At 36.6% G+C, this 72,089-nt stretch overlaps 1 long non-coding RNA gene across 1 annotated transcript; it reads left to right on the top strand.

Moving 5' to 3' along the window:
* Positions 1–19,966: 19,966 nt before the first annotated feature.
* On the top strand, positions 19,967–47,121 carry LOC129462811 (uncharacterized). Its single transcript, XR_008650959.2, has 3 exons — positions 19,967–20,209; positions 23,701–23,818; positions 46,872–47,121. It is a non-coding gene; the product is annotated as an uncharacterized lncRNA (long non-coding RNA).
* The last annotated feature ends 24,968 nt before the right edge of the window (positions 47,122–72,089 follow it).

Raw genomic sequence — 72,089 nt, 5'->3', positions numbered from 1 at the left:
TATGTGCCTGGATAATTTCACTTGAAATAATTTTCTCCAGGTTCATCCATACTGTTCATCCATACTTCACCTACAAATGACAGGACAACTTTCTTTTTTCTAGACAAATAGTGTTGCATTTTATATAAATATACATTTTCTTTATTCATTTGTATGTTGCTGGACACTTAGGTTGATTCTATATTTTGGTTTTTCTGAATAAAGCTCCAATAAATATGGGATTGCATTTGTCTCTTTGACATACCAATTTCATTTCCTTTGGGCATATACCCAGTAGTGGAATTGCTGGATAATGTGGTAATTCTATTTTTAACTCATTGAGAAAACTTCATACTGTTTTTCCAAATATCCATACTAATTTTCATTCCCATCAACACTGTGTGAGGGTCCCCTTTTCTCCACATTGTTTGAAAACTTATCCTTTGACTTTTTGATGATAGCCATTTTCACATGAGGGAACAAATATCTATTGTGGTTTTGATTTGCATTTTTCTGGTGATTAGATATTTTGAACATTTTTAAATATAATCTGTTGGTCATCCATATGAATTATTTTGAGAAGTACCTATTCAGGTCAGTTGTTCACTTTTAAATCAGGTTATTTGTTTCCTTGCTGTTGAGGTTTTTGAGTTCCTTGCAGATTTTTCATAGTAACCCTTTATCAGATATATGGTTTGCAAATATTTTCTCCTACTTTGTAGGTCTCTTCACTCAGTTGATTATTTACTTTGCTGTGCAGAAGCATTTCAGTTTGATGCAATCTCATTTGCATGCTTTTGCTTTTGTTTCTTGTGCTTTTGAGGTCATATGCAGAAAATCATTGCTCAGACAAATATCATGCAGCTTTCCCCCTATGTTTTATTTTAGTAGATTAATAGTTTCAGGTCATACATTTAAGTCTTCAATCGTTTTGAGTTGATATGTTTATATGATGAGAGATGAAGGTCTTTTTTCTTTTGCATGTGGACATACAGTTTTCTCAACACCATTTATTGAAGACACTTTCTTTTACCCATTGTGTGTTTTTGATAACTTTGTCAAAAATCAGTTGGCTGTAAATGCCTAGGTTTATTTCTGGACTCTTTATTCTATTTCATTTTTCTATGTGATTGTTTTTATGCCAGTACCATGTTATTTTGGTTAGTATATCTTTGTAGTATATTTTGAAGTCAGGTAGTGTGATGCCTCCAGCTTTGTTCTTTTTGCATATATATATATATATATATATATATATATATATATATATATATATATAAATGTTTGTGGGTTCATAGTATGTACATATATTTATGGGATACAGGAGCCGTTTTGATACAGGCATCCCAAATGAAATGAGCACATCATGGAGAATGGGGTATTCATTCCGTCAAGCATTTGTTATTTGAGTTACAAACAATTCAGTTACACTCTTTATTTTGAAATGTGCAATTAAGTTACTATTGACTATGATCACCCTATTGTGCTGTCAAATAGTATACCTTATTCATTCGACTTTTTGTACCCATTAGCTATCCCCATCTCCGCTCCTCAACCCACTGTGCAACCCTCCACTAACCTTCCCAGATTCTGCTAACCATCCTTCTACTCTCTATGTTCATCAGTTCAATTGTTTTAATTTTTAGATTCCAAAAATACATGAGAAAATGTGATGTTTTTCTTTGTGCCTGGCTTATTTCACTTAACATATTCAAGTTTCAGTAAGCTATGTTTCTCTTTTTGTTTATCTTAACATATTTTTAATTTCCCCTTTAATTTCTTGATTGACATAATGGTTGTTCAAAATCATGTTGTTTAATTTTCAGGTATTTGTGAATTTTCAAAAGTTCCTCCTTTTATTGATATCTAGTTTTGTGCCATTGTAGTCAGAAAATGTATTCTATATGATTTTAATTCTCTTATGTTTGTTGAGACATGTTTTTCAGCCTAACATGTGATCTATCTTGGGTAAGGTTTCCTGTGCACTTGAAAAGAATGTGTATTCTGCAGCTGTTGGATAGAATGTTCTCTGTATTTCTGTTTGGTCCATTTGGTATAAAGTGTAATTTAAGTGCGATGTTTCTTCACTGATTTCCTGTTTGGCTGATCTATCGATTGCTGCATGGCATGTTGAGGTCCCCGACTATTATTGTATTAAAATCTATTTCTTTATTTGTTTTATGTATTTAGGCACTCCAATGTTGGATGCATACAGTTGTCCTTTGGTATTCATGAAGCATTGGTTTCAGGATCCTCTGTGAATACCAAAATCTGCAGACACCTATGTCTACCATAAAAAAAAGATGAAGTATTTGAATATAATTTATGTAAATGTTCCCATACACTTTAAGTCATATCTAGATTATGTATAATAAGTAATACAATGTAAATGCTACATAAATCGTTGTTATACTATATTTTTATTTATATTATTTTGTTATTCTATTTATTTATTTATTTGATATTTTTGATCTGTAATTATATAAATCTGTGGGCGCAGAACCCATGGATACAAAGAACCAACTGAATATATTTGCAACTTTTATATCTTCTTGTTGAATTGACCTTGTTATCATGATATAATGACCTTTGTCTCTTTTTACAGTTTTTGATTGAAAGGCTATTCTATCTGATATAAATACAAGTGTTTCTGCTCTCTTTTGGGTTCCATTCACATGGAATGTCGTTTTGAATTTCTTTACTTGCAGTCTATGTGTGTCCTTATAGGTGAAGTGAGTCTCTTCTAGCTGGTATACACTCTTGATTTTTTTTTTATCCATTCAGTGCCTCTATGTTTTTGATTGGAGAATTTAATCTATATATACAAGGACTTACTACTTTCATTTTGTTAATTGTTTTTGGTTGTTTTGTATATATTATATTTCTTGATCTCTTACTGTCTTTCTTTGTTGATAAGTTATTTTCTTTAGTAACACGTTTTATTCTTTGCTTTTCATTTTTGTGTTTCTGTTATAGGTTTTTTCTTTATGGTTACCGTGACCCTTACAAAATATATTTTATAGTCATAAAAGATTATTTTAAGCTGATAGCAACTTAACTTTGAATGTGAGGAAAAAAACAAAACTCTACACTTTTACTCAACTTTCCCCCACATATTTTTAACTTTTATTTTAGATTCAGAGGGCACATGTGGAGGTTTGCTACATAGGTAAATTGTGTGTTACAGGGGTTTGGAATACAGACTATTTAATAACCCAGATATCAGCATAGTATCCAATAGATAGTTTTTCAATCCTCACCCACCTCCCACTCTCCACCCTTAAGTAGACTACAGTGCCTGTTGCTCCCTTCTTTGTGTCCGTATATCTCCAATATTTAGCTTCCAATTATGTTAGAACATACAGTATTTGGTTTTCTGTTGCTGTATTAGTTTGCTTAAAATAATGGCTTCCAATTCCATCCAAGTTGTTAACAAGAACATAATCTTCTTCTTTTTATGGCTGCAGAGTATTCCATGGTGTATATGTACCAAATTTTCTTTATGCAGGCTACATTCATGGGCATTTAGAAGGAGTCCATGTCTTTGCCATTGTGAATAGTGCTGCCGTAAACATAGGCGTGCATGTGACTTTATGGTGGAACGACTTATATTCCTTTGGGTATACACCCAATAGTAGGATTGCCGGGTTGAATGATAATTCTGTTTTAAGTTCTTTGAGAAGTTGCCAAACTGCTTTCCACAGTGGCTGAACTAATTTAGATTCCTAGCAGCATTGCATAAATGTTCCCTTTTCTCTATGGCCCCAGAAGCATCGGTTATTTATTGACTTTTGAATAATAGCCATTCTGACTGGTATGAAATAATATCTCATTGTAATTTTGATTTGCATAGTGATTAAGTTGAGCATTTATTTATATGCTAGTTGGCCACGTGTATATCTTAGTTTTAAAAATGTCCCTTTATATATTTTGCCTGCTTTTTATTGGGGTTGTTTGGTTTTTGCTTGTTGATTTATTTAAGTTCCTTGTATAGATTCTGGATATTAGACATTTGTCAGATGCAGCGTTTGCAAATATTTTCTCTCATTTTGTAGGCGGTTTACTCTGTTGACAGTTTTGTTTGTTGTGCAGAAGCTCTTTAGTTTAATTAGATTCCATTTGTCCGTTTTTGTTTTGGTTACAGTTGTTTTTGGCATCTTCATTATGAAATCTTTGTCAGGGCCTATGTCTAGAATGGTATTTCCTAGGTTATTTTCCAGAGGTTTTATAGTTTTAGGTTGTGCATTTACATCTTTAATCCATCTAGAGTTGATTTTTGTATATGGTATAAGGAAGGGGTTCAGTTTTAATCCTCTGCATATGGCTACTACCATTTATTGAATAGGGGGTCCTTTCCCCATTGCTTGTTTTTGTTGATTTGTTGAAAATGAGACGATTGTAGGTGTGCAGCATTATTTCTAGGTTCCATTCTGTTACATTTATCTAGTGTCTACTTTGTAGAAGTATCATGCTGTTTTTGGTATTGTCTTGTAGTATAGTTCGTAGTTGGATAATGTGATGTCTCCAACTTTGTACTTTTTGCATAGGATTGCCTTGGCTACTAGGGCTCTTTTTTGGTTCCATATGAATTTTAGACTAGTTTCTTTCCAATTCTGTAAAGAATGTCATTGGTATTTTGATACGAATAGCATTGACTCTATACTTCACCTTGGGCTTTATGGCCATTTTAATAATATTGATTCTTCCTTTTTGGATGCCTTTTGTTTCTTTATGTTGCTTAATTGCTCTGGCTAGGACTTCCAGGACTATGTTGAATAGGAGTAGTGAGAGAGGGCAGCCTTGTCTTACGACTTTTCAAGAGAAAACTTTCCAGCTTTTGCCTATTCAGTATGATGTTGGCTGTGAGTTTTGCATAGATGGCTCTTATTATTTTGAAGTATGTTCCTTCACTGACTACTTAGTTGAGGATTTTTGACATGAAGTGATATTGAATTTTATCTAAAGCCTTTTATGCATTTACTGAGATGATTATATGGTTTTGTTTTTACTTCTGTTTATGTGATGAATCACATTTATTGATTTGTGTATGTTGATCAAATATGCATCCCAAGGATAAAGCCTACTTGAACATGGTAGACTAGCTTTTTGATGTGCTGCTGGATTTTGTTTGCTAGTATTTTGTTGGGGATTTTTTCCATCAATGATCATCAAGGATATTGGCCTGAAGTTTTTCATGTTGTTGTTATGTCTCTGCCAGGTTTGGGTATTTGGATGATACCGTCCTCACAGTAGGTGTCACTCCTCTTCATTCTGTGGAATAGTTTCAATAGGACTGGTATCAGGTCTTCATTATACATTTGGCAGAATTTGGCTGTGAATCTATCTGGTCCTGGAATTTTATTGTTTGGTAGACTTTTCATTACTGGTTCAATTTTAGAACTCATTATTAATCTGTTCAAGGATTCAATTTCTTCCTGGATCAATCTTAGGAAGTTGTATGTTTCCAGGATTTTATCAACTCTTAGGTTTTCTAGATTGTGTGCAAAGAGGTGTTCATAGTAGTCTTTGAAAGTTTTATTTTATTTCTGTGGGGTCAATGGTAATGACTCCTTTGTCATTTCTGATTATGTTTATTAGGACTTTCTGTCTTTTTTTAAATTGATCTAGCTAACGGTCTATCTATCCTATTAGCTCTTTCCAATAAAAAAAATCCTGGATTTGTTGATCTTTTGTATGGTTTTTGTTTCTCTATTTCATTCAGTTCAGCTTTGATTTTCATTATTTTTTTGTCTTCTGCTAGCCTTGGGGTTGATTTGCTCTTCTTCCTCTAGTTCCTATAGTTGTGATGTTAGACTGTTAAATGGAGATCTTTCTAACTTTTGATGTGGGTGATTATTGCAATAAACTTCCCTCTTAACATTCCTTTAGCTGTGTTCCAGAGACTCTGGTATGTTTTATTCTTGTTCTCATTAGTTTCACAGAATTTGTGGACTTATGTCATTATTTTCCCAGAAATCATATAGGAGTAGGTTGTTTAATTTTTGTGTAGTTTTATGGTTTTGAGCACTTTTCTTGGCACTGATTTTTATTTTTATTGCACTGTGGTCCAAGAGTGTGGTTGATATAATCCCTTTTTAATCTAATTGCTGGGGATTGTTCTATGCCTGATTATGTGGTTGATTTTAAAGCATGTGCAATATGAAGGTGAGAAGAATGTATATTCTGTTGTTTTTGGTGGAAAGTTCTGTAGATGTACATTAGGCCCATTTTGTCAGGCATCAAGATCTGGTTCTGAATATCTTTGTTAGTTTTCTGCCTCAATAATTTTTTTAATACTATAAGTGGAGTGTTGAAATTTCCCACTGTTAATTTGGGGTTTTGTAAGTCCCTTCATAGGTCTCTAAGGACTTGCAGTATGCATCTGGCAGTGTTTATATTTAGAATAGCTAGGTCTTCTCATTGAATTGAGTCCTTAACCATTATGCAATGCCTATTTTTTTAACTTTTGTTGGTTTAAAGTTCATTTGTGTTTTTTAATTTTTTTTTCCCTCAGAGTAGAGTAACAACCATTGCTTTTTTTTTCTGTTTCTGTTTGCTTGGTAGATTTTTCTTCATCACTTTACTTTGAGCTTCTATGTGTAATTACATATGTGATGAGTCTCTTGAAGACAGCATACAGTTGTCTTGCTTCTTTATCCACTTGGCACTCTGTGCCTTTTAATTGGGGCATTTAACTCATTTACATTCAAGGTTAGTATTGATATGGGTAAATTTGATCCTCTTATCTTGTTATCTGGTTATTATGTAGATTTTTTTTGTGTGGTTGCTTCATAGTGTCTCTGGTTCCTGTACTTAAGAATGTTTTTGTAGTGGCTAGTAATGATCTTTCCTTCCTATATTTAACACTTTCTTCAAGACCTTTCGTAAGGCAGGTCTGGTGGTAACAAATTTCCTTAGCAGTTGCTTGTCTGAAAAGGATCTTATTTCTCCTTTGCTTATGAAGCTTTGTTTGACAGGACATAAGATTCTTGGTTAAAAATGCTTTCCTTTAAGAATGCTAAATATAGGCACCCAACATCTTGTGGCTTGTAAGGTTTCTGATGAAAGATTTAGAGTTAGCCCGATGGGGTTGCTTGCTTTCTCTCCCTCTCTTTCATAGATGCTGTCTTGATCTCTTTACATAATCCCATACTTATTTCAGCTATTATTCATTCTTCTTTTTCTTCTTTATTTTATTTATTTATTTATTTATTTATTTGTCTGACCGAGTTATTTCAAAGATCCAGTCTTCAAGTTCAAGCTTTGGAATTTTTCCTCACCTTTGTTGATTCTGCTGTTAATACTTGCAGTTTACATTGTGAACTTCTTGAAGTGAGTTTTTCAGCTCTTTCAGATCACTTTGCTTCTCTATTAAAATGGGCATTTCACCTCTCATCTTCTGTATGCTTTTATTACATTTTTTAGATTTCTTGGATGGGGATTTGACTTTCTCCTGAATCTAGATGATTTTCATTTTTATCTATACTCTGAATTCTATTTCTGTCATTTTAGCCTGTTTAAGAACCATTACTATGGAACTATTGTGGCCAGTTAGAAGAAAAAACACTGGTCTTTTGAGTTGCCATAGTTCTTACACTGGTTCTTTCTCATTTTTGTGGGCTGATACTCCTTCAATTTTTGAAGTTTCTGTCCTTTGAATGTTTTCTTTTTTATCTTCTTTGATGTCTTTTGGGGTTTGATTGTGGTATAGGGTGGTTTCAGTCAACTGAATTAATTCCTGAAATATTTTAGGGGCTCAAGGCTCAACTCAAGACTCCTGAGTTGCGTGCTTTAACTCTGGGGGGCTGGTATTGGGCCCCAGCTTTGCTCTCTTGCCTCTTGAGGTTATGAATTTACTGCCTTGCAGGGACCAAAGTGTTCCTGGGCTGCTTATAGTAACACTCCAGCAGGTGGTGCCAGCCAAAGTGCTTTGCTGGGCAGTAGCAGTAGGATCCATGCTTGTTCACATGTGTCAGCAGAAGCAGCAGCACAGTGGGGTGCATACTCATTGGCTGAGGTGAGGTGCTGGTTGGCACAGATGTGCCAGTCTCCATGTGCATGTTTGCAGTGGTGGTGGTCATAGCATAGCATGTGCTGGGGGTGAGACCATTGGTGATTGTGGGCACATTCATGTCAGTGACACTGCCAGGGCAGGCACTGGCAGGTACAGGGTTGGCAGTTTCTGTGCATTCCTTTGTGATAGTGGCATTAGTAGTGCTGTGTGGGGGTGGGGCTGCCAGTCTTTCTGTGCAGGTTTGGTCTGGCTACAGTGTCAGCATGGGAGTGAGATGCAGGTGGGCATGGATCTTGTGGGCTCCATGCTATGAAGCACTGGCTGCAATGGCAGTGCAGGGTGGGGCTGCTTGTCTCCTTCTCTGTGTTTGCATTGGCAATGGTGGCACAGTTTGGGGGAGTGTTCTTACAGCAGTAGTTGCGCATTGGGATGCAGACATACATGTGCACTGGCAGGGAAGGGGAGGTAAGTTTTTTCCATGTGCACACATGCTGGCGTAACAGTGTTGGGGTGGCTATGGGAAAGTGCATGCTGGCAAAGTGGCATGGGGGTGCTGTGGTATGGAAAGTTTGGCTGGTGTGTGTCAATGTGAGCTGCTCTGCTGGAGCTCTCTGACAGTCAGGCATGGTCTGCCAGCACAGGAGCTATTATGCAAGCCCCTGGAAGACACTCTGGCTAGCCATACAAAGCTGCACTACAAGCAGATATGGCCAGGGTAGGGCACCAGGAAAGGCCAACACACAGGAGCATTCTGAGATAAGACTGACCCTGTCTCACGGGCAAGATCACCCTGCTCTGTTCATGCCCAGTAGTTTCCCTAAGGCTAAGGTCTCCTAGAGGAGCAAGGTGAAACTTGGGGGATTGGTGCCCCTGGCCATGCTCCACTATAGATACTTCCACATCAAACTCTAGGGGCTCTGCACCAGCTGGAGTTCTCTTCCCTGAGAGGTTGAATTTTTGATGTCAACATTAACATCTTTTTATATTTCATATTGTTTTATAAATAATTGCAGTTATTATTTTTAATAGCTTTGCTTTTTAACTTTCATACTAAAGGTATGAATGATTTACCTACTGTCATTACAGTATTGGCATATTCTAATTTTGACTGTATTTACTTTTACCGTGAGTTTTCTACTTCCAAATGTTTTTGTATTACTCATCAGCATCCTTTTCTTTTAGCTTGAATAACTCCTTTTATTATCTCTTATAATACAGGCCTGGTGGTGATAAATTTATTCAGTTTTTGTTTGCCTGGGAAAGTATCTTTCTCTCATTTCTGAAGAACAGTTTTACTGGGCATAGTATTTTTTGCTGACAGTTTTTTGCTTATTTTTTCTTCAGCTCTTTGAATACATCATCCCACTCCTCCTAACCTATAAAAAGAAAGTCTGCTGCCAGATATATCGGAACTTCCTTATTTGCTTATTTTTATCTTGGTGATTTTATGATTCTCTCTTTGTTTTTGATCTTTGATAGTGGATAATAATATGTCTTCCTGTACTTTTAGTTGTATCAAATCTGATGTTCACCTTTGACCTTCCTTTACTGGAATATGTGTGCCTTTCTTTAGGGCTGAAAAGTTTCTTACTATAAGCTTTCTACCGCATTGTCTTTTTCTATTCCCTCTTAAACTTCAATGACTCAAAAATTTGCTCTTTTCATGCTGTCCTGTAAATCTTGCAGGATTTCTTCATTTTGTTCTTTTTTTTCTCATGACTGTATATTTTCATATAACCTATCTTTGAGTTCATAGATCCATTTTTCTGCTTGATCAATTCTGCTGATGATGCTGTCTATTAAATTTCTTACTTCATTCATTATATTTTTTAGTTTTAGGGTTTCTCTTTTATTTCACTTTTAATTTTTATTTTATTCTGTCTATTAAATTCTTTATTCTGTTCCTTTATGGTTTTCCACATTTTGTTGTATTATTTCTCTTTGTTTTCTTAAAGTTTTCTGAACTTCCTTAAATGGCTATTTTGACATTTTGAGAGGCAGTTCATACATCTCCATCATCTTAGGGTTGGCCACTGACAATTTATTTTGTTTATTTGGTGACATCATATTTCTCTGATTGTTTCTGATCCTTGTGCTTATTCATTGATGTCTGCACATTGAAAAAATTCCAGTCTTTGCAGTCTGGATTTATCTAAAAATATTCTCCAACATTAAGTCTGTCCAGAGACACTGAGCTGGTCAGCTATTGTGATCTCTAAGCCTGTAACAACTGCAGCAGTTGCAATGCTAGAGATGAATTAAGCATAAGATTTCCATGGTTAGTGCAGTGTTAGGCCGTAATCCTGTGGACATCAAGGCTGGTGCTATGCTGGGGTGCACTCGAAGTCCACAGCCACTGAGGCTAGTGCAATAGTGGGGCACACATGAAGTCAGTAGCATCTGAGGGCTGCCTCCTGTAAAGATTTTCCGGAAGTCAAGCCTTCTGTAGTCAGCCAGCAGTGATTTGAGCCAAAGACTAAATTTGTTTTAAGGGGGCTACAGGTTCTTGCCTGGCACTGGGGCAGATCAGGAGGCTCAGTCCATAGTACTGGCATGGATTGAGGGGATTTAGGGTTATTCCTGGTACTGGGTTTTAGTATGATGGCCTCAGTGTACCAAGACAAAGTCCTATGCTCACTTTCTTCTCTTTTTTCCAATAAGACAGTATATTTTTTACATTGTGCTTCCTGGAGTTGAGAGAGGAATGACATGGATAAGGTAATACATTTTTTCTTCCCTATTCAATGCATCTTTTCTTATTATTATGCCGAAACAATGTCCTGTGATCTTTCCCCTCACTTCCTTAGCTCTTCTGAAGATACTTTTGCATGTGGATAACTGTTCAAATTTATGTTACTGTAGAAGAACAATCATGGGATTGTCCTATTTTTCCATTTGCTCTGCCCTCTTACCAATGAAAAATAGATTAAAAATGCCTGACTAGAGGTTAAAGTCCTTATTACTTTCCATATAACTTAAAATAGGCCTATGCCAAGATATATGCTAGCGTTCACCAATTTTAACTTTTTATTTAAACATCTTCCTTTATGTTTTCAAAAGTATTTTTCTACTTCTTTGCTAGACTTCTTTGTTTTCTCAAAGCTTAGGTCATTTACACTTCTCATATGTTGTCTTTATTTTCCTGATTCTGAGAAGCCTCCTGTGCGCCTACTTTAACATCAGGCCCAGGAATTTTAGTAAAAGTTATTTTATACTTTTGTTTGACTAATTGTGTGGACTTTGGTAACATTTAATGAGACAGAGGTGATAGAAAAAGAAATAGGATTTGAGAGAGCTCTATATTTTGTGCAGAGGTTCTAGAGTATTTTATGACATATTACCACGAAATTAGTTATTTGATTGCACAGGTTTATACCTCCATAGAGATATATCCACTTGGGAGTTAGATTCAAGAATTATCAGCAGAACTGAAGATACAGAGGTTGAGGGGAGGAATGTACCATGAAAAAAGGGACTTAGGATGGCCATAGGAAACACTCCCTGTGAAAAACTGGCAAAGGAAGAGTTTGCAAAAAGACAAGACAGATTATAGGCAGAAAACCCAGAGGCCTACAGAAGACAAATACATAATGAAATACTATTCAACCATAGAAAAGCAGGAAATTCTGTTATTTGTAATAGCTGGAATTAGCCTGGAGGATATTTTGTTAAATGAAATAAGTCACAAACAGATAATACTGCATTATCTCTCTCATATGTGAAATCTAAAAATGTTGAACTCATAGAAGCAGAGAGTACAATGGTGGTAAACAGGGGCTAGGATGGCTGGAGTGGGGAAATACTGGAGAGATGACCATCAAAGGATACAACATTTTAGTTAAATATAAGGAAGAAGTTAAAAAAGTATATTGCACAGCATGGTGACTATAAGTCATAATGTGTTACTGAAAAATGTTAAAACAATGGTTGTAAAGGGTCCTCATCACATGAAAGAATAACTGTGAGGTAATTCATATGTTAATAACTATAATTAGTCATTCTGCAATGAATAAATCCTCAAAACATCATGTATATGGAAAACACATACAATTTTATCCATCAGTATAAAAAGAAAGAAAGAGAATAATAAAGGTAGGAAGAAAAAGAAAATAAGGAGAGAAGGAAGGAATAAACGATGGGTAGTGGGCATTTCTGCATAAAGAAAAATGTCTCAAAATCAAATTCTGTTCATGAATCAAAATATGTGTTTTGTAAGAGGGATGTCTTTGGGAACCATACGTTTGCTTTAATCATACCGATTTAACAGGCTGTTTCAAGTAATGTGATAGAGTGCAAATAAAATTAACGGCTGTAGATGTTTGACCAAGATGAAGAAAAAGAAAATATAAGCAACATCAAAGCTTCTATTATGCATATTTCTTATTATACAGCCATTTTGATTAAAATTACAACAAACCTGGTACTTTAAATTCTATACCAAAACTGAGTTAATAATTCTTTAATCCCTCAAGTGCTTGCTATATATTAAACTCTTAGTAAATAGCTGTTAAATAAATTAATAGATTTTTGACATAACAAATCATTTGCCAACATATTTTAGCACCTGGCATATTACCTAGAAAATAATAAATGCTTGATAATGTTTGTTGAATTAATTCATGTTAGAAATCAGTATTAGCAAGAGGTCTCCAGAGGGACAAAACCAGTAAGTTATATGTATATATATTAAAGGTATTTTATTAGAATTGGCTCACAAGATTACAAGGTAAAGTCCCACAATAGACTATCTGCAAGCTGGGGAAGGCGAGAAACCCATAGTGCCTAAGTCCAAGTCCAAAAGCCTCAAAACCAAGGAAGCTAACAGTGCAGCCCTTTGTCTGCTGCCAAAGGCCCGAGAACCCGCAATAAGTCACTGGTACATGTCCCAGAGTCCAAAGATCGAAGAGCCTGGAATCTGATGTCTAAAGGCAAGAGGAGTGGAAGCAAGCATCTGGCGTGGGAAGAAGAAAGAGAGCCAGAAGACTCACCAAGTAAATTTATCTCACCTTCTTGCACTTGCCTTGTTCTAGCTGCACTGGCAGCCGATTAGATGGTGCCCACCTACATTGAGGGTGGGTCTTCGTCTCCCAGTAGGCCAACTCAAATATCAATCTCAGGCAACGCCCTCATAGACACACCCAGAAGCAATACTTTACCAGCCATCTAGGTATCCCTCAATCCAATCAAGTTGACACCTAATATTATTCATCACAACATATGTGTAATGGATTTACTTTAGCCATCATCTCTAAAGCCATAGTGTTATGCAACTATGTGGTAATCAATTATTTGTATCTCATCCAAAGATATTTCCATTTCCATGGTTCATTTTACGTTTATCATTTGTAAATCTGACATTCTCTTTAGGGTGTAAACTTTTTAATAATGAGCATTGCAAATGGAATTCTACACATTTGCTTAGATGTCATGGAATAGCTAAGAGATCTTGGGCTTTTAATAGGTAAACTTGCTCCCAAGAGGGTGAAGAGTAAGACAAAATATGTTTGTACCTAATTGTTTCTCTGTGCTTACAAATCAAATGAATCATTCTATCTCCTTGGGGCAGATTAAATGAAAAAAAAAAACAAAAAAAAAAAAACAGAGAAAGGCCTGTTGGTATTTTGTGGAAGTTCTGTATCATGGCCTTTGGATGCCATGATTAGAAGAAGTATCATTCTATAATTGTAAGGAATTTTTAAAAACTTAATAATGAAACAGGAAAGGAAACTGATTCTCTCTTGAAAGCTCCAGAAGGAGTACAGCACTTCTGGCACCTAGACTTTAGACTTCTGACCTAAACTCACATTGCTTCAAGCCTCTGAATTTATTCAGAGCAATAGGGAACTAATATAATATTCCATTTTGATTTTATAAATCATTGGGTGTGAATCTAAAATATTTTCATAATTGGAAAATCCTATAATGTGCACATAATTTTAATCCTATTGTTGTGTTATTAGGGTCAACAGAGACATTTGTTGTAGTCTGTCTGTTACAGATGCCTACCCTCCTCATTCTTAAGCACTTTCTTTATTTTTAAGAGGCTGTAATGAAAAAAATTATGATGTAAGTTTATTATATATATTCTCAGTGATAACACTTAACTATAATTTATTAAATATAACTGATTATGGCTCCAAAAAGAAATTTCAGACTGTCAGAGTATATTTCTTATGGAAGAATAAAACCATTAATTTTTGATCCAAAACATAATATTACTTCATTTGACTTTGATCGAATGTCAAGAAAGTTCTAATATATCTACTTTAATCAGCTTATTTGTTTAACGTTTGTTAGACAACGTATTGAAACAGGTTTATTGCTTTGACTAAATTCCTCATATGGTTTGGCTTTGAGTCCAAATCTCAGGTCAAATTGTAATCCCCACATGTCAGGAGAGGGACCTGGTGGGAGGTAATTGGACATGGGAGTGGATTCTCCCCATGCTGTTCTCATGATAGTGAGTGAATTATCACAAGATATGATGGTTTAAGAAGTGTAGTACTTCCCCCCTTGCTCTCTCTCCTGACGCCTTGTGAAGAAGGTGTTTGCTGCTTCTTCGCCTTCTGCCATGATTGTAAGTTTCCTGAGGCCTCCCCAACCATGCAGAACTCTGAGTCAACTAAACCTCTTTTCTTTATAAATTCTGCAGTCTCAAACTGGATAACTTGAGTTTATTATCTCAAACTGGATAATAAACCACTGCTAGTACTTTATAGCAGTGCGAAAACAGAATAATACAATTCCCAGTCACTTTATTAAAACAATACACAGAATTGATTTTAAACCTGAGTGAATAATTTAAATAATTATATTTGCATTTTATAGATTTAGTCTTAATATTTTAGAAAGGATAACTTATCAAAATGAAATCTGGATAATTTATAAGCTCAAATAAATATATTCAAGAGGTACAGTTATTGACGAGTTATTTATATTGTTTTAAATACCTCTCAAATATTTTCGTAAAATACATGTGTATACACTGAAATAAGTAGATATTAATCTTATCCATTTATTCAACTTTTATTTGCTGAGCACATCATCTGCCCTAGGCACTATGCTAATTGATATAAATAAGCATTTCCTGGGAATGGTACATTTCCTGGGAATGGTACATGTTTTCTCTCAACTCACAGTATAGAAAGGGAGACGTGCATATATCACAAAGTATTGAATGCTACTTGAAATTTCATCATCAACATTGTATGATAAGAATGACAATATTAAGAGTTACTAATATTAGTATTTGCAAATTATAAATGTGCTCCCACCAGATATTAGCATCTTATGCCACTCATTCTTTGCTACATAAATGCATTATCTCATTAAACCTTTTTAATAATCTTGTCAAAGTGGTATGATTTATTCCACTTTGTAGATGAACAAAATTAGACCCATAAAAGTGACATTACTAGGAAATGTTTACACACCTGAAAAGGAATAACAACCGGGTTTGGAGGTAAAACATGAGCTTTCAAAGCCCTAACTTTCAACTTCAATAACATGTAGCCTCAAATTACAGTTGATCTTTTTTGCTGAGAGTATCAAAAAAGAATAAACAATTCTGACTAACAGGGTATATTTGGGTCTTCTATGATGGAATAGATGGTTTGGAATTTATAATTCAGGCAATAAGTCTTTGGAATATTTCAAATAAGAATCAGACCTAATTGAACATTTTAATTAAATAAAGATTATCTTATATAATACCATGTCACATTGTATTTTGTCATGTTATGTCATATCAGAAGGCATTAGAGAAATAATTCATAAAACAGAGGGAAAGGAAGGGCAGAGAAGCATGTCGACAGTGACAGCTGATGGAGAGAATAGCAATAGGCATACTGCTAGCACAAAGTCACAGCCTAGGAATAATGGAGTTACTCTTTTAAGTATGGCACATATACCAAATTTATTTTTCTTGAAAGTTAAAATATGTGAAGACCTTCAACTTAACAACACAATATAATATATTGAATCATTTTAAGAAATATTCATTGAATGCTGTTTTATGTACCAGGCAATAATTGCTGAGGAAAATCAGTAGAAAAAAGAAAAAACATTTTGTCCTGCAGGTATTATATTTCATGTATTGAATATTTAAGTTAGTGTTAAAGAAAAAAAATGCAGTGACACTTGCTAAAGCACCATATAGAAGACTTATTCAAGGTAGGTGACAAAGGCTATTGATACTGGTGTTGGGAACATTGCAATGGAATTTTGCTGTGGAATAAAGAGATTGACCTCAGCTCTAAATACAGCATGGGGCAGTGGAAATGCATAGCCAAGGAACAAAGAGGTGGTCAGCAGATGGAAAATTGCAGAGGAAGCCTCAATAATAAGGGAGATTCTAACCAAAATAACCTAACTGAACTCTTGCTGAAGACAGGCTGGAGTAATTCGATATCATCAGGGAGATTGTGAAGGATAAAGAACCTGATCGGATATTGAGCATAATTAGATATAAAGGGTGGAGTTTTCTTGCTAAACTGACTTTGTTAGGATTCTTGCTAAAATTGGTCTTTACAAGGAAGTGCACAGATGGGACGAGGATAGGGTTTAGGACAATGACTAAAGTTTGGTCAAAGAATCTTATTAGTTACTGGGAAGTACTTCTAGAATGGCGTTTTAATGAACCCCAAGATTCTACTTCTTCCTTAAAAGCAATGAGAGTACTGGCAAAAATTATCAAAATCAACTTTCAGAACTCTGAATATTAACAACGGACTTACAACAATCTGAGGAGCAATTAACTATGGAAACCTGATTTTTGGGGTTAGTGTTCATTGATATAATTCAGATTTTGTTCAGCCTTTTTCCTAGGGCATTTCGTGATAACAATCTGTGGCAATTATTTAATATCACAGCTGATTAGGGTGCGATAACAAAAGGCCAAACAAAAAACTAAATTGAAAATTGAGATGCCTGTATGGGATTTGAACAGTTGAGATCTACTGCTAGAAATCTGGAAGTTCATGTGCATGTGCAGGGCTAGGCACGTGCTCAGGAATGACAGGCTAAATGACCTAGAAAACACTGATCTTTCACCTCTAGCTGACTTAGAGTCTTTTCACAAGCAGAAAATGAACACTAAAGAAAAGTTAAAAATCACCTGCCAGAATGTTGAAGATAAGCTACAAAATACACACAACATCCCTAAGAAAAAAAAACTAAACTATGTTGTTTTAAGAAACTTAAGGAAACCTCTGTCCAATCGTTAGTTGACAACTAAGCTAACTGAGCAGATTTCAGTGGCCACATGTCACAAAAAATATAGACTTTACAGAATTTAGGAAAGTCACAATAATTCTTGAATCATTCAATAAATATTTGTGTTAGGAAATTCATAAGTAACAACAGCAACAGAAACAACAACAAATAGCAACAACATCTTCTTGGGAAAGAATTTCAAGAATTGCCAAATTGCATTATATAAAATGTCTAGATTTTAACATAAACATTCAAGGCATAAAAAAATAGGCATAATCCATCGGCAGTAAAGTAAGTCATATAAACTGCCCCTGAGAAGCCCAGTTGTTGGACTTACTAAATAAAGACATTAAATCAGTAATAATAGGCAAATGTGTCCACACAATGGACATACATATGAAATGTATGTGTCCATATATATCCATACAATGGAATATTATTTGGCAATGAAAATGGAATGAAGTACTAATATGCATCACAACATGGAGAAACCTTAAAATCGTTATAAATGAAGGAAGCTAGTCACCAAAAGCCACATATTTTATGATTCCATGTATATATGAATTACCCAGAATAGGTGATTCACAGAGACAGAAAATAGATTAGTGATTTGTAGTGCTCTGGGGAGATGGGAATGAGTAGCGACTGCTAATGCATATTGGTTTTCTCTTGGGGTGATGAAAGTACATTAAAATTAAATAGCAGTAATACACTTCAAAAGGGCATATACACTTCAAAAGGGCATATATTATTGTATGTTAATTTAATTATATTTCAATAATGCTGTTTTTAGAAGTCACTATTATTAAAAGAACACTTCAGGATCATTTTGATGTGCAGTTGTAACATGTTTAGGAGACATAGATTAAAAATCAATTACTACCTAATGCAATTGAGTGAAAATAAAAACAAAAACTGTCTTTCCTCTGCTCTGACACCACAACAATCAACACAGAAGACTTCTGTGACCAAATGCGTGAAGACTTTTTTCTCACCAATAAATGAGCAATGATTTCTATTGCCAACACCAGTTGTGTGTCCTCCAATCCAACTCAATTCTGACGTTCTCTACTGGGAGATAGCATCAAACCTGGAAGGTTGAGTCAGTTCCACAAGACTGCTCCCCCCCCCACCACCAACTTCTGATGCCAGTCACAAGGCCTAGGTGGTTTTATCTCCACTTCTGACCAATTGGCTCACTGGGAAATCCCATGACTCCCTCTGTAGGTTCAATTACTTTGATAGAGCAGTTCACAGAACCCAGAGAAACATTTAGTTACATTGACCAGTTTATTTAAAAGGATATGAAAAAGGATACAGATGAAGAGATGCATAGTGTGAGGTATACAGGAAAGGTTGTGGAGCTTCCATGCCCTCCCCAGGCATGTCTTCCTCCAGGAAACTGCACGTGTTCAGCTATCCTGGAAGCTCCCTGAGCTCTGTCCTCTTGGGCCTTTTACGAAGAGTTCATTGGATAGCCATGATCAATTCATGGAAAACCATGTCAAAATGTGGTTAGACAAAGGGGTATTTCTGATTTAATACTGACAGACTGATGGGGGAACCCAGTAAGGCATGTCTGTTGATATTACTCTTGGTCTCTTCATGCAGCATTCCTTCCTCTCAGGTATGCAGCAGGATGCCTTATGAAATGGGGGTCTTGTGACCTTCAATAGATAAGGTAGGTCAGGGAATTCCTTTATGGCCAGGTGCAAGACAAAAATGTTGGGGGAGACTCTTGCTTTGAGATGTAAAGCAAAAACAAAAACAAAAACGAAAGTGAAGAGGAATGCAGAGAAAGTCGGAGAGAGAGAAAGAGAGATACTGTTTTCTGAGGCATGCTTCTGAGGTCTAAAATGTTCCAACATTATAAAAAGGCTATGGGAGTTATGAGCCAGAAACTGTAGATGGAAATCAATATGTATATAATATCACAACAATGCATGATTTTATATAGTGTTCAGTTTAATATCATATTATGTTCAATTTGGGTAACAGGGGTAAATGATATATGGAAATTTCAATCCCCATTAATATTAACTATTCCATCCCTCTATGATATGACCTTGGGTGAATTACAAATTAGTCAACATATATAAATATCCTTAAATTCTTGAAGATTGCTTGGGTTCAAATAAGACATTAATAGCCTGACTTCATGTCTTAGTTCCTTTCAGCTGCTGTAACAAAATGTGATAATCTTGTTAGCTTATTAATAACAGATATTTATTTCTCATAGTTCTGGACACTGGGAGGTCCAAGATCAAGGCACCAGCATATTTGCTATGCAGTGAGGACTCACATTCTTGTTCATACAGGGAGTCTCCTAGTTGCACCCTCATATGGTGGCAGGAGCAAATTAGCTCAGATCCCTTGGGCCTCTTTTATAAGGGCACTAATCCCACTTATGAGGTGTCTGCCTTTATGACTTCATCACTTCCAGAAAGGCCCCACCCTCTAATATCATTGCAATGGTGATTAGGTTTCAACATATGAATTTTGGGAGGACACAAACATGAAGACCATAGCACTGTAGATTTATCCTTCTGGCTATCTACCTATATCTATCTATCATCTATCTATCTATCATCTATCTATCTATCTATCATCTATCTATCTATCGATCTATCTATCATCTATCTATCTATCATCTATCTATCTATATCTATCTATCATCTATCTATCTATCTATCTATCATCTATCTCTCTATCTCTATCTATCTCTATCTATCTATCTATCTATCTATCTATCTATCTATCTATCTATAATCTGAGGTTTAAAGTGTTCCAACATTATAAAAAGGCTATGGAAGTAAAAAGAAATTTCTTTTTACCTTCTGGAATTTTTACCGCAGAAATGCAAGCAAGGAGAAGAGAAACCCACTGAGGATTAAGGATCTCTATCCCAAGAGGCAAAAGCATTCTGAATGCTCAATCATATCTACAGTTAATGGACAAACACCGTTCATTACCTGGTGAACATACAAACTTCAGCAATTTGGAATGGTGAGAAAAACAAAGATAATATTTGGTAGAATCTGAGAAAACTGACAGTAGAGAACGGCAGTCCCATTCTTTCTTATTTTTGTCTGTCTATTAAATTAGAATATCTATCACTTTAACATATTCAGAAATATTGGAAAGTGTAGTTCTATCCCTCTCTTAGCCCCATTATTCATGTATTCCTAAGAATGAAGAGTGAAGATGGCAAGATTGGCATAAACATATGGATATACCTATTTTCTTTCTAGTTGTACTGCTGTGTGGTTTACATAGTCATTGAGTGCTCCTGTCCTCCATATAGTAAACCCACCAGTGGTATCTGCTGAGTTCTGCGTACTAGAGATGAGTCTTCTGGCAAATTCTTTCTGCTACACACTACTGAGAGCCCAAGAGCCATTGCAGAGTCATTCCTCCTTACAAATGGTTAAACCTTCAGATGCAAACTTTTCCTTGGGTGGATTTTTCCAAGATCTAACTTGGAGGAACCAAGATATAAAGAAGGCAGGTTCAGTATTACTGGGACATGTCAACTAAGATGCGGGTGCTCGTGGCAGGTTACACAAGCTTTTCTGAGATGCTGTCTTCCCTGTGATCGTTGATTTAGAAGCTAGAGATGGGTCTGTAGCATTTATGACTTATTAGTAGATGTAGTCACTGGACAAGTCAAGACAAAAATTAGAAAATTGATGAAGTGTCTAAAACATTTGTGTACTCTTCCCTTGATCTACATATTTAGTTCTACAGCTTTGGGATGCTAAGCATCATTAATCATTCACATTAAACCTTGTTGCGAAGTAGCCTGTACCGACATTGTTGAATAATTAACTCCCCTTGAATCTGCTGCTAATTGCTACATTTCACAGGGTACTTGGTGGCAAGTGTGGCTTCCTATTAAACACAGTCCTAAGACACTGACACTCCCTTGATCATCACTAGTGCCACATTCACCATTTGCCACTGGTTTTTCCACAGTTTTCCCAATAGAGAAAACACTACTCATACCACAGAAAACGGGAATCCAGATAAGTAAGAAAAAAACAAATCTTTCAGGGGAAAAAAGCATAGATATAAAACAATAGGAAGAAAAGGTCAAAATCATGATTCATCAACTGGAGTTACTGTTAATAAATTGTGCCATATTCAGTGAGTCAGGCAGGCAAGGTCATATATAATATAGACCCAAATTTATAAAACCAAGCTCTGTCTCCCTGTCTTTGTGTATGTGTTTGTATGTGTATGGAAAAGTATTTTAGTGAATCAGGATAACCTATAAGACATAATCCTCAAGGATTGTTTTTTATTTTTAAAAAATTCAGCTTAATTTATTATTACTTTCTTCTAAAAATATAACACTGATAAGTTCCATATATTTTTAGTAATTTTAAAATAATTAAGATTCCTCTAATGAGGAATTAAAATATCCAACCCAATGTACTAGTGAAAACTTTGAATGGTTTAGTGTCGTGGCTTCCTCTCCATCCCTCTTGAACCAGTCCACCTTCAGCTCACGTGACAGAAGACTAGGAAGCCAGCCCGCATTTAAGAAAGGGGTGTTGTATATTTATTCTATTTTCGTTTTTTGTCTTTCTATTTTTCTTCCACAAACTTTGATTCTGAACACTCCAAAGTTGGAGCACAGTGAACATGAGGAGGCAAATAGGCAGTCAAGTGCTGAGTTAACAGGTAGTGTTATAGGCAGACATCATACTCTATGGACTTGTAATCAGTATAATTTTTATGCTCTTCTATGACTGCTATTATGTGTTCTTCAGAAAATCAGCTGACACTTGGGAACCTTTTACCTTCAATTTCCTATGGTTGTCATCCTGACTCATTGCTTTCTAATTTACTTGCACTTCTGCATCTGAACATATCTCTAGCTTTTCTCTGGTGAAGTATGCTGACTTTAGCTCTTAAAAGGAATTTGAGAAAATCTTATCCTGACTCTCTATCAGCTGTAACTCATATCAAATTCAGAGGAAACAGACAAAATGTTTGTTTAACAAAATCTGAAATTACAACATGGTGAATCCAGCCATCTTAAATTTGGCTCACCCCTCAGCAGCTAGCTTTGCAAATCTTTTGCTCTAAGGTTTGTAAGGTAAACACACACACAGATCTACATCAAATGACAAATTTCAAGCTCTCTAAGTGATTCTGCTCAAGTACCTTCTACTAAGTGTATGATGAAGAGCAGGAACAACAAACCATTACCTCTCTTAAAGTAGTAAAGCTCACAGGTCAACGAAAAAATTATGCACTCTGCCTATTTTTTCTTTTCTTAGCCTTTTCAAGCTCGTCTGAAGTGTAGATGTTGGTTGGCAGGTTTTCTGTCACTAACGTTTTGCAATTCCAGCAAAGTGGCATAATTGGAATGCAGCATCAATTGTTTTCAAGCCCCAGCTGAAACTGATGTCATAGTTTTCTAAATATATCTCTTGCTTATTTATCTAAATATATCTCTCTCCCTTTTTCTGAATGTGTGTAAGTGGGTGTCTTCCCAAATAGGAAATTCTCCTTTACTTAAATATTTATGCCTAAGTGTCCTCATTAATCTTCTTTACTGTCAGGCTGTTAATAAACACATATAGAAATAAATGATCAAGTTTCCCAGACAAGGTAGAATAACAAGGATTAAATGTACACTTACTTTTGAAATAAAAACAAAAAAAGATGGACACAATGTATAAAACAATGGTTTCAGGCAATAGGCCATCAGGCAAAAAAAGGTGATTCTTGAGAAAAGATACAAAAGAAGATGGGTCCCCAAATTGCCTCACATCACCGAAAAAGAGTTTCCAGGGCAAAGAGAAGGAAGAGTGAGCCCAGTCAGAGGCTGATAGACTCCACATTTTGAAGAGATAGAGCTCGGAGCCAAGACAGACTGAGGTGTCTTGAGTTCACAGGGAAGAGTGTCAGAGAGGAAGCTGCCACACAGAGAAGAAGCTTTGGATAGCCAGTCATCAGAGGTTTCTGCTAAAATCTTTAGCTGAGTACTGATGACCACATATGTATCAAGAGACTGTGTGAAGCCATGGAAATAATTACCACCACCACCTATGACAAAAAGAGCAAGGAAAGAATACCGAAGGCTCTAAAATGGCCAAGTGCTGTTCATGTTTCTACTGGCAAGAATGGAAAACTTAACAATTCACAGGTTATTTGGTAGGATACTCTAAAAGGTATTGCCTTAGCAGTAGAGCAAGCAAAATTAGTCCCAAAGATGTGCATAATAAAAAATTTTGAGATATCTTCATTGTATCTTAAATAAAAGCCCAAGAATGCCTACATAAAAAGTTAAGAGCAGATGAAGTTAAACGGATAAATAGACTAGATAGCATAAATAAGAGATAACAACAGAACCTGGAATAATGTTGTTTGGATGGCCTGTACTTTAGGAACTATTGAAATAAGATGACTGTGAGAAATTGTGTACTACTCGCTTTGTAATTTAAAAACTTCTGATAAGTGAAACCACATTTTTTTTTTAATAGGGCCTCACTCTGTAGCCCAGGCTGGAGTGTAGTGGCACAATCATGGCTCACTGTAGCCTTGACCTCCTGGGCTCAGGAAATCCTCCCACTTCAGCCTTTCAAATAGCTGGGACCACAGGTATGTATCACCATGCCTGGCCAATTTTAATGATTTTTCGTTTTTGTTTTGGTAGAGATGGAATCTTTTTCTGTTGCTCAGGCTGGTCTTGAGCTCCTGGGCTCAGGCGATCCTCCCACCTTGGCTTCTCAAAGCCCTGGGATTAAAGGTGTGGCCTGCCGCTCCTGGCAAAACCACATCATGATGGGAGAAAATGTGTGTTAGCATTGGACTTACTTGACTACAATGGTACAAAAAACTGATCAAAAACGAAGTTCCTTCTTACCTGTGTCCAAGTGACCTGTAGGAGCCTTATCCTTCGGCAGCTATATGAACCCTGTGTTAATGAAGAGACAAACATCAGCGTTATGTGGTAACTTTTGGAGCTGTTCATAAGATTGACAGGTTGTACATGCACTACATACCTATTTGATTGGCTAAAACAAACTAACAAAACCATTGCTGGACAAGGATCTGGAGCAACTGGAACTCATAGAGTTCTGGAGAAAATGTGAAAAGGTACACAAGTTTCAGAATGCAGTTTAGTAGTTTCTTCCATAAACATTCACTTACAACCCAATACTATCCTAGAGCTTTTAGAAATTGTTGTAAATGTATTTTATAATTTACATGCAGTAGAATTCATCAATTTCTAAAGTTTCATGTTTTATTTTTGTTTTTCTGTTATAAATGTCTTTCAGCCTAAAACATCTCTTGTAGCATTTCTTTCAGAGCAGATCTATTGGTGATGAATCCTCTCAATTATTCTCCATGAGATAAAATCTTTATTTCACTCTTATGGGTAAAACATATTTTTGCCGGATATAGAACTGCTAGTTGACAGTCCATTTCTTTCAGAATTTTAAATATTATTCTACTGTCCTCTGGCTTCAGGGTTACTAATGTACAATTCTCCAAGTCAGTTCAATTGTTGTTCCCCAATATGTATCACTGTTGTCTAAAAGCCTTAAGATTTTCTTCACCTTTGGTTTTGTTCCAAGTCTTTGCTATTGTGAACAGTGCTGCAATAAACATACGTGTGCATGTGTCTTTATAGTAGAATGATTTATAATCCTTTGGGTATATACCCAGTAATGAGATTGCTGGGTCAAATGGTATTTCTGGTTCTAGCTCCTTAAGGAATTGCCACACTGTCTTCCACAATGGTTGGACTAATTTACATTCCCACCAACAGTGTAAAAGCTTCCTGTTTCTCAGTTTTGGACAATATTTTAATGGTATGTCTAGTCATGGTTTATTTTGAGTTTATCTTGTTTGAAATTCACTGAGTCTCAAATCTGTACAACTAATTTTACCAAATTTGAGAAGTTTTCCATAATTATTTCTTTGAAAATCTTTGCTGTACCAATCATTCAGAGACTACAATGACATGGAAGTTAGACCTTTGGATATTGTCCCATAGGCCCAGAGGGTTGGCGAATTTTATTTAGTTTTTATCTTCTTTAGATAGGATCATTTCAGTTGATCTGTTTCCAACTTCACTGACTCATACTTCTTTTATCACCAACCAGCTACTAAACCATCTTTTTTAAAATTTTTCATATTGCAGTTTTTAGTTTCAAAAATTATATTTGCATCTTTTATAAGTTTATTTTTACCTGCTGTGAATTTCTATTTTTTTAATTCAAGTATATTAACAATTATTTTATCAAGCATTGTTATGGTGGTTGCTTTAAAAGTTTTGCTTAATAACAGCAATTAAGTTTTCTCATGGTTAGCATTGATCATCTTTCTCCTTAAGAATTGGTAAAGCTGGATGCAGTGGCTGGTACCTGTCATCGCAGCTACTCGGGAGGCTGAGGTAAAAGGATCTCTTGAGCCCAGGAGTTTGAGACTAGCCCGGGTGATACAGAGAGATCCCCTTTGAAAAAACAAAACAAACAAACAAAAAAAAACGAAGAACAAAAAGGAGATTGATTTTTTTTTTTCCCTGGTTTTTGGTGTATCAAGAATGCTTGCATAATGACCCTGAACATTTTCCTTCTTTTCTTTTTTTTTTTTTGAGATGGAGTCTTGCTCCCCTGGAGGGCAGTGGCGCGATCTCGGCTCACTGCAAGCTCCGCCTCCCGGGTTCACGCCATTCTCCTGCCTCAGCCTCCCGAGTAGCGCACGGCTAATTTTTGTGTATTTTTAGTATAGACGGGGTTTCACCGTGTTAGCTAGGATGGTCTGAATCTCCTGACCTCGTGATCCGCCCTCCTTGGCCTCCCAAAGTGCTGGGATTACAGGCGTGAGCCACCACACCCAGCCATGCCCAGAACATTTTCAATATTATGGTATGAGACCCTAAATTCTCATAAAATCTCTTAAAATCCTCCTAAGAATGCTCATTTCGGTTCTGTTTTATTATGGTTTAGCAAGCAAGTATTAAATTAAATTCGGTCTGCAAATTGTCTCTCATCTTCTGTTCATAGCAGTTTTAGTATCAGTTGTTTCAAAGCCTTTGCTATACTGTTTGTTTTTCCTTCACGTGTGCCACTTAGAGTTTGATCTGGGACTTGAATGATGGTTTAGATTCTAGTTAATTCTCAAAGTCTTTGTGTACTTCTCTGGGCGCGTTCCCTCCATGCACTCCTTAGAAAAATTCCAGTAATTGTCTCTGTTTGCATACAGATTTAGTAATCCCCTGGCAGATATTTTCCTTGGATATTTCCTCTTGTATTTCTTTCCCCCTTCCCCCACCTCCAGTATGTAGTTCCTAGGACCCCACCTCAGTTACCATGGGCCATATATGCAGATTTCTTTCGGAGTTTCAGTTTTCTGTACCATTGCATGCTTCCACACAAATGGTCCACAATAACTATTAAGCATCTAGGAAAAAAAATATATAAAAAGAAAAAAATTTCTTTGAAAGAATTCCTCTCACACTCTAGTACAACAGGGATCCCATTTTCTGTATTCGGAGAGACAAGTTTTTCTTAGAGTTTTAGGTGCTCGGATTTTTCAAACTGCACAGCTGCAGTTTAATTCCATAACTGATGCTTACTTCAGGGCAAGGACAGAAAAGAAAAATAAAGCAAACACACACACTCACAAACACACACACACACACACACACCCAGAGATTGAGAAAGTAAAAAATGGCCATTCTTCCCACACAGTCTAGGGCTGGCAGAGACTTTTATCCACAAGCTCTCTGGCCAGAAAGAATCCTTTTCAAAGTTTTCTTAACAGCTGACACGCATTTTCTTAATTTAGCCTGCTCTCCTGTCAGAGAATAAAGGGATAATAAAAGAAACCACCCAGGAAACTTATTGCCAGCATTTTGTTGTTCTTCAAATTTTAGCTTCCTTCACTAATCTGCCTGCTGTTATTTACTTCTCAGAGTCCTTAGGTAGTTTTTTTGTGTATTTTGCTCAATGTTTTTATTTGTAATCAGTGGGAGAGACAAGCTGCAGTGGCTTACTCCGTTTTACCTATAACCAAAAGTATCCACTTCTAGGTATCTAGACAAGATAAATAAAGACATATAATTCATACAATAACATAATAAAATGTGGCAACTTCATTTGTAGTGACCACAAATTGAAAACAATGAAAATTGCTATCAACTGCAGTGATCATAAATTGTAGTATACCTGAACAATGGATTATTACTCAGCACCTAAGAAGAGTGAACTATTGACACATGCGATGCATGAATGAATCTCAAAAGCATTATGCTAAGTAAAGGAATCCAGGCACGAAAATGTATATGCAGTTTAATTTCATTTAGAGAGTAGTCTAATGAAAAAATGTAGTGGCAGCGAAGTGATTGTTAAGGGTCACGGTGTAGAAAGGGCATCAAAAAGGGGGCACAAAAGAATGTTTTGGAAGTAACAGCAATGTTCTATATCAAAATTATGGTGGCAAGAGTGGCATGACTTTATGCTCTTGTCAAAACTCATAAATCATACATTTGAAATTGGTAAAATTGTATTGCATGTCCATTTAAAATTCAATAAAGATTATTTAAAAATTTAAACACAGAGGCGATGTATACTGTATTTTCTCCCTATGTCTCTCTATTAAATTAATAGAGTATGTTATGTCTTGTGAGTTTGATTATCAATACAAAACACGTTGCGGTGATTCTAGGAGAAGTAATAACATATGTCAAATGGACTCATTTGACATACTCCTCAATTTTGTTTAATATGAAGAGAAGTTCCTAAACCAATTTGCATATTCTCTTTTCATGATAATTCTTCCCAGTTGCCAAAATCTTCCCCAGAGGACTCACATCCGCTTGAAGGGGACTGAAAAAAGTTAAGTTTTATTCTATTTGCCTAAGTCAAAAGTCTTTAAGCTATTATATGGAATATAAAACTCTCACTCCCAAATGCCATGGTGGACATCCTCTTAGGCCATAAGGAAAGCAGAACTCAGAATCAATGTGACCCTTAACTGAAACAGTTTCAGCTGTGATGTGACCCATTTAACTCATTTGTGGGCGACAAGGAATGACTAATTATATCTCTAAAAATCAGTAGCCAAATTTTCCTCTGTAATTAACTCACAGAAACTATATATTCATCAGTACTTAAAATAAAAGTAAATATTTCAATCCATAGTAAAGAAAAAAAACCTAGGTATATGTACTTATATTTAATTGGAAACTATCACCAAAAAATACATTATGTTTTAGATGTAATAATTAACCATTATGCTGTTGAATAAGAATATTTTTCAAGCCTGAGAGATAATTTCAGCAGGCAACATAGAAACAGCTATGTCTCCCTACCAGATCTAGTCATATCCATCTTCTCAATTAAACCTTTAGGAATGCATTTAGTATCTGAAATTAATATTAGATATCAGTTCATCAAGCTGGATTTTTATGCTAAACAAGAACAAATAGCCAAATAGCAATGCCTTAGGACAGAATTTGCAAATAGTAGACACTCCATAAATATCTGTTGAATAAAATAATTACATTTTTTAACAGATAAATGATTCAATGACATTGATAACCCTTAAGCTCCATGATACTCAAAAACAAAGTTGAAGCACTAAAAAATAAAAATAAAAAAGCAAGAAAAAACATCAGAAAAGGAGATATTCTACACAGGTCATAGAAGAGGCTTGAAGAACTGATGTTTTGATATTTTTTTACCTGCAATTATAATGTGAAGTGAGATTCTTGTCTCTAAAGTAACATATCTCCAGATAAGTATGCTCTTCGATTTTCAAAACAGAAAAAATAAAGCAACTCAGCAACTTTAAAAAAAAGCACATAGATAACTCTTTATAAAAACAATGCATTTTGATTTTATAGTTTATGTACATTTATATTACTTTAAAATCACCAGCATAAAATTATTACAGATTTTATCTTATAGTCAAGTATTAACTATTGACCGTACTATCTACTAAAATATTTGAAAAAGTAATTCTTCACCTCCAAGTCCATTCACTAGGAAGCTAATATTATCTTTGGGAGCCCAAACATTAGATTACGGGCATAATAGCACACCTACCTTTCAATCCCAGCTTTGTAAATTAAACCAGTTATTTATCATATTTGGGAATGTTTACTCATCTTTAAATGGGGATACAAATACCTCCATTAGGAAGTGTAACCTCTTTACCAAGTCTAGTAATAGGTAGAAGATGTAATATGGTTTTTCAGTAAATATCATTACTGTTAATTAATCAGACAAAGGCAGGCAATTCAGAAGAATGCATACTCTAGAACCCCATTTCATGGTTTCTTCACATATTTCATAACTTACAGGCTTCACAAAGGAAATCTCGAAATGGATCCTCCTCTCCATAAAACGCTTTACCTCAGCAGGTTTTTGTGATATCGGCCTCATAATTCCAACAGTAGTGGTAACTAGAGAATAAAAACACCTGCAAAAACACTTTCTTGTTTTTAATCCTCTCTGGCCTCTCATCCCCCACCTTGTGTTTTCTGTCTTTGATCTCTTGTGGGTATTATCATAAACCACTAAAACAAGTCTCCTATTAAACTACAATAACTCTTATTTTTTTGTGTGTGTATGTGTGTGATAAGAACATTCAACACCAGACCTAGCAAATTTTAAACTATTCAATATAGCATTATCAGCTGTAAGCATCAAGCTGTACAGTAGATCTCTAGGACTTAATTTATCTTGTATAACCAAAACTTTGTCTCCTTTGACAAATATTTCCTCATTTCCCTCTCCACCTAGCCCCTGATATTAGTCAATTTTATATTCTGCTTCCAGGAGTTTAACTGTTTCAGATTCAGCATACAAATGTTATGCATTATTTGTTCTTCTAAGTCTGGCTTATTTCACTTAACATGATGTTCTCCAGGCTCATCCACATTGTCACAAATTATAGTACATCCTTCTTTTTTAAGGCTGAATAAGATTCCATTGTATGTGTACACCACATTCTCTTCATCCACTCATTTGTGAATAAACATCTATCTTTTCAAAACTACAATACCTCTTGTATCTTACTATCATTGAAAAAAATAGTTTTCATTATTATAAGGCAGATCATTTTGTGAGTTTGACTTTATTTGTGCCACAATCTATAGCTAAACATGGTTTTGACATATGTTGGGGAAGATGTAGTGGCATATTTCATTCTGCAATCAAGGATTTAAAAACTATACCTGAAAATATCTAGTTCAAAGCCTGATTCATATGAAGGTTTAAAAATCACTAATTCAGTTTAAATTGAAACAATAATGATTTACTGTGTTAAACACAATATTTTAAACATTTTAAGCAAATTTGTTGCAAATAAACTGAAATACTCAGAAAAGGAACTATAAAAATACTCTCTGTCTTTGAAGTAACATTGTATGCTCTTATTTACAAACTTTTTCTCTAATCATTGCCAATGTTTTCTCTACATATCAGGTAATTAACTGGACTTAGCATCATTGTGTTTACTTCTCAGTTACTCTTTATTGAACACTTTTCAAATGCATTCTATTTTTCTTATTTGGATTTGGCAAATTATCTTGCTAACATTCTTTCAAAATGACTTTTAAAGACCTCTGTATTGATTTCATTATGCATTAGTTGAACCAACTATTGCAAACCTTTCAAAACACTATTGTTTTTTTCTTGCTTTGCAGCTTCATTTTGGGTATAATTGACAAAACTATTTATGCCCTTTAGAGTTTACTCCAATTGTTAAAGTTTTCATAATAACAAGCAATTGTTTCTTGGACCTATTCTTTGTTTTCTGTTGAATATTTTCTGAGTTAATAGTTTGAGTGATCTCTTTTAAACAGTGAAAAACCTAAAATTGTGTTGGTTAAAATTGCATTGTTTTTGTTCCTTTCAAATCCTGACCTTCAAAATGGAACATAATTTTAAAATATAATTACTAGAATTGAGTTATCATCTAATCATAGTAAGTAAACACCTTTTTGTATTTTATGAAAATGAGCTTTAACAAGCAAGAGAATGAAAACATCTCAAAACAGAAAGTAGTATCTAACACGAATAGATATTACCCTTTAAAATATGAGTGATCAAGATAAGTTCAGAAAATGTTCAATATTCCAAATAACCCTCCCTCCCCCCCAAAAAACCCATGAAAATAAAACATCATTGATAATATAATCTGTTTATTAAAAATAAAATGTTATGGGCTAGGTTTTGATAGTATGAAGAAATTGGCATTGTTATACACCACAAAGTTAATTTAAATTGTATCAATGTATAAACACAGACATAATACACACATACATATAGTTATGTATGCATATACATATAGGTATAGGTACATATACCTATATGTGTATGTATATGTGTATGTACAAATACGTGCACATATGCATAAACTCATATAAATGTATACAATTTAAATTCACATTAGTACCAAATATGTGTATATAGGCATGTGCGTTTCTCTGTGTGTGTGTGTGTATAAAACACACAATCGCCCTTCGATATTCGTGGGTTCTAACTCCTCATTCTGACCTAGCCCCATATATAAAAGACAGTATTTGTGAGATGTGGAAACCACTGATACTGAGAGACTGACCGTAGTAATCCTGGCTTTTGCAGGGCCTACAGTGGAACTTGAGCATCAACAGACTTTGGTAGATGGAGGGTACTGGAACCAGTACCCCAGAGGTACCCCAGGATGGCTGTGTATGTAAATATTTATAAGTTTAAATATAGATTGTGTGATGAAAAACCCTTAAATACGGTGAGTTCTTTGGTCCCAGCCAATTTTCTTTAACTAATTTGTCTTCACAAACTAATAAGATGCCCATACAATGATATAATTTCAAGGTTGTTCTGTGAAGTTTTATTCATGGTAGAAAATAATATTGATGTCTAATGTCAAATAATTTGTTAATATAAGATAAAGTCTATAGCTATTTTACAGTATAGACTAATATAAAAATATTAAGAATTATATCTTAAAGGACATGTAACAGATATTAATAAGTGAAATTATAAAAAATTATAAAGCAATGCATGTTTACAGTATAATACTAATATATACTAACATAAGCACATGTATATAAGTACACAATAAAATGTATTACTTAAATTAATATTTAATTTTCATGAACAACTATTATTCCCTAATTCTATTCAACTATTATCTCTAGATAATTTTTAAATTTTTGTTTCCACAGCTTCTACTTGATAATATATAATTTATAAATATAAAGTTTTTTAAAAGCAGTTCTAAATACATACACAGACACATTAAAAATAAGAGTTTTTTTTCTTGTTCAAATAATCTTAATCTTAACATTTTATCTGTGTTTTGAATATACAAATAAGGAAAATTATTCCTAGGATGAGACGTTGCCTTGCTTTTTTCTAGAAGTGGAATCTACACTCTGAAGCTAGAAGAAGAGGTCCTTCTTGAAGGAAAAGTTCCCTGATTGTTCATTGCTATTACCAGTTCCTGAACCTCTGTGGTAACACTAGTTTGAGGAAAGCGGTAGCTACCATTCTTAAAAGAGTGATAAGTGCATCCTTTTAAAGTTGAATCTGCTAAATAGGAATAGCCTATCTGTCTTTTCTTACTATTTAGTGTAGTGATGCTTTTATTATAATGAGAAATATGGTCTAGGAGGTTGGCTGAGTGGGAACCATTGGGGTAAGAAAAGTGAGCCCATTTGCTAGGAAATATGCTATATTGTATTACTCAGAGGGCTTTCATGAAAAATTCATTAATGCAAAAAGCAATGATGGTGTTTCATGACAAGGATGTGTCATATGCCAATAGATGAAAATAAAATTTGTGTGTAAATTGTGATACAAATTCAGTGCAGCAGTCAAAGTGGATGTAATAGTCTGTCCCCTCTTATTTCGCAGTTTGCATACTCAAAGAACAATTAGCCTGCCTGTATGCATTCTTAGGATGCACAAATATACATACATATATACACGTAAACATAGGCATATACATATAAATATACAAATACATACAGATGTATATATAATTGTAAAAAATAAAGCTTTTAGTCCTAAAAATCTTAGTATTTTTATGGCTAGGTAATTTAAAACTTTCTCTTTGAAACAAGAGTAATCATACATATTTTTAAAGTAGAACTTTAAGATGGAATACAGGAATAATTCAGTTTGCCAGTATTTGGTTAAGAATTTTTGCATCTATATTCATCAAGGATATTGGTCTGTAGTTTCCCATTTCTGTTATGTCCTTTTCTAGCTTTGGTCTCAGAGTGATACTGGCATCATAGAATGAGTTAGGGAGGATGGTCTCCTTCTGGATCTTTTTGAATAGTTTCAGTAGAATTGGTATCAATTTTTCTTTGAATGTCTGGTAGAATTCAGCTGTGAATCCATCCAGCCCTGGGTTGTTGTTGTTGGTGGTGGTGGTGGTGGTGGTGGTAGTTTTGTAAATTACTGATTCAAAATCACTGCTTGTTATTGACTGCTCAGGACATCCATTTCTCCTGATTCAAGCTGGAGGGATGGCATGTCTCCAGGAATTTATTATTTCTTTTTGATTTTCCATTTTCTGTGCATAGAGGTGTTCATTGTAATCTTGATCTTCTGTAGTTTTGTGGCGTCAGTTGTAATGTCTCAATTGTCATTTCTAATTGAACTTGTTTGAATCTTCTCTATTTTTTTCTTGGCTCATTTAGCTAATTCTCTATCAGTTTTGTTTATCTTTTAAAAGAACCAGATTTTTTGTTTCATTAATCTTTTGTAATTTTTTTGTTTATATTTAGTTTAGTTCTGCTCTGATCTTTGTCATGTATTTTCTTCTGGAAGCTTTGTATTTGGTTGGTTCCTTTTTTCTTTAGTTTCTTGAGGTGTGACTAAAAACTAGAGAAATAAGTTTCTACATTGTCGGTTTATTAGGTTGTCAATCTGTGACCTTTCGGACATTTTGGTGTAGACATTTAGTGCTACAAACTTTCCTGTTAGCACTGCTTTTGTTCTATCCCAGAGGCTTTGGTAACTTGTGTCACTCCTGCCGTTTCATTTTGAAAAGGTTATTAAATTTCTATCTTTGTTGTTTAGCCCAAAATCATTCAGGAGCAAATTTTTAAATTTCCTTGTATTTGTACAGTTTTTAAGGTTCCTTTTGGAATTTATTTCTAGTTTCTGTGCATAGAGGTGTTCATGGTAAGTGTTGTTCTGCTGTGGTCTGAGAAGATATTTGATATGATTTTAATTTTTTAAAATTTATTGAGATTTGTTTGTGGCCTATCATATAGTCTACCTTGGAAAAGGTTTCATGAGGGTGAAAAGAATGTACATTCTGCAGTTCTTGGGTAGAATGCTCTGTAAATATTTGTTAGATCCATTTGTCCTGGAGTACAGTTTTAGCCCAGTGTTTTCTTGTTGACCTTCGGCCTCAATGATCTGTCTAGTGCTTCAGTGGAGCGTTGAAGTCCCCCACTAATACTTTGTTTCTGTGCATTTCTATTCTTAGGTTCAGTAGTAATTGCTTTATGAATCTGGGAGCTCTGGAGCTGGGTGCATATATATTTACAATTACATATTTTGCTGAATTGATCCTCTTATCATTTAAAATTATCTTATTTTCTTCTTTTTCTTACTGTTGTTGCTTTAATGTCAGTCTTATCTGATACAAGAATAGTTACTCTTGCTCAGTTTTGGTTTCTATTTGTGTGGAATATCTTTTTTCTATCTCTTTCTCTTGAGTCTATAAGAATCCTTATGTGTTAGGTGTGTCTCCTGAAGACAGCATATATTTGGTTTGTAATTATTTTTTAATCCAGTCTGCCAATCTATGTATTTTAAGTGAAGCATTTAGACTATTTACATTCAACATTAATATTGAGAGTGAGGTGCTATTCCAGTCACAGTATTGATTGTTAACTAGTGACTTTGTTTTCTTCATTGTGTTTTTTTATAAGTTCTGTGAATTTTATGCTTTCAGGAGTTTCTGTTTCCATTCTGCTTTGTACTAACCTTTTGTTTCAAGATGTAAAACTCACTTTAGCATTTCTTGTATGGCTGGTCTAGTATTGACAAATTCTCTCAGCATTGCTGGTTTGAGAAAGACTTTATTTCTACTTCATTTAGGGAATTTAGTTTTGCTGAATATAAAAATTATTGGCTGATAGTTATTCTGTTTAAGGAGAATAAAGTTAGGATCCCAAACCCTTCTGGCTTATAAGTTTTCTGCTGAGAAGTCTGTTGTTGGGCTGATAGATTTTCCTTTACAGGTTACCTAATGCTTTTGTCTCACTTCTCTTAGAATGATTTCCTTCACACTGACTTTAGATACCTTGATGACTATATACATTGTTGATGTCTTTTTTGCTATGAGTCTCACAGGAGTTGTTTGAACTTCATGTATTTGGATGTCTAAACATCTAACAAGACCAGGGAATTTTCCTCAATGATTTCCTCCAATAGGTTTTCCAAACTATGTTTTTTTCTCTCTCAATAACACCTATAATACTTGGGTTTGACTGTTTTACATAATTCCATATTTTTTGAAGGCTTTCTATTTCTTTTAAATTTTACCTCAGTATTTTATTCATTGGGTTGAACAGTTCACGCCTCAGGCAAGTAGGGGGTGCCCATGGGTAAAAACTGGCTGCAGCTAAAGCAGGTGTGTAAATCCAATATCCCCATGTTAGGAAGAGGTCCCAGCCTTGATAGAGGTGCCTGGGTAAGCTCTCATTGAAATGCACTGAAGTCTTTTCACAGGAAAGGAAGGGAGCTACCCCAGCTCTCCTTCTAATCCAGCAGAAAAGCAATCAGCCTCCTAGTCACACTCCCGACCCAGTGTCCCAGCTATTTCAGATCATGCTAACACCCCTTTTTATCTGCAGGAATACTGATGTTCCATGTAGAGAGTGAGTTTGACTCTACCTCTTATCTGAGCCTGAACATGGAGGGCACTCCTCTTGAGGTGATGCAGTCACCCTGAAGTGTTCCAGGAAGGTTGTCTATTGCACTCATGCCATGCTCCCATGGAAGAAGCCCTAGCTGTGTCTTCAGTAGTGGGAGAAGGGGATTAGAAGTCCTCTTCTCCAAAACCCTTCACTAGCACTGTGACTGCCTGATTGTTGGGGTAGAGCTGCAGACTCCCCACTGAGCCCAGCACTGCACCTGTACCTGTGCTGAAATAAACTTCTCACAAGTTGAGAGCTCACAGACTCAGGACTGCAGGCTGGTTTTCTTTGTCCTATGGGGTGCTCCCTTAATGTGATGCACTTCTCCTTTCCCTTGGAGTAACAGTCCCTGAGGGGCAGACTACTGAGAATCCTTGTGCTTTTCTGGGCTCTTCTGGGTCTAGCTGCCGACTGGGACTGCCACACTCCAGGATGGTGCTGGGGAATGTCTGTAAGAGATCCAGTGATGTGACCTCCCCTCTAATCCCCTAGCAGTGGGTACCAGCATCCACACTGACAGGAGTGGGAGGAGAATGACATAGACTCTGAGGTTTCCTTGGTTATAAATAGCCTTAGTATATTGGCTTTCTCAGACGCCAAATGTAGTAGTAATGTACCTGGCAGATGGACTCAAGACCTCCTGATTAGCCAGGGTAATCTAGGCAAAGGAAATAGCTGAGATCATGCAAAAGTTTCCTCTTTCTTTAGTGTTGTGTTATTGTGCCTGCAAATTTTGTAATGGGCTATGCCAGTTGACCTCCATCTAGGAGCTGGTGATTGAAAAAAGCACCAGCTGTGGTGGTGGTGGTGGAAGAAGTGGAATTTATGTTTTCCTTGTGTCACCCAGGGGATGTACTCTGGTGCCTCAGGCAAGAGGGAGGGCCATGGAGCTCCTAAATGTTCTTGTTGTGTTATCCTACCAGGGTGGGTGGAGAGGCCAGTTAGGGATTGGGCCAGGTAAGTCTGTCCTCTGGCACCTTGCATGCAGGCACAAGCATCGGCTGCAACGGAGATCAGAAGGCAGTTCACTAGCCTTTGGAGTAATGTTCCAGGGAGGAGCACAGCTGCCCCTGCTGCACAAAAGAATCCACACAGAGAGTGGGGGTGGTAGCAGGCAGCAGTAAGCCCCACTCAGCTTCTATACACTTGAAAAGGCATGTCTTAGAACCAGTGTTCTGCTAGTGGCAACCAGCAGGGTTCCAGGCAGCCTGTGCTCAGAACTCAAAACTGCCTCAGGCCATAAGCTTTCCCAATGGAGACAGAAACTGTGCTTTCAGGCCACACCCCTCCCCGCCTGCTCATGAAGCGGAGGTGTCCAACTCCTGCACCCATGTTTATAACACACTAATTACTTGCCCCTTGATTCTGCTCATCGAGATCCCTTCCCATTCAATATTCGATGGCAAATCTCCATTGGGAGCTTATCTCAACCTGTGCCCACCACCTGAGTTAGCTGGCAGAGTTCCGTGAGGTCCCCTGTGAGGTATGATCTGGAATGGCTTCCCTCTGTCCCTGCTTTAGTCTGCGAGTGAATGCAAAGTATGCCCTGATGCCTCTCCTTCTCATATATTCCTCACTGTTCGCTAAATCACCTCCAGCACTGGGTAGGATTAAGGCCTTCCCTGTGGCGGGGTTTGCCTGGCTCCCCTGTGGGAGTGTGCATCATGAAGGCAGTCTCTCTCCCACTCACCCTCTGGAGATACAGTGTTCTGTCTGATTCATCATGTAGGCTACTGCCTGCTGCTTCTTTCAAAGGGTCGGTGGTTTCTTTAAGTTATTCTGTTAAGTTTCTAAGTTGCTTCTTGGAAAACAATTCACAGAGTAAATTTCTACATACTATTTTCTCTTTCCAAGTGAGAGAGGCATGCTACCAATGTCTCCAATTCACCATCTTTGCAAGGGGTGGGAGGTGGGGAGGAATTACATCAACTTTTTAAATTTGAGATTGGCTGCTGTTTTCTAATATTTTAGCATCATGCAGGACAGCAGACAGATTAGTTGCTATATTCCCTTCTCTGCCTTTTCTCTGTTTCATACCTACTACTGAGGTTTTGATATGCCTTGAAGCTACAACATGAAATATGATGTTATCTTTTTATTCCCTTTTTATGATTATCCGAAACAGTAATTTAACACGCTATTCTAGAGCGTTCCCTTCCTCATGCTCACTACTAGGCTTAGCAGTCCACTTTCCAAACCTATATTTATTCCATTGAAATGAAGGCTATATGCCATGTTTAATTTTCTGACATTTATCTCTGGCCCTTGCAATCTCAAATATTTCAGAGTCTTGGTGATCACATCAGAAAATCAGCTTTTGGTCTATTGAATTAGCTGTTCTCATAAAATATTTTCTTATTAGGATATAAAATTAGTAAGTACTTTTTAAAATATATTGTTTACACTTCCAATATATTTAATACTAGTCTCTTGGGATTTATGTCATAGATATTTCTAAAATTTTGAAAACTAGTATTTTAAGACATAATTCTATTTCCCAGGTTCAAAGTATCTCTGGGCCTCTACACAGTATTTTCTTCATAGTTTTTTGTTCTTATCCTTTTCCCAAATTATACTAAATGCACATACAACCTCCCCAACCTAATCTGGATGGCTTTATAAAGCTTGCATTTGGTAGCATTTCTGAAGATACCTTTTGTTCTTGTACAAGACAGCTTTTGTTCAGTCAGTCTCCTGCTAATAGTTTATTTTCCTGAAGAGGTCAATTTTTACCTATTTAATGAATCCAGTTTCTAGCACTTTGAACACTAAAAGCCTCATGTTCTTTCCTGAATGCTAAAAGCCCGCCTTGTCGTGAGACACACTGCTGCCATGCCAACAGGCTGGCAAACGTTTATTTTGAAATGACAACAGGCACAGCTCTCCTGCTGATTTTTCCCAAAGCTTTTTTTGATTCATTTGGCATTCACCCTATCAAGTATGCAATTGGAAAGTACTATAACAATTAAACATTATAGCCCTTCTTAATATTTTCAAACTTATTCCACAAAGAAGTGCACAGAAAATTTTCTATCTTAATATTTATAATTTCAAACTCTTTAGTGTTGTGTAATTATTCCTGGGAGGTACAATGTGTGAGCTGTTTACATGAGATGAATGGAACCATGAATTTATAAGTACATGCTCCATTACACTCATAGTGTATTGCTTCTTAATTTACATGTTGCTTTGGGCCATGAAGGAGATTATTCTGGCAATTTTAAAAGAGCTTCTTTCAAACTCTGTAGATTCATCTCCCAAGGCTCCTTTTTATTCTGTGATTTGAAAACCATTTGGTGGGCAGAAATTTCACCTTGCGTTTGTCAGATAAATTTCCTACTTATCATATTTGGCTTATGGCAATATGGTGGTTTTAGAAGAAGAAAGCATGAATCCCATGACTTACTCTAATGGGACAGGAAACTGTAGAGTTAGAAGACAAAGAACATAATTACATTTTTATGAGCAATCATGTAAATATATTACTAAAAATGTTCATTCAAATAGCATAGTCAAATGTAGAAAGAAGAAAAACTGTCAGAAGCCAGACTAAAAAATCCTTCTATTTGACTTCCAGACTGCTCTATCTAAAGAATTGACATGACCAACTTTGTATGCCTGCCTAAAAGCCAACTTAATTAATTAAGAATATTAACCAGGATCATATTGGAGGAACAAAAAAATTCGAATTTGTAAAGCTTAAAAATAAATATTACATCTAAATAAAATGAATAACTTACTTTAGAAGAAAACAATATTTAACATACCCAAATAAGTATATTTGTCATGAAATTTCCCTTTTTAAACAATTCAAAGTTATCAGTATTTCCTGTGGTGGAAGAAGTCTGAGAGTTATTCTGATTTTCCTCTCATATATATAACATATTGATAAGACCAAAATATATGGCTTCATTCAAATGCAAAGTATTGGAAAATAATTAAGTCAGCAGACATGAGTTTTTCACTAATTGTATGTCTTGGAAAAAGTTTCTGAAGCCTTCTGTGTAAAACATGATAGCTAGAATAGAAATGGCCATAAGGTCATTCTTGGAAAGTCAGAAATTTCTTCCTAACCGACTACCAAACATAGGTGAACAAAAGAGAGACAAAATTTTATTTCAGATTTACTGACTTTTGGGAAGTGCATTGTATAGAAAATAAGTGATTGGATACTTATGCTTTGACAGTTAAATTGATGAGATCATAAGGTTGCCTGGAAATGGCTGGAAAAAAAATGCCTCTCTGAATGTGTTAGGGAATGTTTCCCAAATTGCACACGCTCTCTGTCCTTTGTCTCACTCTGAACTCTTGGAGACTCTCGTGCATTTAGGAGGTTTGTGGATTAAAGCTGGGAAACCAGTAGATAGCATCATATATTTTGAAAAAGCTCATAGGGTATCTAATGTGATCGCTTCCTAACACAGCTGAAGAACACTGGTTTCAATTGATTTAATATTTTTTGACAGTATATGTAGCTGTGTGGACAGTATTTTCCTAACCTTTCCCAAATGAAATATCAACAATATATAAACATTCACACTTTTTAAATTAACTTACGAAGTTTTATCAATGGAATCCTTGAAATCCAATCATTTTAATTATAATTTTAGTGAATCATCATTCTTGAACTTCAAAAAGTATTGTTATTAAGGCTAATCTGAACTGTTTGTTCACCGTAATTATAGATATGTTATATTCTACATTATACCTTATAATTGCGCATAGTAAATATTCATTAGATATTTAGCTTTTCTTCAATATATAGGTCCTTTGACTGCATACACTTTCCTTCTTCCTCCTGAACGTATCTGTGAACATAAGTCATAGGAGGAAAGTGTTCCCTGAAAAATTAGATGAACTAAGGTATGAAAAGCTCACTGAGAGAAAGCAGATAAGATGACAACCTCGTGCTACAGTGCTTGTTGTATAAGCCCAGTCATTTATCTTTATCAGGGCCCTAAGAGGAATAGAAAATGCACAGGTAACTAAAGCAAAAACACTCAAAATTGCAGTTTATTAAATGCATACTATGTACAAGGCAGAACACTAAATATATCCAGCTTAATCCTTTCCACAACTCTATGAGGTTAATAATGCTTTACCTGTTTTAGTGATGAGTTTAAGTAACTTGCTGAGGCTGTAGAATGAGTAACACTATAGTTAACTGGCATCTGCCTCAGTTCTGTATGATTCTAAGTGCATGGACTCCAGAAAGCTGCTGATAACTCCAACACAGCCCTGAACACTCCTATGTGTACTTAGTAAATTGGTTTTGCTACTGATACTTAAAGTACATGGGCAACAAAATCACAATCAAAATGATTTGTTAAGTACAGAATAAGATCAAGGAAAGTTTACTAATTTAAATATTCAACGACTTCAAGCTAATACTGACCCATAGCAACAATATCACTGGTTGTGTCTCAAACGTAGAAGCATAGTACTCATCAAGTACATATTGAAAACTTTATTGGAAGGGATTGAATGTATATTAAATGTAAGTGTGTATATGTATAGATGGATGTAAATATATAGGTCTACAGACAAATAGATATATAGATACACATGTGACACATCAAATTTTTGTCATACAAGCAACAAAAATGCTTCCCCAAATCTACAAAATACTGAGAATATGTAGTAGATAGACACTGAAAATATTGCATTCTAGAGCATTTTAAAGATACAATCAGAAAATTTCATTTGGCCAATGAAAAGGCAAATAATCACTCTTTTATAATTTCGAGCAGACAAACACAAAGCAAAGGTCCTGTATATAAGTCTGGAAATTCCTAATATTAGATGGCATGGAATCTTTTTTCCTGGGACATTGCTTAGATGAGTACTACAAATATTTACTCTCATTCGTCTTCTTAGACAAGGTCTACTTTGCTGTTTATTATGCATTCCTTCCATAAACAAGTACATGAATTTCCATGATTTTAAATATTAATATATTGATCATAATGATATATTGATAAACATTGGTATGTAATAATTTAAACTTATTTAAATTACTAAATAAATTAATAATTTATTTCACTTGCTGCTGTTAAATATTTTAACTACTTCCCATTATTCATAGAATAAAATAAGCAATCATTGTCATGGTCTAATAGGCCTTGAGTACTTTGGTCATTTTTAAAATTTCTCCAGGCTTAGGTTACATCACTCTTCCTCTTCAGCTATTAATAATAGGCTTTTCACAGTTTTTCAGAAGTTCCTTTAACTTTCCTGCCCTTGGCCTTTGAACATACTGTCCTTTTAGTGAAACACTTCTATTTCCACTTGGTTTTCTAGCTAAATCCTATTCATCCTTTAGTGCATACCTTAAGAATTACTTCTTTAGTGAAGCTAATCTCAAAGGCAGGTAAAGTCTTATTTTACATTAATCTCTAGTGCTTACTCTTTGTAAGAACTAAATTGATACTTACAACAACCTATACATAGTATGTTTTAAATAAAAAGAATGAATAAATGATTATTCTGTGCTTTTATTGAATTCCAAAAGTATTTTAGAATACTATACTTAAGAAAATTTAGATAGGTTAATGTGAGGTTAAGCCCTGTTCTAAAAGTTATTTTGTTTCTTGCAGGTAACTTTTCATATGATGCATTTTTTTCTTTAAATACTGATTTTTATTATTTTTACCTCATTATTTATAAATACTGCACACAGTAAATCTCAAATATAGAAATACTGACATTTCAATTTAGTAGGCCTCAAAATGGTTTCGTTGTCTCTTTTTTTAGTGATGATATTTTAGCTCCTTAAGTTCATGGCGTATCTCTGATTTCTTCTACCCTCCACAATATTTAGTATTGGAATCTTTCTCCCTATCATTTTTGTCATAACATCATCTTTATTGCTCACACAAACAGAGTACTTAATGCCAGATACAATCTTCACAACAATTTTGAGATAAGTACAACTATTGTCCTCATTTTAAAAAATGAATAAACTGAGGCAACTGCTTCAAAGTGACTTCTTCCATTAGCAAATATCAGGGGAAGAATTTAACCCAGGAAGGATTTCTACGGAGGCTTTTTAAAATTGGCATTCAAAGAATATAGGTTTAGTAGTGTAAGATTGCCAGAATATCTAGCAATCTGTGTATTCATAACAGAATAGCATAAATACACTCAAAAGCAGAACTACAGACATTGGAATAGAGACCCCAGATAGACATTTGATTGGTGCGTGCTTTTGTATCTGCCCAGGAGAGAGGTATCAAATAACAGCAAACATAGTTGCCAATAACAAAACTCGTTCCGATATTCATAACTCTTTTCTTTTCTCTGAGTCTATATACATTGCTAATAACAATGTCATTCTGTTTCTAATATCATAGTAGCTTACTCTAATAAAGAAGTGAAAATCAGTTATCAGTGTAGGCTTCCTGTCATTAGCTTTTCTCATGAAATTTAATGTTTTTTTTCTCCTGTATGGTAGTAATTTGTGTGACTAATAGCTTATATATTTTATTAACTAGCAAGCTGTTCTGTTTTGTTAATTACTAAATAAAATAGTTGTCAACTGTGTCTGGATTTTTTCAAATGTGAAAAAACTACAAAGAATGTATTATAATTACAAAAAGCACCTATTTTGCAAGTTTGAGATGTTAAGAAACAATTTGTGAATATTTTAGAAAATTTGATTATAAAAGAATTGAGAACAAATTATTCAAAAAATATCTAATAATGTAATTCTGTATGTTATTTTTATATAAATCCAAATAAATTGTTCTCATTCTCATTCTCTCTCCTAAAAATAGAAAAATCTGTTTGATTTATGACTATCTTTAAGAAAATGAGATATATCTCCTTTCTGCAGTTTTCAATTCATATAAACATATAAATAGACTTTTGCCACCTTATGTAAAGAAGAGCTAAAATAAATTTTCACCAAAAATAAAGAACCATCAAAAGGGATTGACCGTTGTCCAAGTTTGAGCCTATTCCATTCTTTCTTGGCGTGTTAGGTCATTCTTGAATTGCTATAAAGAAATACTTGAGGTGGTGCAATTTATACGAAAAGATGTGTCATTGGCTCACAGTTCTGCAGGCTGTATAGAAAACATAGCACTGCTATCAGCTTCTGTTGAGGACCTCAGGAAGCTTACAATAATGATGGAAGATAAAGAGGGAACAGGTGTCTTACATGGCAAGAGTGGGAGCAAGAGAGACAGTGAGGAGAAGTCACATAATTGTATAACAACTGGATCTCATGAGAACTCATTCACTATTTTCAAGCAACACCAAGCCCTGAGGGATCCACCCTCATGACCCAAAAACACCTCCAACCAGGCCTCAATTCCAACCCTGAGGATCACATTTCAACATGAGATATGGGGGGACAAATATCCAAACTCTGTCATTCAGTAATTTGAAATAAGAAATAGAAAAATGAGTGACTTGACTCTTAAATTGGACATTGTGGGCAGTAAAGTAAGTAGAACCAGCTGACAATGGCACCATTATATGCCAACACTGGGCAAGTTAAATTTGAGTAAGCTGAAACTGAACACTGAGCAGAAGAATTGTTATACTTAGGAGATATTGATGTATGTGTACACAGAGGAATAGAAAACAAAGACCATGCAGTCCCAGACATGGAGAGAACATCACTGTCTAAAGACTTTCCAGTTTGGGGGAAGTTCCAACTGTGTTGCTTCAAATCGGATGCCTGGAGTTCTCTGTACATTTACAATGACCTATCTTTTTTTTTTTTTTTTTTTTTTTTTGAGACGGAATCTCGCTCTGTCACCCAGGCTGGAGTGCAGTGGCTCAATCTCGGCTCACTGCGAGCTCTGCCTCCCGGGTTCACGCCATTCTCCTGCCTCAGCCTCTCCGAGTAGCTGGGACTACAGGCGCCCGCCACCGCGCCCGGCTAATTTTTTGTATTTTTAGTAGAGACGGGGTTTCACCGTGGCCTCGATCTCCTGACCTCGTGATCCGCCCGCCTCGGCCTCCCAAAGTGCTGGGATTACAAGCGTGAGCCACCGCGCCCGGCCTACAATAACCTATCTTTATATGCTATGCTTATCAGAAGATTCTTGGACCCTTGAAACCGAATGCTTCCTGAATAAAACAACCTCATTCTAAACAGTTAACCTGAGAGTGTATTTTCACGCAACAGAACTTCTTTTGATTGTAGATAAATAACCACAGCTGTTTATATTTGGATCATGTAATATATAAGAAGGATAATTCTTCATCAGGTATATTCAAATATTGACTCCTTACTTTACAATTTTTTACTCTAGAGGTCAAATTATCAAATAATATTTTTATTTTTAGAACCTTCAATACATTAAAGATTTTTAAAAGCAAAACAATAATTATATTTTAAAAACTGAGAATGACTGAAAAACTGTATAATAAGAACTATTTGTATTTTTTCTCTAACTCTATAACTACTTCTAAATTACACAGACAAAAATCATAGAAAAAGTCTGAGTTCTAGGTTATCCTCATTGAACTGTGACACTTACATTTACGTAAGTGTCAGTCATAAAATCCCTTTCTCCCTCTCTAAAATCCCCAAAGTTATATGGTCACCTCTATCCCATATCCTTCCTTCCAGATCATTGTCCTGATATCCACTACCTGAAAAACCAAGCCTAAATGTTTCACGAGTTGATTCCAGGACCTGCATAGACATGGATCTCTTCTTCAATGTGTCCTCTACAGGGTGGGCTCTGCTGCAATTAGGAACGTTGATATCTAAGCCTAGGAGTAGAAGACTGGGGACAAAGAATGGTTCTTGTCACAAACCGTGGACAAAACTTAAATAGGCTGGTGTGTCCATGCTCATGTGCAAAAGTCTTGTCATGGTGAGAGTTTGAACCTGGCAGAGGTGGAGAAGGGGAGATCAGCCAAAGGCCAGGAGCTGGCTCTCTCCTTACTAGCATATTCTTGCTCAGAGCTTAGAAGAGTCTAAGAATCCTCCACTCAAATATAATCTTCCACATTATTATGAAGGTATGTTAGTCAGGTTAAGAAGATAAAACACATTTCATTGATTGGATTATAAGTTTTGAGTATTCAACACGTAGTATATGGACTTTAATTGATATTATCACTCCCTGAACTACAAATATGTTGAGGGCAGACCAGAGGTAAGACTTAATCTTTTCTCCAATAATATCTATCAAAAGTTAAAATTTTTGGTCTGGAATATCAACACATTTTCATTTTATTTTAAGAGTAATGTGAACCTGGATTCTAAGCAGACTGGCACTTTTTCTTTTTTTATATTAATTCTGGGACCACAACTGGATAATGAATTAATCCTAGACCAGTCTGTGTATATTTTGGGTCCCAAATTATTTCTATTCCAGGTGTCCTGTGGTATCTGCTTTCAGATTTAGAACTGTTGCTATTCAGGTGGTTTTCAGTGTTTGGTAATGTACTGGGTCAAGAGGGTCTTTAAATATCTGTTGTCTGTCAGTTGATTTTGCTGAAAGACTATATTTCCTTCTAATGCTCTGCAAATTTTTTGCTGGGTGGTGCTTCAGTCGTTTATGCTTCTGCACCGTAGTGGCTCTCAAGCCCACTGATGGCTTACTACATACCCTTTCGAGGAGAACCAGGAGTGTCAATCATATAATTCTCTCCTCACTATCGTTACTCGGTTCAACCCAGGACACATATTTATTAGTCAGTGAGTTTCTTGGGGTGTGCATTTTCTCTGGCCAACTCAGCTTATCTTTCTTATTAATCAGTATCTTTTTCAATCTAAAGAAAGAAAAGGAAGGCACAAGATAGCCAACAAGACATAGCCAGGAAAAGCCTCTCGCACCAAATGAGGCTACAATATCAAGTAAACGAACACATATCCAACTCATCTTTTGAAAAAAAAATTGAGAGTTGATAGAGAAGTGACACTGACAATGAGGCTGAAGAGGGGGAACCTAAGAGCCCTGCAAGGGGTTGCTGTGTGCACCAGGACTCATTCTTGGCCCTGAATGACTCCTAAGGAAGTGGTGAGTTAAATAACTGTGGGACAACCCGCTGTCACTATGGTACCCTAGCTACAAAGGATCCTACAAACCCCATTGACAGTTGAGCTCGTTGGAGATACTTCCCAGAAAGTAGGCAAATACAGGGCTTATGCCTTCACAGAGCCTAGAGTGTTTTACAAAGAGACAGCTGCAACAAAACACAGCCATAGGTGTCTGTCTCCCAGGGCTCTCCATACTGCTGTGAGTGGCTGTAGCCTTCATTCACTGCCAGATCTAGAAAAAACAGGGCTGTCTTTTCTATAAGACTGGGGATGTCAGGTCTGTATGCACCTTACTTGCAAGCCCCTCCAAAGGTCCATGCCTGGCCACTCCCACAGAAGCAGGCTTGTAGCACAGTCTCAACTGTTCCACTGAATTGCCTTTCTGGTGGCCCCCACTGGAGCATTTTGCTGGCTACCTGTGCTGGAGCACTTCTCCAGTAACCCCTGTGAGGGTGTTTTGCCAATGGCCTGAGAGCATCTTGGCCCCTAACACAGCTGGTGCTTAATATTTAGGGGCCAGATTAAAAAGCCATGGGTCTGGTATGAACACCCCAGAGTTAGAGCATAGAACCTAGGAGTGCAGAACTGAAATCTGTGGCCAGAACTCAAGTGAGGGAAGAGCCCTCACTCTCAGAACACTGGAGAGAGAGAGGCATGGGTTTGTGGGCCAATGTTGGAAGCCGGGTGTGCCTCCCACCACAGGGCTGGCTTGGGAAGAGTGTGGTTTGTCTGCCAGCCACAGCTTCTGCTTGGTGGATTCCCTTGGCTCAGGACACCTAATTGCCCAGTGATCTGGGCATAGGAAGCTTGGGACAAAACTAACTAATTGGGCCAGATACTGAGAAGGAGATCTCTTCAAGGGAGAGTGGAGAATGAGTTGGTGGTCCCCACAGCTGCCTGCTGGGTAAAAAACCCCAGGCTGCAACAGTTTCACCTACAGCAACACCACTGTCCCCAAAGATTCCCCACCCTTGGCCTTCTGCATCAAGAGACCACCTGTAGACATACCCAACAACCCTTTCTGACATTAACCAGCACAGAAGACCAACAGGTTCCCACAGAACAGCAGGTCTCCTGACAACCTAGCCTTTGGTTTTCAAACTGCCATTGAAAAATTGTAACTGACACAGTGAAAGAGATTTGGCCTAACCAACTCCATCTTACTTCTAACCTCCAAGCAGTCCTTATTCATTCCTTTGCATAGGTCAAACTAATTTTGTCAGGAACTTAGTTTATTGTTTAAAACAAAGACAATAACATCCCTTTCCCAAAACAAATATCCTTTTTACCTGGGGACTAAATTGCCTTTGTAGGACTAACAGATTAGCCAAAAGATTAGAAATTATGGTTTAGGAGTCATGCACCTGGAGGCTACAAGATTCTGACCCTCTCCAAATTGCTCCTGGGGATAACATCAAAATCTAAGATCAGTCCTTGAGATATTTTGCAGGCTCTGCGCTTGATGAATCAACTGGCAGCACCCAGATGAATAAATTGATTCATCTTATCTTGTGGCCCCTACCCAGGAACTGACTCAGCAAAAAAGGACAGCTTCAACTTGCTCTGATTTTATCTCTGCCCCAATCAATCAGCACTCGTGACTCAATGGCCCCTACCCACCAAATTATCCTTTAAAACTCTGATCCACGAATGCTCAGGGAGAGTGATTTGAGTAATAATAAAACTCTGGTCTCCCACACAGCCAGCTCTGTGTGAATAATTCTGTATTGCAAATTCCCTGTCTTGATAAATTGGCTCTGTCTAGGCAGTGGCAAGTTTAACACATTGGGTGTTTACAAATTTGGGGGTTAAGCAGAGGTTGCCCTTGGGACTATTTGCCTGTGGTTTAGAAGCCTCACTTCAGTGATGGATCTGGAGGCCAGCCAAGTGGCCACCTAGTTCTCTTGGACTGGGGGCTGACTCTGGCACTGTCTCTACCAGTGGGTCATTGCCAACCCAATGTGCTTGGATTTGACTGCAATAGAGAAATAGTCTTGGGAAGACATCCCATAACTGTATCCCCATTGTGTGGTGTCTGTAGTCCCATAATGGAGTGCCTATACATGTATTCCGATTATGGAGTGTCTAATTTGGTGAGTATTCTAGTTGCTGCCAATACCTCCTTTCTTCTCCTGATTGGTCCAGATCCTTCAGCGTCTTGGTTTGGCACCTTTGGGGGTCTCAATTGGCTCTTCCTAATTTCTTGGTTTGAGAGATTTCTCCTCAATCAGGAAGGTTTCAAGGAAGTTAATGGAAAATTGAAAATAGAAATGGGAAAATAAGAGGTTAGTTTGGGAGGAATACTCTTAGAAGTTTTGGTTAGGGATCTTGGTTTGGAAAGCCTTCTGTCTGTCTTGTCTTTGTTGTGGTGTTTGTATGTGTTGAGATGATCTCTGAAGGAATTGCTGATGGAAATCCAGCAGGCCTAACTCAGAGAACACTTTGTAAGTCTCGTCAAATTCCATGAGCCCTGAAGAAAGCTCAGGAGGTCTGACTTCGGGTGACCGTTCTCTCTTCTTCTGACCCAGAGACAACCCATTAAGAAGGGGTTTCTCATTTATCTAGCCTGCAGCTTTCAACTCCTTGTGGGAGGGAGCATGCAAGTGAACAAGGTGGGAACTGGAATGAGTGAACTCTGGAAACAACCACCCACTTCGGAGCTGGCAGGAGCAAACTTCAATCACTCAGACTTCCTGCGCTTCATCCCTCATGAGAGGGAGCACAAAGATGAGTGTGTGTAGAAGCCAGAGCGAGTGCTCTTGGGTTCTGGCAGGCGTACTCTGTGCAGGCCCTGTGACAGCAAATGGGGGTTTCCTGTGACCCCTGAAGCCCCAGAGGGAGTGTTAAATTGCTCTTCTAGCTCTGCCATCCATGGACGGCTTAAGTGTTACCAGCTCTGTGGACCCTCTGCCTTTTCACATGAGGTGGCTGCCTTCTGCTAGTGAGGGCAAAGGGCAAGTGTGACAGCCTTTTGTATCCACACACGTGGCACCTGAGCTCTTGTCTGGCATTCAGGAGAAATTAGGTCACATGAAGAAATTGAAGGATAGTAAATGTGGGAGGTTATATTCCCAAAGAAAGTGGTTCTCTGCAGGAAGGGAACCTGAAAATGGGATGGGGAGGGAAGTTAATCTTTCCCTGAAGTCTGGCCATCTTTGACTAGATTGTTCTCCAAAGTTTTGCCATCCCTCTGTCCTTCTGAAGTCAAGCCAATTCTCTCTGAAGTCCAGCAGTAGTCTTTGACATCCAGCTGCTTCTCGTCTCTCTGCCAGCTGAGTCTGGGTTTTTTATAGTCAGAGTATGGGGTGGAGCGGGGCCATGAGTGTTTTTGAAAAAGACAACATTTGAGCAGAAAAACAGGGATGTAAGTTTTCACTTTGAGCCATGGTTTCAGGCTTGAGGATGGGATTTTGTTGGGGACCACCTTGTTCTGCCTAGAATTTCTCTGCCTCCTCTTCCTAGTATTTCCCTCCTCTTAAGAGACACATCCAACTGCAGTTAGAATATGGATGATGACCAGTCATAGCTACTTCCTGCTTACAGGGGACATTGCTTTGGGGAGAATTCCTCCCTGAGGAATTCCTCCCAGACGTCTACCTAAGGTTCCTCGGCAGAAGGGAGCCATCAACTGAGGCTCCAGTTGCCTGATTATTTGGAGTTTAATGGCCTCTAGACAAGAAGAAACAAATATTACAAGGTTAAGTATGCATAGATCAAATATGTGCATTATACAAAAAAGGAGTTAAAAGGAAAGAATCTATTGCCAAAGATTACAGAAATAAAAAGTGAAATACACTGATTCTGAAATTCTTCGATCTGGTGTAGAACAGATCAAAGGTAAGAATAGCAAGCATAGGCAAGACTATAAAAAGGATATCAATGGGATGTTAATTATCAAGACTAATCTTTTGTAAGTTTTAGCTCGAGGTCACCGATATGTTCACATTGGTACTTTGGATGCTCTTCTGGGTTGACAGGGTAACTCTGTTAACTTCCCAGTCCTTTACTCAGCTATAATGAATCCAGTAATCTATTCCAGTGACCTTCACTACCTTATGAGTAGAAAGAAGTATGGTGTAAGGTCCCTGCCAGTCTGGGATTATAGAGAAAGCAAGAGGAGGAAGTAGCTTCACCAGTACTAGGTTCCATGGGTTGAATTGAGTGGGCCTAGTTCATTGGATTGGGCCTCCATCAGTTGTTTCAGTTCCTCTTAGATATGGTACAAAAAAATTATATGTTTAATTAAATCAGAGGTTTCTTAGTCTAGCAAAAAACATCAGTGAGACAAGGCCCTCCATATATCATTTCAAAAGGACTCAAACCTAACTTTGAAGGGGTGTTTCTAACATGTAGTAGGGATATGGGGAGGATAGTCCAAGGGATATGAATCTCCTGAGACAGTTTCCTGAGGTGTCTTTTGATAATATCATTTTTCTTTTCTAACTTTCCCAAGGATTGTGGTCTCCAAGCACAATGAAGATGGTACTGTATGCTTAGTGCCTTTGAGACTCCCTGGGTGACAGCTGCCTTGAATGAGGGTCCATTATCACTCTAGAGGTACTTAGGAAGTTCAGAGTATCTAATTAGTTAATATCTTAATCTTCTCAGAGGTGTTCTCTATTCAACATAAAAATGCTTCTACTCCGTTAGTAAAAGTATCTGTCCATACTTGGAGGTACTAGATGCCCCTTGCCTTTGGCATATTGGTGAAATTCATTTGCCAGTCTTTCCCTGGGTAGCCACCTGTCCTTTGGGTTCCTGGGAGAAGAAGGCATCAGTTGAGGGGATTATTTTTAAGGCAAGTCTGGCAAGCATTAAAAACCTATTTAACCATTTGTATCAGGTTTTTACCTGAGAAAAAGATCTGGGACAGTTGATAGGTTTTATCCTTACCTAGGTGGAAGGCCTGGTGAAGGCTTTTAAGGACTTTCTATTGGTTGGCAGCCAGTAGATGAAGCTTGCTATCCTCTGATTGTAGCCATCCTGAGGACTGAAAGATATATCCCCAAGAGGTGGCCCATTCTATTTTTTGCAGGAGAATATTGAGCTTTTATTTCACTTATGAAGCCCTCTCAGATCAGTGGGGCTTCAAGTGACTCCTAAATGTGGACCCCTTTTGCTGCTGATTTAGCCACTTGGTCTATCAACCTATTTCTCTTGACTATTTCATCCAATCACTTTTTGGTGGTATTTACAATGTATTACTGCCACTTTTCATGAGAGGATAAACTAGGATAATAGTCTACTAATTTTCTGATGGTATTTAATGGGAGACTTGTTAGCTGTGAGGAAGACTATGCTGACTAGAATCAGCATAAATGTGAACCATTTTCCCTTTGTTTCAGTACCCCTGTGAGCACAATTAGCTCATCTAGTTGAACACTTGTGCCTGAAGAGAAAGACATGCTCTTAACAATGTCATTCAGAGTAACTATTGCATACTTTGCTTTATGGATTCCTTGTTCTACAAAAGAGCTGTCCATAAAGATAATTCAGTCTTGTTTCTCTGATGGTGTTTCTCTGAAGTCCTCTCTGGACACATAGGTTTGTACTGCTGCCTGTTCACAGTCATATTCAAGCTCTCCAGCTTCCTGTGGGAGGAAAGTGGCTGGATTTAGGGAGGGACAGGTTAAGTAGAATGCAGACCCTATAATAGCAGAGCTAGCTTGTTACCTGAGGAGGCAGTTGTCCATTAGCCAGAGACACTCCTTAAAAGACAGCAGTCTTGCCACGTTATGTGGAGTATAAACAGTTAAATTATTCCCTATGGTTGACTTAGTAGCCTCCGGTACCAGCAAAGCTACTGCTGCAACTGCCCAGAGACAGGCTGGCCATCTTTTGGCTACAAAAACAAGTTCCTTACTTAAATATCCTACAGGCTGCTGGGCTGGACCCCGAGCCTGGGTTACAACTCCCAGGACCATTCACTTCCTTTCTGACATGTAAAGGTCAAAAATATTTCCTATGGAAAAACTTATGACTGGTGCCTTAAGTAAGCCTTGTTTTTGTTAGTCAAGGGCCTTTCTAGCCTCTGGTTCCAAAATTAGAGAGTATGTATTAGCTGCCTGAGTCTCTTTTATTAGGTGATACAAGGGATGAGCTATTTCACTGTACCCAAGGATCCATAGGTTGGAGAATCCCATAATATCTATGAATCCCCTCAGTTGCTTGAGGGTTCAGGGGAGGGAAAAGGAGAAGACGGGCTTAATCTTTTCTTCACCCAATTTCCAGGTCCCCTCTGAAAAGACCAGACCTAGGCACTTCACTGAAATCTGACAGAGCTAAGCTTTAGATTTTAAAACCTTATATCTTCTGTTAGCCAGAAAAATTAAGAAGAGCCTTACTGCCCTCTTGAGAAATTTCCTCAGTTGGAATGCACAGAATAATGTCAACTACATATTGTAAAACTTTACCTTGATGATAAACAAACTCAGAGAGGTCTTTTGATAAGGCCTGCCCAAACGGAGTGGGGAGTGTTTCAGAATATCTAAGTAACATCATCCAGGATAAATGGGTGATTTGGTTAGAGAGATCCTCAAATGTAAAAAAATACTGTCAGTCAGGGTGTAATGGTATTCAGAAGACATTTTTTAGGTCCAGGACTAAGAACCATTTAGTTCCCTCAGGTATTTGAGCTAGCAGGGTGTATGGATTGGGAACCACCTGGTAAATTGAAACCACAACCTCATTAATGAGGTGAAGGTCCTGAAGTAGTCTCCATTTCCCACTGGGTTTTTGTACCCCCAACACTGGGGTATTACAAGGTCTGTTTTAGGGTTTGAGGAGGCCCTGCCACCTTCAATTACCAATGATGGCTTCTAGTTCTTTCCTAACTTCTGGTTTCACACAGTTTTGTTTCTGTTTAGAAAAGGGGTCGGGATCCTTAAAATGGATCTGGACCTGTATGGCAATTTTGGCTTAGCCAATTTTCCCTTGAATTGCCCAAACTTCTAGGTTAATATTGGTATTCACTAGGAAGAAACAAAGAGTTTGTACTGAAGCCATCAGGATGGTGGTCTCCATATGGACCAAAATATCCTTGTCAAACAGAGGAGTTGGGCTTTCAGGCATAATTAGAAAGGCACAAGTGAACAAGAGGTCTCCCCACCTACAGCTAAGGGATTAGGAAAAAATATCAGGTTAAAGACCTTCTTGAGACACCCCACATGGTCATGCTAAGAAAGTAGAGGGGGCCAAAATTGGAGAAAATAACCAAGAGACCAGCCCCGGTGTCCAGAAAGAGGTCTACTTTCCTTCCTTCAGTTTCCAGCAGGGCTCCTGGATGTTAATGGTGATCTGGACCATCAGAGCCAGGGAGAGAAGCCCCATGACTCCTCATTCCTACTGGACCATTTGGGAAATTGGCTCTGGGCCCAGTGACCAGCATCCCTGGGGGAAGTTCACCTTCCAGTAATCCCCATTGTAGATTGGACAGGGTCAAGATGGGTTTTTCATGCTGCCTAGGCAATCCTCCCTAAAATGCCCTGGTTTACCATATCTGTAGCCGTTAACAAGTGCACCTCAGAGATTCTGGGGCTTGTGGGCTTCCATGGTGGCCATTAAAGTTTCTACCTCTTTCCTTTGTCTTCTCTCTCTCTCTGGGGTCTCCCTATATCTATTATAAAAGACCAGGGTGGCCACTTTCAGGAGGTTCTCTAAAGTACTGTCTGGTCCCAGGACCTGTTTGTATAGTTTCCTCCTGATATCAGGGGCTGCCTGAGTAATAAATTTATCCTTTAGGGTTAGTTGTCAATCAACTGAATCAGGAGGTAGAGAGGTGTGCTTTACCAAGGCCTCTCTTAGCCTTTTCGGGAAGGCAGTGGGATCTCATCAAATTCCTCATCTATTATGGATAGCTTGCTATAAACAAGAGGCTTGGTTCTAGGCCTATGTAAGCCCTCCATTATGCACACCTGAAAGTGTCTTCTCTTCCATTCTCTCTTCTCATAATTGGGATCCCATTTAGGGTCATTCAATGGTTCTACTTATCTTCCAGTTGGAAAAAGTTTGACCCCTTCCCTGAAAGTATATGTGATACAAATCTCATTCTTAAATCTCTCTGCTGCTGGTGGAGTCGACTGCTTCTCAATGTTAGTCAGGGTTTGATTCAAAAGTAACATAACACCTTTTCAGGTAAGTTAAAATACTTGGCTTAAATTCTGGAAAGCCTCTAAATATCTGTCAGGGTCATCTGAAAACTTACCAGGATGCCCCTTACTTTGCCTTAAGTCCTGTAGAGAGAAGGGGACCTGGATTTTACTGGGGCCAAATTGACCAGGCGTCTTTTGGAGGGGCAACAGTGAGACTGGGGCTTATCTAGGGTGAGGATTTCTAGAAGGGTGCAAGTACGAGTGAGAAACTGAATAGGGAAGATGGAGTGGACCCAGAGGAACAGGGACAGACAGAGCTGACTGTCCTGCTTGAGGTGCCTCTGGAGTTTGTTTCTTTAGTTTCCTGATATTGGGCAGCCTCTCCTGAGATGGCAAAAAGGAGGGCTTGATCAATCCTACGCTGTTGACAAAGGCCTGGATTACCCTGAAGGGTAAAGAAAGCCTGCACATGTGGGGCCTCAGACCACTTGTCTTCATATTTACAGAAAAAGTCCAACTGCAGGATGGTATGAAAATGAATGGGTCCTTCCCAAGTCAGTCCTTCTGGCAGATTATACTTTGGCTAAGCCCTTGTGCAAAACACGTTTTTGCTCCAGAGTCTAAGGATCAAAGCAGCCACCGTGACTCAAAATACACTTCGGAGAAATATAGACTGAGCATGGCGAAGATAGTTGGTCATCCATTCTGAAGAGGAAAATAGATGTCCCACATTTCCCTTCCCTCTTTCAGCAAAATCTCAGCATGTGGGAGAGAAAGAATACAGGATTCCGTCTTTTCTGTTTTGTCTTTTTATCCCAGAGACCTGGAGAACTTAGACACCACCCATGGGTGCCGTTGTGGCCTGCACTCATAAAGCAGGGAGGCCCTAGAGAGAAGGAATTATTCACACACACCTACACCTCCATCCCCAATTTTTGGATTCCCTGAGCCTTATCTATGCCATTGAGCATGGCCTCTTTCCAAGAAGAGAGGGCATGATCTGCAGAAACTAGTCCTGCCAATTTACACTGTACCTGTGGACTGCTGTGAATCCGTCAGATCTGATTTTTCTTTCAAGTGGGAGAAGAACCTTTTTACCTTTTTTTTTTTTTTTTTTTTTTTGACGGAGTCTCACTCTGTCGCCCAGCCTGGAGTGCAGTGGCGCCATCTGTGCTCACTGCAAGCTCCGCCTCCCAGGTTCACGCCATTCTCCTGCCTCAGCCTTCAGAGTAGCTGGGACTACAGGCGCCCGCCACCACAGCCGGCTAATTTTTTGTATTTTTAGTAGAAACACGGTTTCACCGTGTTAGCCAGGATGGTCTCGATCTCCTGACCTCGTGATACGCCCACCTCGGCCTCCCAAAGTGCTGGGATTACAGGTGTGAGCCACCGCGCCCGGCCGAAGAACCTCTTGCTCTGTGAATGTGGGTTCCATGAATCACCCTATTCTTCCCCTGGGTTCGACTGAGCTGGACCCCTCAGACAGAGGGGGAAAGATTCTTTGGGCATGTGGCGGAAGGGGATTGCAAGTGGGAAACAATGGTCAACTGGCTGCATAGGGCCCCTGGCGCCCTAGAGTGCCTTGGGGCCCTGGCAGCGGCTGTGGGTCTCACCCACCCCACGTGGCCATTGGGTGTGGCAAGGGCATGCTGCGAACACACCCAAGTGCCCCAGCTGGGAGGGGAGAAGGTAAGGAGTGAGCCACTGTGTGCTGCACTCACCTGCAGCTGTTGGTGAGGGGTTTGGGAGGGCATCTCTAAGAACAAATGGAAATCACATTTTCTGAGTTGCACATCTGGTGGCTGGCCCAAATGCCCATTCTATCTAATAACATTTCTGTAGTTTGTAGCAAAACCTTTAACATTATAAAAGAAGAGATAGGAGTCATTTCACACCCTGAAAGAAGAACGGAAAAGATGCAGCAGAAAAGTCTGGGAGTCTTGGCCAACGCCCTAACAGGTGGTTGAAGACAGGGCCCAGTCTAGGGGCCTTCCAGCAACGCCGAAGAGTGTCCTTGGCCAGATGACTTCAGAGTAGCCCCAAGACTTTACTCTGGTCCCACATGATAGGTAGACCTTCATGAAGGGAAACTGAGCCAACCTTTCTTTCACCTGAAAGTCAGAGATGGCAGGGTTGCATCCTGTTATCTGAAAATGGCATAGCTCAGAGGAAAGTCTGAGGACAAGAAGTCTTGGGAAAAAAGTAGAGAGACAGATCCAGTATATCTGCATTTATTTGTTCACCCTTCTGATACATCCCAGACATGTCCCCAGAGGAAGCGGGATATTTCCATGACCCCTCGTGGGACCCTTGAGAGGGGTGCCTCATTTACCCAGCCCACAGCTTTCAGCTCCTCATGGGAGGGAGAACGTGAGTGAATGAGGCGGGAACTGGAGTGCATGAATACTTGGAACTAGTCAGCCACTTCAGTGCTGGCAGAAGTAAACTTCACTCACTCAGACCTGCTGCATTCCACACCTCATGGGAGGGAGCTCATGGGTGAGTGGGTGCAGAAACCAGGACGAGTGATTTTGGGCACCAGCGGGAGCAAATTCCATGCATGCCCGGCAGCAGCATCTAGGGGGCTTGGCTGCAACCCCTGAAGCCCCAGAGGGAGTGTTACAGTGCTCTGTAAGTTCTGCTGTCCACAGGTGGCTTAAGAGTTAACAGCTCAGTGGGTCTTCTGACTTCTCATGTGAGGTGGCTGCTTTCTGCCAGTGAGGGAAAAGGGCAAGTGTGACAACCTTTTACATCCACACTCATGTCTCCAAAGCTATTGTGTGACATGCAAGAGAAATGAGATTGCACAGACAAACTCCTACTCTGTCATAGAAAGCCATATATGTACCAGTGAAAAGGGGGCCCGGCATAACTATCTCCATTTTGCTTCTAACTCTTCCTCTCCCTGTGGTGATAACTTTTAGGATAAATCATTTTACTTATCTCTGCTTGTAAGAAAAACTAACAATGGGAGTAACTTAGTTTTTAGTTTAACTTTAAGGCAAGAATGATAATAGTCCTTTCCCCAAACTAAACCTTGAGGATATAAGGAGGGCATACACACAAATAAAAATGTTATGCTAAAGTTTTGTAAGAGCACTGTGACCGGATCAAGAACAAAGAAGTTTCACAATCTCTTCAGACCCTCACTGCTGCATAGATGTTTGTGGTCATCAATCATATCTTGACCTCAGTCTCCTCCCTCTTTCCTCTTCCCCTAACGTAAAAGGTATCTAAAATTCATATTAACTTAAGATGGTTCTTTAGGATGCAAGTCCGCCATCTTCTCATTTTGCTGGCTTTCTAAATAAAGTCAACTTCTTTGCTCCGTCACTAGTTCCTTGACTTATTGGCTGACATACAGTGAGCTGTAAAAGTTTTGACTTGGTTATAATATAGTATTTTTATTTTGGAGAAAAAATCCAAACTGATTTCCCATTTTTTCAACTTTTGGTTAAAAACTATAAATTTAACCTTAACTGTTTGCTCATGTAATCAGGGAAAAATTTACTGCTTCTCTTTACTGGTAATTTTAAAAGAGTGAAATTAATTTTTATAGAAAAAATCTACCATATGAAGTAAGAACATAATTATATTTTATGTGTTAAATTATATAGTGTTACAGAAATATGTTTGTTAAACTTTATATACATAGAGAAAATTCAGAGTTAATTTTAGACCTTTAATTTGTTTAAAGTTATAAATAGAAAAATCTAATTTGCATTAATAGTAATCTTTATCCTCTTACCAATAGTAAAATATTTCCACAAAATTCCAAAGTAATCTTGAATGTTAGTAAACATTGTAAAATTAGTAATAAAAGTATTTATTGGCTTATGAAAGTAAGTAAAATAAATATTTAGATTCCATTAAAGTACTTATAATATGCACCACATGGATTCAAGTCTTATTTCTACTCTCGTTTTTTCTCTTTGCCATTCAGTGTCCCCACCTGTCCCATGCAGGTCCTACATTAGAGCTGCAGCCTCATGGCTACCTCTTAATTAACTGCCTCTGTGACTAATGTAAGTAATTTTTCTTTATAAAAATTAATTTAATAAAATTTACAAAAAAATTTAATAAATGAACTATAAACCTAAAGTTAAAAATTTTGAGCATTCTATGATAGTCAAACTTAGAGCTTAAGACACATTGTTGTGTTTTTTTAGTTGATTGTAATACATTGCTGATAAATGTTTTATTATTATTATTGTTATTTAAACTTTGTTTCAGTGAACTCATTTTTGAGGTGTACCTCCCCACAAACAAATAAATAACCTATAAAATGACTCATTTATTTTTAAGATATTTTTATGTGAAAATAATAGATAACTTAGGGGTGTCTTCTGTAAAGGACTTTTCCCGTACCTTAGCTGACATACCGTGCTGGGTATTTTATTAAACATTGTTTTGTAGCCTATATATCTACTAGAATACTAGGTATTTTCATTTTGGTCTATTGTCATCCCATCATGACAAGTATTTGGGGTTTACTATAAATAACTATAGCCTTCTGGATAAGAAAAGTATCCATTTGATTGTCCAAGGTAATGCTAACATCCAGCGGCTTCACTAGGTTAATTGGAGGTCTTACCTAATCCTGCAGTAAGTATACCATAGATAGCTCTCTAAATTGCTTAACTGAGAAAGTAATGTAAAAGATACAATGAAATGCATTTGTCATTGGAATTATCTGTGATGCTTCAAAATAAATCTAATATCATCTGTGAACACTTATTATTCACACAAGAGAAAAATACTACTTTCAAATTCCTAATATTGTCCTAAAGAAGGGTGGTGAATTACCTTCCTTGTTACTCATGCCTCTGTAAAGTTGTGCACGTCTGTGGTTACAGGGATTGTAGAAATAATAATGGTGATAATAAAGTGCAATTTTTGAGCTGCCTTTGAAGACAGCAAGGCAGTCCTTTCACAATACATCTTTGAAAAAAATTATCTTGTCCATTACCTATTCCAAGTTCTGGCTTCCTAATTTCTCCCTCCTTTTGATGTTTCTCATTCTTCTAGCTTTCTTTTATTTCACACAGTTAGTAGTATTTTCATACTTACTTAAAAATATAGCCAATTAGATTTTCTGAAACAAATCCTTAGTGACTCTCTAATTGAAACTTTATTTTCATTAAGGGAAATAGGAGACAAATATTCACTATGTAAATACCTAATGGATACTGTTCTTGTATTAGTTTTATTAACAGCAAAAGCTACTTGTTTCCCCACTTGAATGCTTTTCTTCAAGGCTAATTTGCAAACATCATTAAATATGGGTGTGAAAACTTGTAAAACATTCCTTCACCAACCAGTATCCATTTATTTGTCACTGCATTAATTATAATCCCTGACATTATTTATTCTAATTTCTTATTTCCTCTAAGAAAATCAACACTTTTGTATATACTTTTTATTCTTTCCCCATTGTTTTTAATCTAAATTCACAATGAAGTTTTTTTAAAAATATATTTTAAAATTTAAGTACACTCACTACTACCATGATATGTACAAAAGCTGCAATATTATGTATAATGGTTTTTGGCAAAAGCAAAATAAGTTAACGTGCATATTATATCTGAGAAAGTAATATAAGCATCAAATAATTAAAAACTAATTATCTTAATTTCAAAACAAGTCCCTTTTTACTTCTCTTTAAGACAAATTCAAAAATAGGATACAAATACAAGCTAGTATAATTATCCACATTGTATAATCTTTTTCAGTTTTATTTAGGTATGAGTGATAAATAAATATTGCATGCATTTCAGATATACTGTGCAATATTTTGATATATGTGTACGTTGTAAAAGGACTCCCAATCAAGCTAATTAAACTATCTCTTCCCTTTTTGGGGGGTGCAAGGGAGAGAGGGGAAGAACATTCTATATCTACTCCCTAGCAACTTTCAAATGTACAATACGTTATTATTATGAACTATAGTGATGATGTTGTACATTAGGTCTCCAGAACTTAAGTCACTTATAAATAAAAGTTATTATCCTGTGAACCACATGCCTCCTATGACCACCATTTACTCTCTGTCTCTATGAATCCAGATTTTTACATTGCACATATAAGTGAGATCACACAATATTTTTCTCTCTGTGTCTGGCTTATTTCACTTAAAATAATGTCCTCCAGGTTTATACATGTCACAAACGGCAGAGTTTCCTTTTTTTTAAGGCTGACTAGTATTCCATTGTGTACAGACACCGCATATTCTTTATGTATTCATTCATTGACCAATTCTTAGAATTTTATATATTATGGCTATTGTGAGTAATACTGCAATGAACATGTGAGTGCAGATATGTTGTCAAAATACTGATTTCATTTCTTTTGGGTGTATACTACATCATGAGATTGCTGTGTCTTATGATAGAAACACTTCTGGTTTTTTGAGGAACCCCTATATTGTTTTCTATGATGGCTCTACCAAACAACAATACTACCAATAGTGTACATGTGTTTTCTTTTCTCTAAAGTTTCACTAACTTTTTATTTTACTTTCTTAATAATAGTCATCCTCACAGATGTGAGGAGACATCTCAATATGGATTTGATGTGCATTTCCCTGCTGAATAGTGATGTTGAAGATTTCTTCAGATATCTGCTAGCCTTTTGCATGTCTTCTTTTGAGAAATGTCTTTTCAGGTCATTTGGCTATTTTTAATTGGTTTATTTGTTTTCATTTTTGCTGTTGAGTTGTATGAGTTCTTTATGTCTTTTGCATATTAGCCCTTCATCAGATAGATGGCTTGAAAATATTTTGTGACCTTTGATAGGTTGTCTTTTTATTTTGTTGTTTACTTTATTGTGCAAAAACTTTTTAGTTAGATGTAGCTCCATTTGTTTGTTTTTTATTTTGTTATCTGTGCTTCTGGTGTCATATCCAAACAAACTATTGCCAAGAGCAATAGTAAGAAGATTTTCTTCTGGAATATTGATAATATCATGACTTATATTTAAGTCTATAGTCTATTTGAGTTGATTTATGTGTATAGTGTAAGATAAGAATCCAATTTTAATTTTATTATGGCTATCCGGTTTTTCCAACACCCTTTACTAAAGTGCCTACAAGCATACTTCATTTTATTGTACTGCACAATACTGACTTTTTTTAACAAATTGAAGGTTTGTGACAACCCGGTGTCATTCAATTTTATTGGCATTATTTTTCCAACAATATATTCTCACTTTGTGTTTCTGTGTCACAGTTTTGTTATTTTTTCAACATTTCAAACTTTAAAAAATTATTGTATTTGTTATGGTGATCTGTGATTACTGATCTTTGATGTTACTATTGTAGTAGTTTTGGGCATCACAAACTCTATCCATAAAAGATGACAAACTTAATTGATAGAGACTGTATGTGCTTTGACTATTGTACCGACCAGCCATTCCGCATTTCTCCCTCTTCTTGGGCCTCCCTATTCCCTGAGACACAACAATATTGAAATTAGCCCAATTAATAACCTTCTAATGGCCTCTAAGTGTTCATGTAAAAGAAAGAATTTCACATCCCTCACTTTAATCAAATGCTTGGAAAAATCATTAGGCTTAGAGAGAAATGCATGTAGAAACATAAGATGGGCCAAAAGGCAGGCCTCGTGTGCCAGACAGTTACCCAAGCTGTGTATGCAATAGAAAGGTTTTCAAAGGAAGTTAAAATGAGACTCCAGTGAACACATAAATTATAAGAAAGCAAAACAGTCTTATTGCTGATGTGCAGAAAGTGAGTGTTCTGGATAGAAGATCAAACCAGACACAACATTTCTTTAAGCCAAAGCCTACCTCAGGTCAAGGGCCTGACTCACTTCAAATCTGTGAAGGCTGAGAGATGTAAGAAAGATACAGAAGAAAAGTCTGATACTAGCAGAGGCTGGTTCAAGAGTTAACATACCATTAAATCTCCATAACATACAAGTGCAAGGTGACATTTCACCTGTAAAAACTCATATAAACTAAAAATAAAGACATAGAAAAAGATACTCTATGCAAATGGAAGCCAGAAAAGAGCAGGAGTAGCTATACTTATGTTAGGTAAAATAGGCTTCAAGAAAGAAACTATAAAAAGAGACAAGGAAAGTCATCATATACTGATAAAGGGGTCAAATCGGTAAGAAAATGTAGCAATTGTATATATATATATATACAAAAAATATATATATATACCCAAAGCTGGAGTACTCAGATATATAAAGTAAATATTATTAGACCTAAAGAGAGAGATAGACCCAATACAATAATAGCTAAAGACTTAATAACCCCACTTTCACCTTAGATAGATCATCCAGGCAAAAGATCAACAACAAAGACACCAGATTTAATCTGCACTATGGACCTAAAAGACATTTAAATAATATTTTCCCAAACAGTTACAGAATACACATTATTCTTCTCAGCACATTATTCATTCTTAAGGACAGACCATATGTTAAGCAACGAAAAAACCTAAACTTAAAAAATTCAAAAAAAGTATCTTCTCTGACTATAATGGGAAAAAAACTAGAAATAAACAAGAAGAGAAATTTTTGAAACTATACAAACACATGGAAATTAAACAATATGCTCCTGAATGACCAGTAGGTTAATAGTGAAATTAAGAAAAAAATTTTAAAACTTCTTGAAACAAATGAAAATGGAAAGAGAGCATACAAAAGCCTATGGGATACAGAGAAAGTGGTACTAATAGGAAAGTTTATAGCAATAAGCACCTACATAAAAAAATTGGAGAAACTTCAAATAAGCAACCTAGGGATGCATCTTAAGGAACTAGAAAAGAAAGAGAAAGCCAAGCCCAAAATTAATAAAATAAAAGAAATATTAAAAATATTAAAAAATCAGAGCAGAAATAAATAAAATTGAAGCAAAAAAATACAAAAGATCAATGAAATGAAAAGATCACTTTTTGAAAAGCTAAAACTGACAAAACTCAAGCCAGATTAACAAAGAAAAATAAATTTAAAAAATCAGAGATGAAAATCAGGTAATTACAGCTGATATTGCAAAATTCGAGGGATCACCGGAGACTACTTTGAGCACCTATATGCCAACGAATTGGAAAACTTAGAAGAAATAGATATATCCCTAGACATACAATCTACTAGGATTGAGCTATGAAAAATTCAAGACCTGAATAGACCAGTAAGTAATGAGATAGAAGTTGTAAAGATAAATAAGTAAATAAATAAATCCCCCAGAAAAGAAAAGCCTGGGACCAAATTGTTTCACTCCCAAGCTTTATCAAACATGTGAAGTAGAAATAATACCAGTTCTACTCAAATATTTTTAAAAATTGAGAGAAGAAATAGTTTCAAACTCATTCTACGAGATCAGTTTTATACTGATAACAAAACCAGACAAAGACACATCAGAATATGTCCCTAGTGAACATTGCAAAAATCTTCAACAAAATACTAGCAAATTAAATTCAACAATACTATAAAAAGAAGTTCATCATGACCAAGTGAGATTTATTCCAGGAATGCAAGTGGGGTTTGCCATACACAAGCCAGTCAATGTGATACATAACAGCAATGGAATGAAGAACAAAAACCATATAACCATTTTAATTGATACTGAAAAAGTATTTTATAAAATTGAACATCTCTTTATTATAAAAACTCTCAAAAATGGTTATAGAAGAAACATACTTCACCACAATAAAGCCATGTATGACAAACCCACAGCTAGCATTATACCAAAAAGAAAAAAACCTGAAAGGCTTTCTGCTAAGATCTGGAACAATACAAAGATGCGCCTAGTCACCACTGTAGTTTAACACAGTAGTGGAAATCCTAGGAAAAGCAGTCAGAGAAGAGAGAGAAATAAAAGACATCCAAATTGGAAAAGAAAAAGTCATTTAAGATTTCTTGAGTTATACTCCACAAGCACAGGCAACCAGAGCCAAATTGAACAAACGGGGTCATATCAAGTTAGAAAGCCTCTTCAAGGCAAAGAAAATAACCCACACAGTGAAGTGATAACCCACAGAAAGAGAGAAAACATTTGCAAACTATCCATCTACAAGGGGTTAATAACCAGAATATATAAGGAGCTCAAAAAACTCAATAGGAAAAAGTCCTGTGATCCAATTAAAAAATAAGCAGAAGCTCTGAATATACATTTACAAAAAGAAGACATACAAATGGCTAACAGATGTATGAAAATATGCTCAACATCATTGATCATCAGAGAAATGCAAATCAAAATACAATGAGATATCATTTTACCCTAGTAAAAATGGCTTTAATCCAAAAAACAAGCAATAACAAATTTTGGTTAGGAAGTGAAGAAAAGCAAACCCTCATACACACTTGATGAGAATGTAAATTAGTACAGCCACTATGAAAAACAGTATGGAATTCCCTCAAAAAACTGATAATAGGACTACAATATGATCCAGCAATCCCACTGCTAGGTATATACCCCAAGGAGAGGAAATCAATATATTGAACAGATATCGACACTACCTATTTATAATAATCCTGTTGAAGTCCTACTCATAATAGTCCAGATTCGTAAGCAACTTCAGTGTTCATCAACAAATCAATCAATAAAAAACTGTGGTGCATATACACGATGGAGTACTATTTAGCCATAATGAAGAATGAGATCCTGTCATTTGCAACATCATGGATTGGACTAAAGGTCATTATGTTAAGTGAAATAAGCCAGGCAAAAAAGACAAACTCCACGTGTTCTCACTCATTTATGGGGGTTACATATTGTTTTAATATTTAATATTACAATCATGAGAATAGAGAGTAGAATGATGGTTACCAGTATCTGGGAAGGGTAGTGGGCCTGGGAGGAGTTAGTGGGGGTGATTAATGGGTACAAAAATATAGTTAGAATAAATAATATCTAGTATTTGATAGCACAACAGGGTAATTACAGTCAAAACATATTGTACAATTTAAAATAACTGAAAGAGTATAATTGGAATGTTTGTAACACAAAGAAAGTATAAATGCTTGTGGTGAGATGAATAACCCATTTATCCTGATGTGATTATTACGTATTGTATGCCTGTATCAAAATATCTCATGTACTCTATAGATGTATACAGCTACTATGTAACCATAAGCATTTTTTAAAGGGCAAGGTGAAACAGCAAGCAGTGATGTGGAAGCTACAGAAAATAATCTGTAATATCTAACTAAGATCATTAATGAAGGTGTCTATACTTTTCAATGGAGACAAAATTGCCTTCTATTGGAAGAAGATGCCATATAGGACTTTCCTGGCTATAGAGGGGAAGTCAATGTCTGGCTTTAAAGCTTCAAAGGACATGCTTACTCCCTTGTTACGGCCTATTGCATATGGTAACTTCAAGTTGAAGCAGATGCTCTTTTCCTATTCCAAAACACTTGCAGGTTAAAAATTATGCTAAATTTACTCTACCCATGCTGTATAAACTAAACAACGAAGCCTGATGACCATACTTCTGTTTATAGCATGGTTTGCTGAATGTTTTAAGTTCACTGATGAGACCTACTTGCTCAGAAAGGAAAAAAAAGTTTCCTTTCATAACATTATTGGTCATTGACAATGTCTCTAGCCACCCAAGAATGCTAATGGACATATGTGAAGAGATTAATCTTTTCATGCCTGTTAACACAACATCCGTTCTGTAGCCAGTGCCTCAAGAAGTAATTTTGACTTTTAAGTCTCATTATTTAAGAAATACTTTCATAAGGCTATAGCTGCCATAGATAGTCATTTATCTGATGGATCTGGGCAAAGTCAACTGAAAATCTTCTGGAAAGAAATCACCATTCTAGATGCTATTATAAACATCTATAATTTGGGGAAGAGAACAAAATATCTACATTAACGGGAGTTTAGAAGAAGTTGATTCTTACCCTCATGAATACCTTTGAGTAGTTCAGGACTTCAGTGGAAAAAGTAATTGCATATGTGGTGGAAATACCAAGAGAACTAGAATTAGAAACGGAGCTTGAAGATGTGACTGACTTGCTACAATGTCATGATAAAACTTGAACAAGTGAGGAGTTGCTTTTTATGGAAGAGCAAAAAAAGTAGTTTCTTGAGATTAAATATACACCTTGTGAAGATGCTGTGAACATTTTGAAATTACAACAAAGGATTTAGAATATGAATTAAATTTGATAAAGCAGTATCAGGGATTGAAATAATTGACTTCAATTTTGTTAAGTAGTTCTACTTTGAGTAAAAAACTATTAAACAACATCACATGATAGACTAAAATCTTTCATGAAAGGAAGGGGTCTATTCATGTGGCAAACTTCATTGTTGTCTTGCTGTAAGAAATTGTCACAGCCACCCCAGACTTCAGCAACCATCACCCTGATAAGTTATCAGCCATCAATTTTGAGGCAAAACTCTATACTGGCAAAAAGTTTATGACATACTGAAGGCTCAGAGGATCATTAGCATTTTTAGCAATATTTTTAAATTGAAATATGTATTTTTAGACAATGCTTTTGCATACTTACAGACTATGGTATAATATAAATATAACTTATATATACACTGGGAAAGAAAAGATTCATGTGATTTATTTTATTGTGATATTTACCTCATTGCAGTGGTCTAGAACTAAATCCGTATCTCTCCAGGATATGCCTGTATCTTTACCTTATTGCATATTTTTGGTATCTTTGTTGAATATTAGTTGACTATGTATGTGTGGGTTTATTTCTGGTCTCTGTATTCTATTTTGATTACTATATCTTTGTAAAATAATTTGAACTCAGGGTGATGCCTTTGGCTTTATTCTTCTTAGTATTGATTTAGCTATTTGAGGTGTTTTGTGGTTCCTTAGGAATTATACACTTATTTTTCTTATTTATATGACAAATGCCTTTTGAATTTTTAATGGTATTGCATTCAATCTATACAGCTTTGGATAGCATGGGCTCTTTAACAATATTGGTTCTTCTGATCCACAGATGAAAATATTTTTCCCTTAATTTGTGTCTTCTTCAATTTCTTTCATCAATATCTCATAGAGTTGGTGTACCTATCTTTCACTTCCTTGGTTAAATTTATTCTTAAGTGTACTTTTATGCTATTGTAAATCAGATTCTTTTCTTTATTTCTGTTTTTTTTTGGATAGTTTATTGTTGATATATGGAAATGCTACTGACTTTTGTATGTTGGTTTTGTATCCTGCAACTTTGCTGAATTCATTTATTAGTTCTAACTACTTTTGGTGGAGTCTTAACAATTTTCTATATACAAGATTATGTCATATGCAAACTGAGACAATTTTCACTTTTTTCCCTCTGATTTAAATGCCTTTTATTTGTTTATTGCCTAATTGCTCTGGCTATTCCTATACTGGTTAGTAGTGGCGAGAATGGACATCCTTGTATCATTCTCAATCTTATGGGAAAAACTTTCAGCTTTTCACTACTAAATGTGAAGTTAGCTATGAGCTTTTCTCAAATGCCATCTATTATCATGAGGTTCAGTTTTTATAGATAGTATTTTGAGAATTTTTATCAGGAAAGATTATTGAATTTTGTCAAATGCTTTTCTGCATTGCTTGAGATGATCATATGATGTTTGTCTTTCATTCTGTTAATGTGGTGTATCATATTTATTGATTTGCATATGTTAAAGCATCCTTGCATCCCTGAGATAAAGTCCACTTGGTCATGATGTATGATCATTTTCACTTGCTATTTAATTTGGTTTGCTAGTATTTTGTTGAAGATTTTTATATCTATGCTCATCAATATACTGGCTTACAGTTTTCTTGTATTGTTCTTCTGTATCTTAGATGTTGGTCTAATCTCTTGCTTACTGCAGTTATTCATTTGTAAGCACAGGTGAGAATACATCTTTTGGGCAGAAGATTTCACTACTAGTAGAGTTACTATAGACAAGTCCAGAGAAGATTTTAAAAACTTCAGCTTAGGTGGTGAACTGAAAAACAAGTTTAAAACCCACCACAATGTTCACCATACTGTGAATACGGACACACGCACACACACACACACAGACACAGACACACACACACCCTAAAAACAAAATAGCAAGAAAAATCAAAACAAATAAACCTACAAAGCTTTTTAAAGCCAATTACCTCATTTTAGTTGCCGAAATGAATCAGAAGTTTTCTAGTCAAGAAAAAATATGGTTGACAAATTATTATGTTCTATGTAATATTTTACATACTTTACATTTACCATCTTAATGACATGTACAGACTGTTTTAAAAAAAAGTTTAAGAATGGAGATTTAATAAAACTACATTTTTTAACATTATGAATTTTTTTAGACACTTAAATTTACCATTAGCCTCATTAGAACTAAAGTTCAGGGCTCCAGTTTATTTTTTATTTATTTATTTATTTATTTATTTATTTATTTATTTATTTGAGACGGAGTCTGGCTCTGTCGCCCAGGCTGGAGCGCAGTGGCGCAATCTCGGCTCACTGCAAGCTCCACTTCCCAGGTTCACGCCATTCTCCTGCCTCAGCCTCTCCGAGTAGCTGGGACTACAGGCGCCCGCCACCACGCCCAGCTAATTTTTTGTATTTTTAGTAGAGACAGGGTTTCACCGTGGTCTCGATCTCCTGACCTCGTGATCCGCCCACCTCGGCCTCCCAAAGTGCTGGGATTACAAGCATGAGCCACTGCGCCTGGCCTAGTTTATTTTTTTCTTCACTATCTTATCCCTTTCACCAAGTGCCCAGGACACTGAAAGTGGTGATAATTGTTGAAGGAAGTAATATAAAACCAGGTTAATATATCATAGTCAAATGTAATAACACCTACAATGATTATACATATTTTCCAAAAACAGGTTTAATTTTATTGAAGGTATTCTGTTTCAAACTCCATCTTCAATTAGTTTTTATATAAATGACATTCATTCTCAAAATTCCAGGCAAATAGATTTTAACACACTGCTCATTCAAGGGTCAGAACTCCATTTGATGATAAGACTACCACTGTAGCATTGGATGTGAAGAGCAATATTTGAAAAAGAGATGTGAATACTCCCATCAGACAATGAAAAGCAACGGAAGAAAATTTATTGAACATCCCAAGTATAATTGAACCACTGATAATATTTACTGGTGCATTTAAAGAAATGATTTAACCAATTTACTTCCTTACAGCCACAGAGTGAGATGCAAGTTGTCGTTACTGTTTTATACATAAGAAAATTGTGACTTAGAAAAGTGAGAAGTCATACAGGTACTTAAGTGGTGGGTTTGGATTCAAGCTCTTAAGTGACTTCAAGCCAAGGACTTGTTCAAATTTTGCATTTGTGTTATACTACATGTTTCTTTCCAGATTAAAAGAAAACACTTTTATAAATGGTATACACTGTTTTGATTCTCTATGCCATTAATATCTTCTGCCAATATTTGTTAAAAAAACTCAGCCTCAATGTCAAAGTTTCTTGAATTTTTAACGATTTCCTATATACAAGTTTATGTCATATGCAAACTGAGATGATATTTTAAATAAAACGCTGCCTATTTTATTACTCAGTATACATTCATAACCTTCTTGTACTATAATTATTTAATCATCCATACATATCTCTATCAAATTTTGTTCTGTCTAAACTATAATTTTTTAAAAATATTGTATTTACTTCCTATGTTCCTTCTTTTTGTCTGTCTCTTTGAATTTAGCTACTATAAGGTCAAATATTGACATTTTTGCAGGAAAATTTGTAATGTTTATGGAATAGATTCTTCTTTTAGGTCTGATATGCAAAGAGTTTAGAGATCATCACTCCCATTATAAAGCTAAACGATCTGAAAATTGATCACTTTTCCTGGACTCCTCAGAGAGCTGAGTTTGCAGAGCAAACTGCCATCCGGAAATTTGAAGGGAGAGACAAATCTAGATAGTCACAGATGAGATTTTCTTCCCTGGAGCAGAAATTATTTAACTATAAACTGGTAGAACTTTCAAATAGAAATTCTGATACATTTTTGGATACTAATTGTGGACTTGCTTGACGGTAAGAAACTGCTATGGTCGCACTTTGAAGAGGCCTTAGACATTCATGAGTTTTTTTCTCCAGGAATTTCCCTAGGGTTTTCAAGGTGAAGAGCCAAGAGAGTTCCCCTCATGGCTCTTTCAGGGGAAGGGAGGAGTAACCCTTTTTAAATGTGGTACCAGATAATTCTCCATAACGATGCCTATGCTCCAGGATAAAAGTCTTTATCTTACCTGGAAGAAAGGCATTTCCCTCATTCCAGACCCTTCTAGCCTTCCTCTCTTACTTAAAAGAGGAATCATTTGTGAAGGTCACAGCCCAGGGATACAGGCTCACTAAGAAACAGAAATTTAATTATAAGATTATAGAATACTTATCTTTCTGCACACATTACCACCGCACCATCATCATTACATCATAATAACAGTGGATTACAGCTGAAAAAGCTGCAAGTTGCCAACTCTACTTGAGGAGGAACGTTGAGGAAGCCCAATGATTATATGAAGATTTAAAAAGAGGGATAGCAACAAAAGCACTTGAAGCTTCTGGCACCTAACGCTGTAGCAAATATTGAACGCAGAGCAACAACTAGCCATTCTAACAACAAACATCACAGCAAAGGCCTATTTATGTCAGTTAATATTACATATGATGTCACAGTGACACAGGAAATTTTCCCTGACCCCTTCATGGGCCTCGCCACAAGGGTGCTTCACTTACTCAGCCCACAGCTCTCAAGTCTTCATGGGAGAGGAAGCAAGCAGATGAGCGGATGTAGGAGCTGGGGCAAGTGCTTCTGGGCATCAGCAGGAGCAAAACTCCATGCGGGTCCCATGGTAGCATCTAGGCAGGGAGTACCCATGATCCTCAAAGCCCTAGAAGGCAAATTCTAC

The sequence above is a fragment of the Symphalangus syndactylus genome, chromosome 2, assembly GCF_028878055.3.
Source record: "Symphalangus syndactylus isolate Jambi chromosome 2, NHGRI_mSymSyn1-v2.1_pri, whole genome shotgun sequence".
NCBI lineage: Eukaryota > Metazoa > Chordata > Mammalia > Primates > Hylobatidae > Symphalangus > Symphalangus syndactylus.
The sequence above is the reverse complement of the archived record's forward strand: the minus strand, read 5'-3'. Positions and strand labels throughout refer to the sequence as shown.